Here is a 72,089-nt window from a genome sequence, read left to right as displayed (position 1 = left end):
TAAAGTAATAGTCAACCAGATAAATGATTAAGATCAAAGATAATAATTAATTGTAATTGATATATAATTAAAAATATGATAAAAATTAAATAAGAGTAATAAAATATTATTATAAAATAAATTATGGTTATAATTATAAATAAATTTATAAAATGATAAAAAAAATATTAAAAAGAATTTCTCCTTCACCCATAAAGGAGAGGTAACATTTAAGCAAATTTAAGAGGTAAGTGTCACTCCCCTTTAGCCAATATATATATATATATATATATATATATATATATATATATATATATATATATATATAACATAGTGGTGTTCCCCCGGTACTGTCACATAAGATTTTAAAATTATTATATTTATGTCATATGATACTATTTAAAGTAATCAAATTTTGTTCTGTGCTAAGTGACAATGCCAAGTGGCAATATTAAATTGAATTTATTGCTAGCAATATTTTCTCCTTCCCACATATGCCAATTATATTAAATTGAATTTATTGCTAGCAAATTTTTCCCTTTCTTCGTTTGTCAATTTTATTGATAGCAATTTTTTCTCTTATTTAATTTTTAAGTTATAATCCAAATTTAACTTTTTACTGCCTAAGTACACATAAAAAGGATCTTCAATATGCCTAAATACACATTTTTTTTTATCAACATCAAAATTTAATTTCTTGAGTACAAGAAATTAAGAAAATAATATTTTATCAGTATGCCTAAATACACATAAAAAGAATCTTTAATATGCCTAAATACACATATTTTCTTTTTTATTAATATCAAAGTTCAATTTCTTGAGTACAAGAAATTAAGGGAATGATATTCTATTCTCTGTGATCTAAATTCTATCATCTATGAATTATAATGATTTTTCGAACTTAAAGGCAAAGAAGTTACTGTAGGCCATGTGTCTTTATTTGGAGGTTGTACCACAAACATATCATTAGATCAGCACTGCAATCTCAAATTTACAAATCAAACACTAGGAAGATTTATCATAAGATTCACCTCAATAAATAAAATATGTCTCCCATAGTATTAAAGAAAAAAAACAAATAAATAAATAAAGACAATTTTTGTTTAATTGGCATTAGAATAAAATGATCATATTCTTGCAAAAAAACAAACCCAAAAAAATAATATTATTAGTAATAAAGGTTTTCCGTATTCTTTGAAAATAAAGTTGAAATATTTTTCTTTTTAGAGAAATTAAGTAGAAATTAACAATTCCAACAAGAAACAAAGCGCATAACCAAGTGTAGCCAAGTCAAATGAAAAAAAAAAAAAAAAAACCAAAATTACTTAAAAAGTGGCAGAATGAGTGAGAATCCATAAAGAATCACAGGGGGATTGTCATTTTAAAGCAAAACACTAATAAAATGAAGGGGAAGAAGAAAAGAATAGTAACTACAAAAAAGACTCTGCTTTGAAAACCTAATCTTTTCAGTAATTTTCTAAAGAGTTGAAATATATAATTATTATATAACTTCTAAATTTAAATATCTTTATTTAAAAAAAATGTTAACATTAAATTTTATTTATATTTTCTAAATAGTTTTAATTAAATTTAATTTTTTTTTTAAATATCTGTTCTAAATTAGAACCAAGAATTAAAGATATTTGAATATTTATGAGAAATTAATAATTGAATTTTTTTAAAAAGATGTCTAATTATTAAAGGTTATTTAAAAGAAAGACCAAAATTAAATTTTATCTATATTTCCTAAATAGTTGTAATATATAATTATTATATAATCTTATTTTCTAAATACAATTCTTAATTAACATGATCTTTCAAATTTAAATAATGAAAAATTATTAATTACTATAATTAGGTTTAATTTCCTTTAAAATATCTGTTTAAAATTAGAACTAAGAATCATGAGATATTTAATTTTTTTTAGGAATTAATGATAAAAATTTTCATTAAGTTTAATTTCCTTAAAAATGTAACACCCATAATTTTTAAATTAATTATTTTATGGTTAGATATTAATATTTTATTTTATTTAAATTTTGAGAAATTATTTGAAATTTTTCGGATTTTAGAAATCGGGTTCGATTTTCCAAAAATATAAAACTTTGGTTATTTTTAAAAATTAATTTATAGACCACGCGGCAAAACTAAAAATATATTTGGACTCTATAAATTTTTTTGAGTTTTCTAGAATTTTTTTGAAATTTTTGAGCCTCGTTTTCGGTCCCAAGGCAAATTAAAAATCCAAATTTTTGTATCATGAATCAGACCAGCCCTTTCCTTTTTCCTTTCCCTTTCCCTCCGCACATCCAGACCTCTTCCCCTTCTCTCCTCATTTTCTCTCTCCTCCCTCACCCTCACTGACCAGCCGTCGCCCCAACCTCCCCAGCTCGCCGACTCACCTCCCCCGCCCCTCCCCCGCCGCCGGCAAGCCTCTAGGCATCCCGAAACCCACCCCTGCACGTGCGAGCCGCTTCATCTTCCCGGCCAAAATCCAGTCAATCCAGCCAACGATTGGATCGAATCTTGTGCCAAAATCCATCTACACCTCGAGAGCTTTCCATAGACACTAAGAACACCAAAATCCATCGAGTATAATTGAAAGAGCTAAGGGAGCAACTACAGGAGCTTTTGGACAAGGGTTTCATACGTCCGAGCACTTCACCTTAGGACGCCCCTGTTCTATTTGTGAGAAAGAATGATGAGTCTTTGAGGTTGTGTATTGATTATAGACAGCTGAACAAGGTGACTGTAAAGAACAAGTATCCACGTTCTCGGATCGATGATCTGTTTGATCAGCTCCAAGGGGCTAGATTCTTTTTCAAAATAGTCCTACGATCAGGCTACCATCATTTGAGAATCAGGAATGAGGATGTGTCCAAGACAGCATTCAGGACAAGATATGGTCATTATGAGTTCTTGATGATGTCTTTTGGACTCACTAATGCATCAGCGGCCTTTATGGACTTGATAAACAGGGTGTTCAGGCCATTCCTGGATCGTTTTGTCATCGTATTCATAGATGACATTTTGGTATACTCTCGGACCGAAGAAGAACATGTGTGGCATTTGAGGATAGTGTTGCAAACTTTGAGGGAGCACCAACTATATGCCAAATTTTCAAAATGTGAATTTTGGCTAGAAAGCATCTCATTCTTGGGACACATGGTTTCTAGTGAAGGCATTCAAGTGGATCCCAAGAAAATTGAGGCTGTAACTGATTAGCTTAGGCCTACAACAGTCACTGAGGTGCGAAGTTTTCTGAGCCTTAGCTGGCTATTAAAGACCCTTTGTACAGGATTTCTCCAGGATAGCAGCTCCCCTAACTAAGTTAACTAGGAAGAATGTTCCATTCATTTGGACAGATGATTGTGAGAAGAGCTTCCAGAAGTTTAAGGAATGTTTAACTACTGCCCCTGTGTTGATATTACCGATGAGTGATGAAGGATATATCATGTACTGTGATGCCTCCAGAGTTGGCTTAGGGTGTGTTTTGATGCAAAATGGAAAAGTAGTGGCTTATGCTTCAAGGCAGCTAAAGAGGCATGAGCAGAACTACCCCACCCATGATTTGGAAATGGCGGCTATAGTCTTTGCACTAAAGATCTGGAGACACTACCTGTATGGTGAAGTGTGCGAGATATACACCGACCACAAGAGTTTGAAGTACATCTTCCAACAGAGGGATTTAAATTTGAGACAGAGGAGGTGGATGGAGCTTCTGAAGGACTATGATTGTACCATCCAGTACCACCCTGGGAAGGCCAATGTAGTAGCAAATGCTTTGAGCAGAAAATCTTCTGGCAGCTTGGCGAACATATCAGTAGAGAAGAGACCGTTGATTCAGGAAGTACATGAGTTGATGGATCAAGGTCTGATCTTAGATATTTCAGATGAGGGAGTATTATTAGCCCATTTTTTTAGTGAGACTAGACCTGCGAGATAGAATCAGAGTTTCCTAGCACAGGGACCTACAATTGATGAAGATTATAGAAAGAGTACAGTAGGGTGAAGGTGGTGAGTTTGGATTTGCCAATGATGGCACTCTTATGCAAGGTTCCAGGATATGTGTGCCCGACATGGACAATCTCAGAAATGAAATCATGCTAGAGGCACACTATACACTGTACAATGTTCACCCAGGCTCCACCAAGATATACCATGATGTGAAAGATAGCTACTGGTGGAATGGCATGAAGAGAGACATAGCAAACTTTGTGTCTAAGTGCTTGACTTGTCAGAAGGTGAAGTTTAAACACCAGAGGCCATCAGGGAAGCTGCAAGAGCTCCCTATCCCAGAATGAAAGTGGGAAATGATCACTATAGATTTTGTAACTGGGTTGCCTCGTACCACGCAAAAATATGATTTAATATGGGTAATTATAGATCGTCTGACTAAATTAGCTCATTTCTTACCTATGAAAATCACATATTCTGTTGCACAGTACGCTCGGCTCTATATTTGAGAAATAGTCAGATTGCATAGAGTTCCTGCTTCCATAACATCTGACAGAGGGCCCCAGTTCACTTCTAGGTTTTGGAAAAAGCTGCAAGAGGCACTTGGCACGCAATTAAATTTTAGTATTGCCTTCCACCCTCAGACAGATGGGCAGTCCGAAAGGACAATTCCAACACTAAAAGACATGCTTTGCATGTGTATTTTGGATTTTGGAGGTCAATGGGATGATCAACTACCCTTGGTGGAGTTTGCCTACAACAACAGTTATCATTCTAACATTGGGATGGCACCCTATGAGGCGCTATATGGCAGAAAGTGTAGGTCTCCTCTGTGTTGTACGGAAATGGGAGAAGCGAAGGTGCATGATGTAGACCTAGTGCAGTACACTTCAGAGATGGTTCCTTTAATAAGGGAATGATTGAAAATAGGTTTCAGTAGGCAGAAGAGTTATGCAGATCTCAGACGGAGGGATGTAGAGTTTGCAGTAGGCGATTACATATTTCTAAAGGTTTCTCCGATGAAGGGAGTCATGAGATTTGGAAGGAAGGGCAAGTTGGCACCTCGGAATATTGGACCTTTTGAGGTTACTGATAGAGTCGGAGCAGTTGCCTATTGGTTGGAGTTACCACCTAACCTTTCTCATGTTCATCCTGCATTTCACATTTCCATGCTCAGGAAATACATACCTGATCCTTCTCATGTGTTACAGCCAGATGTAGTAGAGCTGAAAGAAGACTTGACATTTGAAGAGTAACTAGTAGCCATAGTGGACTACCAAGTGAGGCAGCTAAGATCAAAACAGATCCCTATGGTTAAGATTTTGTGGAGGAGCAAGTCAGTGAAAGAATGCACCTGGGAGTCAGAGCGGGACATGCATAGCAAGTACGCTTATTTATTCAATGTGTAATTCTGTTCTTTTATTTTGTCTTGTGTAAAAATTCGAGGACGAATTTTCAATAAGGGGGGAAGATGTAACACCCCTAATTTTTAAATTAATTATTTTATGGGTAGATATTAATATTTTATTTTATTTAAATTTTGGAAAATTATTTGAAATTTTTTAAATTTTAGAAATCGGATTCGATTTTTCAAAAATATTAAACTTTAATGATTTTTAAAAATTAATTTAAAAATCACGTGACAAAACTAAAAATATATTTGGACTCTACAAATTTTTTTAAGTTTTCTAGAATTTTTTTGAAATTTTTGTGCCTCATTTTCGATCCCAAGGCAGAGTAAAAATTTAAAAATTTTATATCATGAATCGGACCGGCCGAATCGAACCTGATCGGGTCGGACCGATCGAATCAAACCAACCATTTCCTTTTTCCTTTCCCTTTCCCTCTGCACGTCCTGACCTCTCCCCCTTCTCTCCCCATTTTGTCTCTCCTCCCTCTGCCCCTCACAGGCCAGCTGCCGCCCCAACCTCCCCAGCTCGCCGGCGCACCTCCCCCCCTCCTCCCCAGCAGCCATCAAGCCTCCAGGCCACCGAAAACGTCACACGAAACCCACCCCTGTGCGCGCGCGCCACTTCGTCTTCCCAGCCAAAATCCGGCCGATCCGGCCACCGATTGGATCGGGTCTTGTGCCAAAACCCATCTACACCTCGAGAGCTTTCCATAGACACCAAGAATATCAAAATCCATTGAGCGGTTTGTCCAATTTTTGTTCGGTAAATTTTAGCTCATTTTGACTTTCAGGCTAGATTTCTCGAAAACCGTAGACCCTGCCAAAACTCCTAGAGTACCGGAGTGTTCCACTCGTCGAGAGCTTCACGGTAATAGCCATTTCAAATTTTTCTGACACCTTTTTTTCGGTGGGTCCCACGAGACTTTACAGTATTTTTTCGAGCATTAAATGAGCTTAAAAAATTTCAAAAAAAAATTATATACTAACCCCCCGTGTTGTGGGCTTCGCGTATGTACCTTCAATTTGCAGAAATTCAACAGTTGCTCGGGTTTATAATTTTGGGCTAGGCAGACAGGCTACCGAAAAAGTCTCTGAATTAGGTCAAGGTTACAGGCTACCCACCATTTTCAGACATCCCAGACGCATCTCTAGGGTTGAAATTGGCATAGGTAAACCCGAACCCTCATTTTTCTTAATTATCTAGTGCTTGATTTCGATTAAAAATCTATAAAATATTCGTGGTAGGTTAAAAAAATATAATTCCTTTTGCGTTAGCTCTATAATATTACTAAGGACCACGGGGCAAAATTTTAGAATTTTTAGAGCTTATTTGGATAGTTTTTACAAAAGGAGTAAATCTATGGACTAAATTATAAATTTTCAAATTGTGGTTGTTGACTGTTTTGATGGGTCCAGGAGAGGCCATGTGATGTGATTTAGTTGTGGATGTGTGGTTTGTGGTTATAGAAGTGCATTTTGAACCCTTTTTCAAGTTGGGTAGGTCCTAGGTATAGGGGAGACTCTGTCGGATTTTCGGCATGACCTAGGGTGTCTTTGGTCTTTTCCAGGCATGTATTGAGTCAAATATATTAAATAATTGCTATGAAATTGTCAAGTGAGCAAGGACAACCTTCCTCCTCCACCCAGCCGCCGCAGTCACATCGGTTAAGTCTGTGAGTAAAATATTAATTTTAATTATAATTTCGATATTATTATATGTTCAAGTATGTCCATGCATCACTTATAAATATGTATCTATATAGTTAAACACTAGGCACGTTTTATATTGCATTCATAATTGATGAAGTGCCATGGATATTGTTTGTGGTAATTTGAAGCAGTGTGCGTGCGTGGCGTGCGTGTAGTATGGTATTGGATATGGACAGGACGGGTAGACACGGCTTGAGAGACACTCGCTGGGACTCGGTCCTTTATGGAAAAGTTGAGGTAGACACGGCTTGAGAGACACTCGCTGGGACCCCGCACTTGGTTTATTAAGCGAAAGTCCGGCTTGAGAGACACTCGCTAGCAGATGTTGGATTAAGAGAGCTGTATAGGGGATCAGCTCCCATATATGTACTGTTTGAATAGTGTTGGGTGGGTGAGTGCTCCAAATTATCTTTTTATTGCTATGATGTGGTTTGTATGAAAATTTATGATGATATTGCATTCCATGCCTTATGATGCATTAGCTTTAGTTAGCTATAGAAATTGTGATTAAAATTAGTATTTTACTCTCTGAGTCGAACGCTCACTTCTGTTCATTTATTTTTTCAGGCTACAGGAGGATTACTTATTGTGACTAACCTGTTCTTCTTCAATTAGTAGTATTTGATGTATTTTGTACAATCGAGTTAAATTTTAGGCTCCGCATGTGTTACGAGTATTTTAATTAATTTGGATCTGTAATATAATATTGTGCTGAATTTGTAAGAATATTAATTGCATGCATGACTGGATGGGATAAAGGAGCTGAGCTCCCATTGGACTTTATGATATTATGAGTATGTGGAGGGTGAGTTGAGCTCCCCAATTTATTATATATTGTGTTTACAGGTCGGACGAATCATAAACTCCCCGTTGAACGGTCCATTTTATGGCCAGACTCTGTCCAGTTGAATTCTTGAAATTGGGCCCAAATGGGACTTAGGATTAGGTTGAGGAATAGTTAGGTTTACTACGGGCCTCGGGGGCTTTAGGCTGACCCAGGTCCTACTGCCGGTCCGACCCATAGGTTGGATCGTGACAAAAAAAATATATGCTTTAAATTAAAATAAGTAATCAGGAGATATTTGAATTCTTGTGAGAAATTAATTATTGAAATTTTAAAGGTAATTAATCTTTAATTAAAAAAAAATGAAAGGTCAACATAAAATTTTATTTATATTTTCTAAATAGTTTTAATTAAATTTAATTTCCTTTAAAATATCTATTCTAAATTATAACCAAGATTTTTGGTGATTAATATATATATATATATATATAAAATGAATTATGGAAAAATGAAATGAAATAAAAGTTTATTTTCATAACTATGACAAATAGAAAATTTATATCAATATTCAATTTCTATTTTTTTATATTTTTTATAGTATATTAATAAATAATTAATATTATTATTTTGGTTAACATTAATTATGTTATATTGTTTTATTATCATTTAGAAAAATTAATAAATGATATAATTTTTTTAAATTATGATTAAATTATTAATTTTCTAATTTTGTGTATATAAGTTACAAATTATTTACTTAGTTATTACTTTAATATTATAATAAGTAATTATTGTTATTATTATTGTTATTATTATTATTATTATTATTATTATTATTATTATTATTATTATTACAAATATGTAGAAACCTTAATTTAATTTGATATAGAAAAATGTTATATTTAATAATTATATTAATTAATGTAATTAATTATTATCATTATTGTTACCATTAATTATTTTTACTATTATCATTATTATCACAATTTTTATGGTTAACTAATTAAAAATATTAGACATATTTTAATAATTTTATAAATTTCTTATTTAATGATTCTTAAATTTTTAATTATTTCATTATTATAAAAATTTAAGAATTATATATATCTTAAAATTAATAAAATAATTTAAAATTATGCTATGAAAGTAGTCACATGAATTTAAATGTTTTGATTTCTTTCTCTCTCTTTTTCATATATTTACTAATTTTTAATTTACTTTAATGTTATTTTATTTTTATTTATCTTATTTTAATATTCATTTAATAAAGACATTTTTAATTATATATTGAATGCTGTAGAAAAATGAAATGAAATAAAAATTTATTTTCATAGTTATGGTGAACAATAAATTTATATTAATATTTAATTTTAATTATTTTTTGATATCTTTTATAGTATATTAATAAATAATTAATATTATTAATTTAGTTAATATTAATCATGTTATGTTATATTATTTTATTATCATTTGGAAAAATTAATTAATGATACAATTTCTATAAATTATTATTAAGTTATTAATTTCCTAATTATGTATATATAAGTTATAAATTATATAATTATTATATTTTAATATTATAATAAGTAGCTATTATTATTATTATTATTATTATTATTATTATTATTATTATTATCTAGAAAAGCTTAATTTAATTAGAGATAGAAAAAATTAAGAGTTAATCATATTAATTTATTAATTATACTTAATAAACACACATATGCTAATTTATATATATTCCATATTCGCTTTCTGATAAAGAGATTGTTCAGATTTTATAAAACAAATTCAAGAAGAGATAAAATTTTAAATTTGTCACATTTATAGCAAGTAACAGTTTTTAATTAAATTTATTGATAACAATTTTTTTATATTTCTTAAACAGTTGTAATATATAATTATTATATAATGTTATTTTTAAATACAATTCTTAATTATTTTGATTTTTCAAATTTAAATAATAGAAAAAATATTGATTACTAAATATAATTGTTATTTATTATAAATTTTCTATTTTTTAATTTAAAAAGTCAATGGCAGTTACTTTAAAGGAAAGTAAAATATTTTTGAACACATTTAATGCAATTAAATTTAGTATTTAATTGCTAATAATTTGACAACTCAAGACATTTAATTTTAAAATTCAACTAATATTATAATGATTATCTAATTATTGCTACAACAAAAAATTTAATTTCATTTAAAATATCTACTCTAAATTATAATCAAGCATATTTGAATTTTTGTGAGAAATTAATGATTAATTTTTTTTAAACATGTCGAATTATTAAAGATAATACATATCAATTAATTTTTAATTTTTTAAAAGAGAAAAATCAATATTAAATATTTTTTGTATTTTTTAAACAAATGTAATATAATTACTAAATATAATTATCACATGTTATTATATTCTTAATTTTTAATTTAAAAAGTCAATTGCAGTAAAATCAATACTTATATTTATTTTGAAGAAAAATTAATATTTAAAAGTTTTTTCTCTTTCTTTTATACATTTAATAAATTTTAATTTAATTAACTTTATTTTATTTTTATTATTTTAAAATATTTTATTATTATTATTATTATTATTATTATTATTATTATTATTATATATGAAGAATAATTTATAGCCATTAAAAAAAATTATGACTATTAAATTCATTGATTTGAGAGTAATTATTAACTTATTTAATTAAAATTTATTACTAATATTTTACATACTTAATATTTTAAATAATAATATTAAAATCCTTTTAATTAAAAAATTATATATATATATATATATATATATATATATATATATATATATATATATATATATATATATATATCACTGTGCATAGCACTCTTAAGGGAGAGGTACCATTTAAGCAAATTTAAGAGGCGTCACCACCCTAGTCATTTTGCCCGTGTAATTTAATAATATAAATTTATATATATTTTTATATTTTATATTTTTATAATTATATTATAAAATTTTATTAATGATAACATTTTTAATTAATTATAATTTTATTTTAAGTGTGAATAAATAAATAAATAAATAAATATGTTATTTTTAAATTGTGAATAGAAGTTAATTATGATCTTTAGATGATTTTAAATTCTAAATTTTTTATAGACATATCTATATTTTTATATGTACAATACATATTCATGGACCCAAATATATGAGATTTGAGAAACATTATCAAATATAAATATCAATATTTTAAAAAATAATTAAAAATATAATTATATAAAAATAACTAAATTACGGAAATCAGTGAGTGAAAAAAAAAAGAAGAGATTTTAATAAGCCTATATTAAAAAAAATAAACACTATATTCAAAATCCAGCAAAATTGAAAAATAAATTTACTTTATAGTATTAATAAATTTTATTAAATTTTAAAATTTAATAACTAATATATTATTTATATTTTTTTAATTAGTTAATATATACATGTTATCAAATAAAAAAATAAAATAAAAAAATTAATATTTTTCATCACGTGATATATCAATTAATTAATATTCTTTATCAAGTGACATTCTTTATTAATTGACTTATACATAACAGTAAAAGATAAAATAATTAACAGATAAATATTATATTTTTAAGTTAATCAGTTAAAGAGATAGTATTCATTTGTAAGTTTATATGCATACTTCTACTTTAATATATATATATATATATATATATATATATATATATATATATATATATATATATATATATAACATGTTAAATGTACGTTACCAATATTTTATTTACCTGAATTTTATTTCTTAAAATAAATTAATTTTCATTCAATTATTAATTTTTAACGAATTATACATATTTAATTATATTAACTTTGTTTTCTTCCTTAGGAAATATCTCCTTAAAATTTTCAAAATCATTTCCAATCATTTTTATAATATATATAAAATAGTAATTTTATCTATTAGTTATTTAATTTCTTTTTAAATTACTGATAAAAAAGAAATTGGATAATGTTTTCAAATAATTTGTTTAAAATATTAATTAAATAAAAAAACTATATGTTAAAGTTTTTTTTCTTCTTAAATTTTGATTAATAAAAATTTATTATTAAAAATATTAATTAAATAAATATTTTAAAATTATAAAAAAATTTCCACGAGCTTTCAACTAGTTACTTTACAAAATCACACCTTCCCAAATATAGTGTAAGTTTACCAAACAATATGCAAACATCCGCTCCTTTATTCTTTTGGCGTTTGAACACTAAGGGCCTGTTTGGATTAACTGTTGAATACAATCGATAATTTATCATAATGATAATCATATCATAATTGGTGATAGCTGATAACTGATAGCTGATGATAACTGTTTTATATTAAGTGTTTGGTAAAATTATATTTAGCTGTTGTTGTTAATATGTGAAATGACTAATAAGGGTATATATCATATAATTTATTTTATTATTTAAATAAATATAAAATTATAAATTTATTACATTATATTATTTATTTTATTATTAAATTAAATATATAATTATTAAATTAATATATTATATTATTTAAATAAATATATAATTATTAATCTTTTATATTATATCATTTATTTTATTATTGAAATAAGAAAATAATTATTTTTTAAGATAATTAAATAATTTTAAAAATATAGATAAAATAATAAAATAATTATTATTGTTAATAGGAAAATTTATAATTAATTTTAAGTTTTTGGATATAAATAAATATTTTATATTTTATGTTATTAATAAAAAATATTTTAACAAAGTTGAAATACATTAATTAAAATATTAAAATTACAAATAAAAAAATAAAAATATTAATAATATTAATTTTTAAGTTAAATAAAAAAGGATAATATGGTCAAAATAAAAAATAAAACCAGATCAGCTGATAACTGATGAGAAACAGCTCTAAAAATAGAGCTGATAGAAACTGCAGCTGATGGGTATCATATCAGTTGCCCATCAGCTATCAGCTCTATTTTTTTAAACTTGTCAAACACCACAATTTATCTGTTTGGATGTCTATCAGCTATCAGCTGCACCCAACAGGTAAACCAAACACCCCCTAAAGTAAAATAAAAAAATTTTATATCATCCAGTTCTTGGTAACTGCTCCCTGTTAATTTTATGAGATTATTACATTTAGCTACTTTAATTTGAAAATTATTATAAATTCAAATCTCTCTTTTTGTTAAATGCAATAAACCATATTAATTATTATAATTAAAATATCATTTTACCGTTAAAAAGTTTTTCATAAAAATATTTTTTATTGTTTAATCGTTATATTAAATTAATAATATGTATTTATATTTTATATAAAAATATTTTTTTATCTTAATAAAATTATTAAAATTTAACAAATATAAAATAATTTTTATTTAAAAAATTATCTTTAATCAGAAAAATATTTAAAAGAAAAAAATTATTTTTTTAAATAATTTAATTTTTTCTTTAATTAAAAAAAATAATTTTTATTAATTTATTTCCTTAAATATTTTAAAAACTAAAAAAAATATAAATGTAACACCCCTGATTTTTTTATATATTATTATTGGGCTTCGTGTAGGTATCTCAATTCACGGAAATTCGACAGTTGTCCGGATTTGTGAATTTCCGGCCAAACAGACCAGCTACCGGAAAAGTCTCCGAATTGGATCGAGATTTTGGCTACCCCACCATTGTTAGGCATCCCGAGCACGTTCCCGAAGTCGGAATCGGCAAAGGTAAACTCGAACCTTGCTTTTTCGTAATTTTCTAGTGCTTAAATAGGATTAAAAATCCATAAAATATTCGTGGTAGCTTAGAAAATTATGATTTTTTTTGCAATAGTTTAGTAATATTTCTAAGGACCGCGGGGCAGAGTTTTATAATTTTTAGAGCTTATTTGAGCAGTTTTTGCAAAAATGATCAATTATAAGGACTAAATTGAAATTTTACATATTGTGATGGATGATTGATTTGATGGGCCCAGGAGGGGCTGTGTGATGTGATTGAGTTGTGGATATATGGATTGTGGATATAGAAGTGTGTTTTGAGCCCTTTTACAGGTTGGGTAGGTCCTAGGTATAGGGAGACTCGCTGATTTTCGGCATGACTTAGGACGTATTGGGTCTTTTCTTGATTTGTATTGAGTCATTTGTATTAAATGATTGTAATAAAATTGTCGTGAGCCGACAGCCTTTCTTCCTCCGCCCACTACTCGGTGACCACCGTCAAGTCCGTGAGTAAAATATTAATTTTAATTGTAATTTCGATATTATTATATGTTCAAGATGCCCTGCATCACTTATATGCATATATTTATGTAGTTAAACTCTAGGCACGATTTATGATGCATTGATAACTATTAAAGTGTCATGATGTTGTTGTGGTAATTTGGAGCGCAGCGTGCGTTGGCGTGCGTGTGATGTGGTGTGGACTATGGATAGGACGGGTAGTCATGGCTTGAGTTCTTCTGGGACCCGATCCTTCGGGGGGTAGTCACGGCTTGAGTTCTTCGCTGGGACCCCCGATTTGGTTTATTAAGTGAAAGTCCGGCTTGAGTTCTTCGCTGGCACCAGGTTGGATTTAAGAGAGTCAGATAGGGATCAGCTCCCATATGTTATGATTGATGCTACAGGGTGCGTGAGTGCTCCAAATTACCTTTTTGATGTTATGATGTGAAAATGATGTTGATGTTGCATTTCACTCTACAGGGTGCATTAGTTTTAGATAGTTATAGAGATTATGGTTAAAATTGATATTTTACTCTCTGAGTCGAACGCTCACTCCTGTTCAATATTTTTTTCAGGCTACAGGAGGATTTTATTTTTGGTTAACCTGCTTTTCTCCTTCACAGGTTGTTTATCAATATTTGTGTAATTTTATTTATTCCTAGAATTTTCGCATGTGTTAGAAGTATTTATTTGATTATGGTCTGTAATATTATTATCATGTTGGACCTGTAAACATATAATGATATGTATGTTTGATGGATTGGATGAGGGAGCTGAGCTCCCATTTATTTTTATGAGGATATGAGTATGTGGAGGGTGAGCTGAGCTCCCCAATTGAGTATTTATTATGTTTACAGGTCGGGTGAGTCGAAAACTCCCCGTTGGAAAGTCCATTTTATGGCCGGACTCTGTCCGTTTGGTTTCTTGAAATTGGGCCCAAATGGGCCTTAGAGTTGGGTTAATGAACAGTTAGGCTTACTACGGGCCTCGGGGGCTTTAGGCTGGCCCAGGTCCTAGTGCCGGTCCGGCCCATAGGTTGGGTCGTGACAAATGTGGTATCAGAGCTTAGGCTCCAGATTCATAGGGAAAAATCATCTAAGTGTTGGGAAGAGTCTACTAGGAGTCACATTCGGAGTATAGGATTCTGTTTCGTCTTTTCCTGTAATTCTTTGTTTCTAGATTCTACGTTATACCTCGAGAAATATAAGATTACCTCAGTTAGTATCTTGATTTTCGTGGAGTACATAGAAATGTGAAATAGAGTTAGTAGACGTGTGAGGTCTATCATGAGGATACGTACTCCAAGAAATGTTATATTTTTGTCAGTATGGGTTTAAATGGTGTGCCCATTTCGTGTAAGGCACGAGTACATAAAAGTGAGTCTTAAAAGTACAGTTGCCTAGATAAGGATGAGGATACCACTACCGGCAACATCGTAGATGACCCAATGTAATAAGTTTGTGATAATAGAAGATTCGTGAGAGATAAGAAATTAGGAGACCTAGTGTCAGACGTATCGTAGTAACTATACAATGTTCTCGATGTCCGCTCTGTAAGTCGCAGACATGATGCAGACATGAGATTATTGTGTAGAGCTGCGTGCATCCCCATGGTGCTCCATAATGAGGGTGTTTGAGATGGCTTCGCTTTGGTATAGCTTATGCGAGCGAGTTCTCAGATTTGCAGAGGAGTTGGGAACTCTTGGTTAAGAGTCTAGAGTTAGAATATTGAAAGGTCACGGTTGGGTGATAACTAGAGTCGGTGACTCGATTACCCCAAAGATGAGCTAGAGTTACATCAAGAGTTGCCATCGGACTGCAGGTTTCGGACTAGTTGCAAAGTAAAGGTGACACTTATAGAGTGAGAATAGTATACCTTGTGTGTATCAGTATGGAATAAAGTACAACTCTACTACCTAGAGAAGGTCGAAACTATGAATTGATGATTTATAGAGCTATGATATAATAAAAGAGTCATTAACTTGACATGGTTCTGGCAAGGTGGTAGATGTAGTACCTTTGTTGCGAAGTTAGGATATAGTCCTATCTTTCGTAATGGATCGAAGGTTATTACTGATAATGATGACTTATGGAATAGTGTCCCAGATGGGACTGTAGAGTGTGGTAGAGAGTAGTTGGCTCGGGTATCCTGGAGAGGATACAAGTTCCATTATAGGAATCATATATAATCAGATCATGATGGATGTAAGTCCTTTGAATTGGATGACAGGTTTGGGTGCCCGGAATCTTAAGTTTTGGCTAGTTGAGTAAACATGGAAAATAATAATTATAATAGTGTTAAGAGTAATAAATTAGCGAAGATAAATCATAGAAGGCCAATGGATAAAGAAAGTGCAGAATGAAAGTTTGGACAATTGATTGCAGATGCAATATAATCTAAATGCTAATGGAAGTACTAGCTAGAGTGGTCAAAGGACCAAATCTGAGTAGCACAGACATATGATAACGCGATAGAGACTCTGAAAGATATAGTTAGCAAGTACTGCTATTATGTTAGGAAAAAGAATGGAACCAGGGATAGAATAGTCAAGTTCTATTTTGGGTAAGACAAAGGAAATAAATGAAAGGACAACCTAAAGAGCGCATAATAAAAGGAACAAAGTTAAGATATAGGATAGGCTAAGCGTTATTCTTGGCAAGGAGAATGACAAGGATGAAAAACCCAAAATGGGACCACATTAGTGAGAAAAGTGATGGAGGTATGGAATACAATAATAATGAGTAAATGTTAGAAGGTGTGCGATGGTATTGCGGACTACCTAAATAGGTAGAGAAAGAGAAATTAGTAAGCAGTAAGTTGAATAAAAGTCAGTCTAAGGGATCAAATAGGTATGATGAGAGGAAAAGAATGATAGATAATGACACATAGGTTTTAGGTTAGACTTTTGAGATAGTGAGAAGGTATATGAATGTCAGGCAAACATTTTTAGTGTGATCAACAGAATCACTTTGTAGTGAAGCAATAACGACAGGACAATAGTAGGGGTAGAACGAAAAGTGACAAGTCTGGATGGTTATAAATCACTAGAAAGTTCAAGGATCAAATTAATGACCCTAGATAAGGGTGAAATTAGTGTTGGAAGAATTTATTAGTGAGAGAAATCTTTCAGGAATCAACAAAAGTTAAGGGCACAATAAAAACGATGATAGATATGAATCATAGGTCGAGTATAAGTAAAGTTAATAAATTATAAAATATTATGTCAAGAAGGAAAATGGTACGGTAAAGGGTTCATGCAGATGATACCTTATAGGTAGAGCATAATTGTGCTAGGAGATGATGAAATTTGGAGAGAAAGACCAAGAAACTTAGGTGAAACGTTATAATATGACAATCGGGTGTAGTTGAATATAAGAGGATATTTTCTTTCTTTTCAAGTTTAGCTTGTGCTTTTGGTTCTAGAAGGTTATATAAGGAACAGAAACTGAGTCAAGGAGACCTAGTTATTGAGAGTTTGGTAGGCACAAATTCATACATAATTTCCTGATATAAGAATGACAGTAAGTGCATACCTAGTATTAAGTATGAAAGGACAAACAGAGTAATGACAGGAGTTAAATTGAGTTAGCTACTAAGGCTTGTAACTGTTTTAAACTATGAGCTAGAGGAAATACTAATTGTGGATGAGTTTCAATAGATGAAATTATTGCTAATGGGTAATTTGAGGTTGAAGTTTGGAAAGTTGTGGGCGATATGTGATTATATTAAAGAGAATAAACACGTGAAGTATCTTATTTAGAATTAAGGCATGACATACATTTCCCACAGCCGTGTTAGTTCAGATGGAACTTATAGTTTCTGGAGCTCCTATCCATCCAGGATGAGCAATTTCCTACTAAGGCTGGTAGGGAATGATAATGTTCTGATAGTTAAGTTGGGAAAGGGGTTACAAAAACGAATTTTCTATGGTTAATTATAAGTGTTACGAAAGGTGAAGAATGTCTTTGGCAAGTAAGCGTAAGGTTAGAATTTTCGAAGTAATGGAACTAGTAATCAAGATAAGACTAAGAAATAAAAAGAAAGTTAAAGTTGATGATGTGATAGACGTCTTTGAAGGAAAAGGTGTAAGGATGAGATATGACTAAAATTAAGGAATAAGTACAGCAGGTTGAAAAGATACCAACAATACCAAAAATAGGAAAAGGGAAGTGGATAAGATGCAAAGGACAGGAAGAGAGCTCGATAGAGTCAGTTATAATGATGAGGATAAGGAGTGTCTAACCACTGCCCCTGTGTTAACACTACCTATGAGCGGTGAAGGATACACCGTGTACTGTGACGCCTCCAGAGTTGGCCTAGGGTGTGTTTTGATGCGGAATGGAAAAGTAGTGGCTTATGCTTCAAGGCAGCTGAAGAGGCATGAGCAGAACTATCCCACCCATGATTTTGAAATGGCGGTTGTAGTCTTTGCACTAAAAATCTGGAGACACTACCTGTATGGTGGAGTGTGCGAGATATACACCGACCATAAGAGTTTGAAGTACATCTTCCAACAGAGGGATTTAAACTTGAGACAGAGGAGATGGATGGAGCTTCTGGAAGACTATGATTGCACCATCCAGTACCACCCTGGGAAGGCTAATGTAGTAGCAGATGCTTTAAGCAGAAAATCTTCTGGCAGTTTGGCGCACATTTCAGCAGAGAAGAGACCGTTGATTCAGGAAGTACATGAGTTGATGGATCAAGGTTTAATCCTAGATCTTTCAGATGAGGGGGTATTGTTGGCTCATTCTTCAGTGAGGCCAGACTTGCAGGACAGAGTTAGAGTTTCCCAGTACAGAGACCAACAATTAATGAAGATCATAGAAAGAGTACAGCAAGGTGAAGGTGGTGAGTTTGGATTTGCCAATGATGGTGCCCTAGTGCAAGGTTCTAGGATATGTGTGCCCGATGTGGACAATCTCAGAGATGAAATCATGCGAGAGGCACACTATACACTGTACAATGTCCACCCAGGTTCCACCAAGATGTACCATGATGTGAAAGATAGCTATTGGTGGAATGGCATGAAGAGAGACATAGCAGACTTTGTGTCCAAGTGCTTGACTTGTCAGAAGGTGAAGTTTGAACACCAGAGACCGTCAGGGAAGTTGCAAGAGCTCCCTATCCCAGAATGGAAGTGGGAAATGATTTCTATGGATTTTGTGACTGGGTTACCTCGTACCACGCGAGGATATGACTCGATATGGGTAATTGTAGACCGCTTGACCAAATCAGCTCACTTCTTACCTGTAAAGACTACATACTCTGTGGCACAGTATGCCCGGCTCTACATTCGAGAAATAGTCAGATTGCATGGAGTTCCGGCTTCCATAATATCTGACAGAGGGCCCCAGTTCACTTCTCGGTTTTGGAGAAAGTTGCAGGAGGCACTTGGCACACAGTTGAACTTCAGTATGGCTTTCCACCCTCAGACAGACGGACAGTCCGAAAGGACAATCCAAACACTGGAAGACATGCTTCGCATGAGTGTTTTGGATTTTGGAGGTCAATGGGATGAGCAGCTAGCTTTGGTGGAGTTTGCCTACAACAACAGTTATCACTCAAAGATAGGATGGCACCCTATGAGGCACTATATGGAAGAAAGTGTAGGTCTCCTCCGTGTTGGACAGAAATGGGGAAGCGAAGGTGCATGATGTAGACCTAGTGCAAGACACTTGAGGTAGTTCCTTTAATCAGGAACGATCAAAACTTTTCAAGAGGCGTAAGAGTTATGCACCCAGACGGAGGGATGTGGAGTTTGCGATGGCGACTATGTATTCCTGAAGGTTTCTCCAATGAAGGGAGTCATGAGATTTGGAAAGAAGGGCAAGTTGGCACCTCGGTATATTGGACCTTTTGAGGTTACGGATAGAGTTGGAGCAGTTGCCTACCGGTTGGAGCTACCACCCAACCTTTCTCACGTTCATCCCGTGTTTCACATCTCCATGCTCAGGAAATACATTCCAGATCCTTCTCATGTACTACAACCAGATGTAATAGAGCTAAAAGAGAACTTGACATTTGAGGAGCAACCTGTAGCCATAGTGGACTACCAAGTGAGACAGCTAAGATCAAAACAAATCCCTATGGTTAAGGTTTTGTGGAAGAGCCAGTCAGTGGAAGAGTGCACCTGGGAGTCAGAACGGGACATGCGTAGCAAGTACCCTTATCTGTTCAATGTGTAATCATATACTTTATTCTGCCTTGTGTAAAATTCGAGGACGAATTTTCTGTAAGGGGGGAAGAATGTAACACCCCTGATTTTTTTATATATTATTATTGGGCTTCGTGTAGGTATCTCAATTCGCGGAAATTCGACAGTTGTCCGGATTTGTGAATTTCCGGCCAAACAGACCAGCTACCGGAAAAGTCTCCGAATTGGATCGAGATTTTGGCTACCCCACCATTGTTAGGCATCCCGAGCACGTTCCCGAAGTCGGAATCGGCAAAGGTAAACTCGAACCTTGCTTTTTCGTAATTTTCTAGTGCTTAAATAGGATTAAAAATCCATAAAATATTCGTGGTAGCTTAGAAAATTACGATTTTTTTTGCAATAGTTTAGTAATATTTCTAAGGACCGCGGGGCAGAGTTTTATAATTTTTAGAGCTTATTTGAGCAGTTTTTGCAAAAATGATCAATTATAAGGACTAAATTGAAATTTTACATATTGTGATGGATGATTGATTTGATGGGCCCAGGAGGGGCTGTGTGATGTGATTGAGTTGTGGATATATGGATTGTGGATATAGAAGTGTGTTTTGAGCCCTTTTACAGGTTGGGTAGGTCCTAGGTATAGGGAGACTGCCGGATTTTCGGCATGACTTAGGACGTATTGGGTCTTTTCTTGATTTGTATTGAGTCATTTGTATTAAATGATTGTAATAAAATTGTTAGGTGAGCCGGGACAGCCTTCTTCCTCCGCCCAGCCGCCTCGGTGACCACCGTCAAGTCTGTGAGTAAAATATTAATTTTAATTGTAATTTCGATATTATTATATGTTCAGCATGCCCATGCATCACTTATACGCATATATTTATGTAGTTAAACTCTAGGCACGATTTATGATGCATTGATAACTATTAAAGTGTCATGATGTTGTTGTGGTAATTTGGAGCAGTGTGCGTGCGTTGGCGTGCGTGTGATGTGGTGTGGACTATGGATAGGACGGGTAGTCACGGCTTGAGTTCTTCAGGACCCGATCCTTGAGGGGTAGTCACGGCTTGAGTTCTTCTGGGACCCTCGATTTGGTTTATTAAGTGAAAGTCGGCTTGAGTTCTTGGCACCGAGTTGGATTTAAGAGAGTGTATAGGATCGGCTCCCATATGTTATGATTGATGCTACAGGGTGCGTGAGTGCTCCAAATTACCTTTTTGATGTTATGATGTGAAAATGATGTTGATGTTGCATTTCACTCTACAGGGTGCATTAGTTTTAGATAGTTATAGAGATTATGGTTAAAATTGATATTTTACTCTCTGAGTCGAACGCTCACTCCTGTTCAATATTTTTTTCAGGCTACAGGAGGATTTTATTTTTGGTTAACCTGCTTTTCTCCTTCGCAGGTTGTTTATCAATATTTGTGTAATTTTATTTATTCCTAGAATTTTCGCATGTGTTAAAAGTATTTATTTAATTATGGTCTGTAATATTATTATCATGTTGGACCTGTAAACATATAATGATATGTATGTTTGATGGATTGGATGAGGGAGCTGAGCTCCCATTTATTTTTATGAGGATATGAGTATGTGGAGGGTGAGCTGAGCTCCCCAATTGAGTATTTATTATGTTTACAGGTCGGGTGAGTCGAAAACTCCCCGTTGGAAAGTACATTTTATGGCCGGACTCTGTCCGTTTGGTTTCTTGAAATTGGGCCCAAATGGGCCTTAGAGTTGGGTTAATGAACAGTTAGGCTTACTACGGGCCTCGGGGGCTTTAGGCTGGCCCAGGTCCTAGTGCGGGTCCGGCCCATAGGTTGGGTCGTGACAATAAAAAAATTAAAAAATTTTTCATAAAATAAATAAATCTTATTATATAAATAATATTTAATAAAATTTCTATTTTCTTTAAAAAAAATTAGGTTTTTGAATAAGATGTTATTTTTATGTATTTAATTTAGCTTAATTTTGTTAAAAAAATTGCAAATTCATTATTTATATATAAAGCTAAAAATCTAGAGATAATTAAGGGCTTAGGCAAATGACACCTCACACACACCTGTGCCTCAGGGTAACCAAAGGTCGTCTTGAAATATGGGGCCCACTCATCCCCTTGGCTTCTAATCTAAACTCTCCCACACACTTTCATTAGTCCAGCCTATAAAAAACCGCCACGCCTTATCTCTTTATCTTTCTGTCTGTGTGTCTGATCGCTGGAGACTCCTAACGGCTTCTATGAAGTTTCAGAAGCTACTCTCCAATTTTCACTTCTCAAGTTCCAGACCTTTCAGATTTACTCTATTATAATCGATTTCGAGGAGATTCAACACAAAAGTCTAAATAATTCAAGGTGTGCTTTAAATGTTTTCTATTATAATTCACTTTCTTGGCATTATTCCTTTTAATTTCTTTTTCATTTCATTTTCTTTTGTTAGTATTCCAGGAAATTGAGGGTGAAAACGATTTTTAAATTCGTTAGTATTCCAGGAAAGTTGATTGATTTTGCTTTTTTAAGAAATTTGCTTGATTGGGAATTTTAATTGCTGAAACTTGTTGACGATGATGATATAAGCTCAAGTGGAGTCACACTGGGAGTGTAAATAAATAAACTATCTATTCAATATAAGTTTTTCAAATACTTTACTGGGTTTGATTCCTTGAGGCCTTCTAGTTATCTTCTTGTTTTTTTTTTTAATAATTTTTTTAAAACTGTATGTATTTTTCTGTTTTACTCATTTGCTGTTTTGTTGATTAGCTCTTTTTAAAATCTGATACGTGGGGTGTGCTGCAACTCATTACTTTAAAGTTGCTGTCTTGAAGAACATATTAAATTTAGCTTTTTTAACTCATTTTGTCTTCCTGCAGAATAGGAGGGGAACTATATTACCAGCTCTTTAATGGCTCAAGATACTTCTCCTGGTGTTGATTCACCTAGGCGGCGTTCTGGTCTGCTAAGAGATCAGGTGCAGCTGGTTAAAAAGAAGGACACTGATCGATATGAGATTGCACCAATTGAAGATACATTGTCATTTGAAAAAGGTTTCTTCATAGTAATCCGTGCGTGCCAGTTGTTGTCACAGAAGAATGATGGAATAATATTGGTAGGAGTAGCAGGTCCATCTGGAGCTGGAAAGACTGTGTTCACTGAGAAGATGCTCAACTTTATGCCCAGCCTTGCTGTCATTACAATGGACAATTACAATGATTCTAGTAGGATCATTGATGGCAACTTTGATGGTAAAATTTCATGTTCATTCAATTTGCATGATAGTTGTTAGAAAAGTTCTTTGCTTAGTCAATGAAGTTGTTGGTGCTCATGATCTTCAAAATGATTCCCTTTTTAAGCATTTTACTTTTTGCATATTGTGGAGAATTTTTTTTCCTTTTAGGTTATCTTAAGCCTGTAATTAAGTAACTTCTTCTAGTCATATGGTCTATTTTAATTCATGGAATATTAAGGGTCAAATGAAACCATTGGCCATTATATTGATACCCATGGTGCTTTCAAGCATACTAACAAGCAAGAGCTGCTTATGCTCCTCCAAAATAATTGGTTTTTTTGTGTGGATCCCTTTTAGAAAGGTTGAATGAAGCTTGATTAAAATCTGTTTTGTCCTCTGTTAAAAATTGTAAAATACAGACTGATAATAGGTATTAATGTTCAAGTATCCACTTAAATTGATGAAATTGATCGTATATAGGATTATCTCTTTTTTTCCATTTTAATTATGGGCTTTCAACTTGAGGATTTACAAATCTCAATGATAACGACAACAAACTAAGAGTGTAAAGAATTTTTCTTTTTTTTTTTAACTCTAATTTTTTTTTCAAGTTTTTGAAGGACGTGGCCATATGGCTGGTGTATAGGTTGCTAAATCTAGGCTTTGGTAAATAAGGTTCTTGTTTGCTTTATCGATAGGTAGTTTGGTAGTAAACCAGATATTGGATTGTGGTTTGCACAAATTCTGAAGTATTGTAGAAACATTTTAGACAGGTATAAGGTTTGAGACTTGGTGGGTGTTCATGTGAAGACAGGATTATGGAATATCATGGTTCTAATTCTACTACTTTGTGGTAAAGGAGAAGAATTAAAATTGGCTATGAGAAAAGAAAGCAAGATGGAAAATACAAGAATCACAGCAAAGGAATGTAGAACCTCTGAAAGTATGGCTTCAAAATCAAACATGACTAAACTAAAGGACTCTAGGTCCAAGCACAAGTAGTTTCAAGTTTAGAGCTCTTATTAGAACATTAGCGTGATTAGTTATCCTTAGATATGAAATTCACATGATGGATGGGGTCATAATGTTTCTGGCTATGTAAGTACTCAAAAGTTCTCAATAACTTAAGTCAAATTGTAATGGTAACTGAGCAATTACCTGTGAAGGGATATATTGGATGTTCTGTTACTTGATTATATGACATAGCAATTATAAGGTTACTTCAAAGCCATTATGTTTTCAATAACTTGTGCATGCTTGTGTGAGTATCTTTTTTATTCATCTTTATCTTAGCTCTTTTCTGGTTCTTGAGAATAGTTTTCAATTATTTATGGATCATTACATTTGGAGATTGAGTATGAAAGAGAGAAACATGGAAGAAGTCTAATTGGTGTGAATTGTTTGCAACAGACCCACGTTTGACGGATTATGACAGTCTTCTCGATAATATACATGGTTTGAAAGCAGGGAATGCTGTTCAGGTTCCAATATACGACTTCAAGACTAGCTCTCGCATAGGTTACAGGTTGTGGTTCTTTCTGTCTCAATTTTTCATCTCATGAAAACTTTTATCATAGGTTTCACGCCAACTCCATTTATCCTGCTTATTCAAGGAAGATGAACAGGAGATGAAACCAATAAGGAAAATAAGTTTATGGTGCATTAATGATAGCCTAATTGTTTAGAACATATCATGAGATGAGAAGGCAAGAAATACAGCTAGTTCAGTTGATCTTCAAGTTCATGTGGACTTCTATATATTTGATAGTTCATTCATTATGCATTCTTGCTCATATTCATCATCATCATGTTTCTCTCCCCCATCCTGCATCGCCCCCTCTGAATGTGTTTTCAATATCATAGACAAAAATTTGATTGTTAACTTATGCTAGTGTTCTTAAGTCTTCATTGTCCTCATTCTTCTAATAGGACAGTTGAAGTCCCTAGCTCCCGCATTGTGATTATTGAAGGCATCTATGCATTAAGTGAGAGACTGCGACCATTGCTAGATCTACGTGTATCTATAACAGGTGGAGTTCACTTTGATCTGGTCAAACGTGTTTTACGGGACATTCAACGTGCTGGACAAGAACCTGAAGAAATAATTCACCAAATCTCTGAAACGGTGCTTTAACTGTCTCATCATAGATGCTTTTCCCTGGGTTTTTCATTGTGTTGCTTCATTAATTCATTATGAGGCATTTCCTTGACCTGTATTTTGTCACATTTTTCTCCCAAGGTTTATCCCATGTACAAGGCTTTTATTGAGCCAGATCTCCAAACAGCACATATTAAAATAATTAACAAGTTTAATCCTTTCACTGGATTTCAGAGCCCTACTTATATTCTAAAGGTAAATTTACATGTTTGTATAAAAAATTTTATGTTTTTTCATGATTTGCATCTTGTTGTGGTACTTTTCTCTTCTAAATCTTGACTAACTGCTTTCTTTTGTTGCAGTCAACCAGATCAGTTACAGTTGAACAAATCAAGGCTGTGATTTCTGAAGAGTACACTGAAACAAAAGAAGAAACTTATGACATATATCTTCTGCCACCTGGTGAAGACCCTGAAGCATGTCAATCATATCTAAGGATGAGGAATAGGGATGGAAAATACAATCTCATGTTCGAGGTTGGATGATTGTAAATTTAGGCCTCTTCTTAAACTAATATATGTGTTTTGAAATTGCGTACTTAACTTGAATGAGAATTTTAGCGTCAGAAAGTACCTGTTTCCTCTATCTTCTATAATAATAATAATAAACCCATTAATCCTTTACCTTGTCATGGAAAAGGTTCAAACACTGTGATGAAGGAGATAGCGCATTTTTTAAAGTCTCAAAGGAGCATAAACAACCCATTTTTTTTGTATTGGGGAAAAAAAAATGAATAAGCATAGGTACACTTGCAGAATATTATTGAAGTTATTGTGTATTTTAGCAGTTGACTACACTTATGGAGGTCATGCAAATTTATGGTTAAGTTTTGATGAATATTCAAAGGATGGTAGAGGTTCTGTGAAGTTTGGGGTTCCTATTCTAACCACCATATTTCTTGTGCTCAGGAATGGGTTACGGACAGTCCATTCATAATCTCACCTAGAATAACTTTTGAAGTTAGCGTGCGCCTTTTGGGAGGGCTAATGGCTTTGGGGTACACAATTGCAACCATCCTGAAAAGAAGCAGCCACGTCTTCAGTGACAACAGGGTGTGTGTGAAAACTGACTGGTTAGAACAACTTAATCGCCAGTATGTTCAGGTATTATGGAACCAAAAGATGTGCTGCTGTTAATAACATCATATTTTTTGAAGTTCATTGTATTATTCCTTTCTGAATAAAAGTGCAATCAACTTAAGTGAAACTTGGAACTGAGGCTCAGACTTCTAACTAACTTATTTCAATTGAGAATGAAAGTGGAAATTTGGTAATGACAAGAGTTGCATGCAAGATATTATGATACTTATTATATCAGATATTGATTGCAATGAAGTCTAATCCTTTATAGCATGTATCTGAGTGATGATTATTCTGTGTCTGCCAATTGAATGTTTTTTTAGTAAATGTAGGTAAAGTTTCCATCCAAGTATGTTTTCTTCTTCTGCTTCTAATTGTCAGTTCTATTCTACTTTTTGCCACCCCAATTTTGTCTGTTGATGCCAGCTTTTCTCATTTCAGCAATGCCTTTGCCCTATGTTTTTTCGGGAGTTCTTCCATCAGCCCAGGTTTTGGCTTAATTATGCTTATTAACATAATCACACTTTCTTGAGTTTCAAGTCAATCCTCCTTGTTGAAATAGCTATGGCAATAAACTAACTGAATTTCCTTGCGCCTTACTCCTACTGTCACTTTAAAGATACCATTTCCTTTGGCAGTGAAATGTAGATTTGGTTCATCAGTTGGGCAGTTGTAGGAAATTGTTAATGTTGTCTAGTGACTAGCAGTTTTATATTTTGCTGTATAATACTACATGTAGTCCATCATTGGTACTTAGATTGATCAATTTTTTAAACCTTAGCACTACCTAAAGTCATGCTATTCCTGGACTAAAGGTGCAAGGTAGAGATCGTCTGTATGTTAAGTATGTGGCAGAGCAACTAGGCTTGGATGGTTCATATGTTCCTCGTACTTACATAGAACAGATTCAGCTGGAGAAGCTTGTCAATGACGTTATGGTATGATTCTCATACTTCATTATGCTTTACCCAATTTTTGCGTAGTCCTTACTTATCCTACCAACATGCAGGCACTACCAGATGATTTGAAGACAAAGCTCAGCATAGATGATGATTTGGTTTCTAGCCCCAAAGAAGCCCTTTCTCGGGCTTCTGCGGATAGGAGAAATAAGTATCTGAGCCGGTACTCTCTTATTCTGGTCAAATTTTGATTATCTGCCATCTTAAAGTAAAGGATATTGAAAAGGAAAATTGAAATAAAGTTCAGGAGATAAATAACCAGACCTCTGTGTGGGTTAGCATTGCCCTGTGTATGTTTTGTTTAACACAGTATTCTGGCCATTGAAAACATTCATCTTTTAATTCAACTTGTGATGTTTTTAAAAAATTTTCTTTTTCTCCCTAATTCATGTGTATTTTCTTTGGGACAAATAAATCCTTGCAGTGACTTGAAAATTTTGAATAGTGAAACAACTTGTGTGTTAGCTTGTTAATATTTACAAATTTAAGGAACTTATTTCCTCTGACAATTTTATATTCATATTAACAGTAGTGTGTCACTCTCATATGCAAATCAACGGGACAAGAATCTGTCCAAGTTGACAAGACTTGCTGTTAATAATAGAAGGTTTGACGGAAGAACTCCAGAGTCACCAGCCACACTTGCAAACCAGGTGAGTGTAGATCCTGCCTCAAGAAGTATTTAGATAAATGGCTATTCTAGTGGTCTGTTTGCTCACCTCTATGCATAATTTCCCATGTTAATCTGTTTGAAGTAATGGAAGAAATGAAAGTATTGAGGATTGATTTTCCTCCCTTTGTTTATTAGTGGCACAAAGAGAGAAGCTTGTACCAAGTTTATTATATTTGTCATTTCCTCTTGTATTTTTGTCATTTTTCTTTTCTTACTTGCTTCTGAATGGAGCTAAAGTTTTCACCAATTATTTGACTTTGGAAATGTTTCAGGGTGTTATTACTCAACTCTCTGAACAGATTGCCACACTGAATGAGAGGATGGATGAGTTCACATCTCGGATTGAGGATCTGAATTCCAAGTTCACTATCAGGAAAGTTTCAGCTAGCCAACAAAACTTGGCAATGCAGGCAGAAGCCTGCAATGGCTCTGGACCCACTTCTGTTTTTGTTGCTGGTTTGGGTAATGGTGCATTAACTGGATCACTGCTACCAACTTCCTCATCCTCATCACAATTAGCTAGGGAGTCACCACTGATGGAAGAGGTAAAGCTACTAATTTGAAACAACCAATATTTTTAGGAAAAAGGAAAATTGACATGAATTATAGAAGCATCTGGCAGATACGCCATTCTAATTTGTCATCTATAAGCCATATAATGTGTGCAATTCTTGAAGGTAGACTGGTAATATGGTTATTTAGGGAAATCTTCTACAATGATCGGCAGTAGGCATCTTCATATATTATGAGATACATAATCAAAAGTAAATTCATATGCACGATTGATTTTAGAGATGACCCAAATCGCAATACTTTAGATATGTCTTCTTTAATTAAATGTGTAATTCTATTAATTTCCTATGTCACATTACCTGAAATAGAAACCATGACGCATAGTTTAATGCCTTTTGAACAATTTGTTTGATTAATAAAAACAATGTTGATACCCTGAACAGATTCAACAAATTGGAAGAGGACAACGCCAGATCATGCACCAGTTAGACAATCTGAGCAATCTGCTTCATGAGTACTGGGCTCGCCAAGAGAGAACAGATAGGATAAACAGAGCTGTAGATGTTGACTCCATTACCTTGCCTCTCATTGTAACTTTAGCAGTTGGTGGCTTAGGTGTGTTCTTATTTAGAGGTCTGACATCCCAAAAATGATGTCAATTTCAAGTCCTAAATGAATTCGAATTAATCAAAGCTCCACATGCAAGTTAGATTCATAAAATTTGCTGCACAGATGCTTAGTTTTTAAATAATAAGTAAATTTTGACATAGGCAATGAACTCTCTCTCTCTCTCTCTCTCTCTCTCTCTCTCTCTCTCTATATATATATATATATATATATATATATCAAAGAATTAGCTTATACAAGTTGCATGAGTTTTGACATGACAATACAAGATTTGAATTCTTAGAGAAAGTGATTGTTTAATTTGATACTCTTTTAAGTTCTGCTTGTTTAAATAATTCGTATATAGAAAATAATTTTTATAAAAAATATTTTTTTATTTTTTTATGAAAATAAGAAAATATTTTTCATTTAAACAAATGATATGATTATGTCATGTTCTATGTATAAATATTTTTACAATTTAATAAGATTATTATAGTGTAAAAAATAAAAAATAATTCTCTTTTCAAAAGAATATATCATTTTCTTAAAAAATAACATAATTTTTCCCCTCAGAAAATATTTTTATGCGAAAAAATCCGTAAAATAAATGTAAAATATTTTCGCCCCCAGTTCGATTTAGATTGGAGTTGATGGTTTAGATCTATAGAGGAAATGAGCTTAAAACTGAACTGTAAGATGTTGGTTCAATTCTAATTTAGTTTCCAACAGTTTTGATTTTAGTTTGATTTTCATTCGCTCCAGTTTGAGACAATCTAATAATTGAAATTATTTTTCAGTTTTAAAAAAAAAAAAAATTGATTTGAATTTGACTAGAGTCACTGATTTCAATCTGATTGAATTCGAAGTCTTTAGAGAGGAAAACTTTGGCGCGATCTTTAGTATTCACGACTCAGATATGGTTTTAAACCTTAAACAATTTGTTTCACAAATAAGCACTCATTCTCGGACTAGGAATCATACCCATCAAAAGATGAATTATCTCAATCATTGCAATTTAAGGGGGAGAAAGCCATTACCATTAAGGGGAAACAAAAGCTTTGGTACATCATCCAACCGCAACGAAATCACATTAACAACTGCATATTACATCAGCCAAACTACAACAACCGTCATTTTTTCCACTAGAAAAGAGAGGATGTAAGTTCAGACACATCAGCTGAAACCTGAGACAATTCTGCCTTTAATTTCTCCTGTTCCTCCTGGTCTAGTTCCCCCTTTGGAGGCTTGGTTAACACCAGAACACAACATGTAGGTCTCTTGGTGGCTCCTGCGTTTGCAAGATCCTGGAACGGGAAATTAACATTAGCAAAGTAGAAACCTGGAAGACAATGGAAAAGAACCTTCAAACTTATCATGCGATTAAGGCATTACTGATATTGCAAGGCAAGGCATATGCAATTATAAGACTTTTCAGGTTTGGAACAAATTTTGTAGGCGTGGATAACTAATAAGCTATTCCTATACTCTTATTTACTGATACTGTAGGTCCTGTTATATGTTGAGATGCTGTCATAAAACAAAAGGCACTTGCTAAAAGTTATTGAGAAAAAGTAGAAAATGAAATATTATAAACATGACCCTGCCATCCTTGATACAATAAGAAAGAAGAGCAGGTACCCAGTGCCACCCAAAGGGAAAGCAATAAGGGGAGAGAGAGAGAAGGAAAAAAAAAAAAGGGGGAAGAAGAAGAAGAAGAAGAAGAAAGAAGCATCACCTCTTTTGAGGGAACATATATATAGGGAATGTCAGCCTCCTCACACAAGATTGGGACATGAGTGATTACATCTATGGGAGATATGTTCCCAGCTATAACACATAACCTGCATCAAATAAAAAAACCATTTAAGATTCTAAAAACAATTTCAGAATTTTGACATCAAGCTACTCCGTGCATAAATCAAATAAATATTTAAATTACATGTTTAAAATCAATTCATTAACAGCAGAATTTCATAATTGTTCAACTTTGATGACTGGGATCCAACTATCAGTACATAACAAAAACAAAGATGTATTTAACAAAATGCAGCCCATAAATGATAGATTGACCTCTACAAAGTGGGTACTAATACAGTAAAATAGCAAACAAGAAAAGAGGAGCAAGATTACCAAAATATCCACATCCCTGTCAAAGTCCTTTTAAGAAATGAAACTGAGAAATTGCATAACCAGCACATGACTCTACAACAACCAAATGCAGTCCAAGTCTTTTTCCTCAATTTTAAAAAACAAATACCATGTAACTTTGCCAAGGATTCTAGAAACATTAGACCATCATTGGCTTCAAAAATGAAAAGAGAAAAGGGAAATAATCCATGAAACCTATTTGTTTAATAATGTGAAGAAACAAAAACAATATTAATTGTGTTTTAAAAACTAAATAGAGATGATAGGATTGCTTCAAAATCCCATGATGTATAGAATAACTGACCCTTTATGACCCCGCCGAATACTTTTCACCACCTCCTTCACTCCTCTCTTCAAGCATTTGTGTTCAGCAGCTGGAAGTAGAACAATATAATGATTTCATCATAGGCGTAGCATAAATAAATCAAATTTATCAATTGCACCAAAAACTAATACACAGCTTTCCTTTAAAAAAAAAATCACACCCATTACCATCACCCTTTTCAATTCAGCTACATGTATCACTAAGAAAACCCATCTCTGATTCAAATGTTTGTTCTAATCTCAAAATCGTGTTATGCATTGAAATCTCTAAATACTCAAAATCCAGCATCAAACTACAAAAGTACCAAACTAGGTGGCAAAGAAACAAAAACAGCTAAAAGATGGCAACTGAAGTTTCAATCCGTTATCTTCAACAGTTTCCAATCAAAACAAGCATGGGAATATGATAGAACAAAAAGAAGCCCCTTAATTTCTTTCTCAGAAACAAGGACGAAAAGAAGCACAAGTTCTAAATTTATAAATGTAAATCAACATACCTCTGCGAACTAACTTAAGGGTTTTTTTGCAGAGCTTTTTACCAGCAAGGGGCTTGGCAATAGGAGACAGAGCCAACATCTTCTTCTTGTCCTTCTCCAGCTTCTGCGACCTCTCCGCTTCGCTATCACTTCCCATATCTCCTCTCTTAATCAGTCTCTGAGTAGGAGGTAGAAAAGGGCTTGCGACTACGGGTGATGGCGGATAGTAGGGTTTTTGAGCTATCCTTCCCTTTTATACTTTATTGGGTTATTATATTTAGGGTTTAAGGAAAAAAGTTGGGTGTGGTTCCATTCACACGCTGTTTTGCTTTGCTAATAGGCTTTGATCCAGTTGGATTCGACTTTTTTTTTTTTTTTAATCTATTTTCTTTTGGCATTGAGATCGCAATTGAAAGTATTTTTAGACCTGTTTGGTAGTGAAATTCTAAATCAAGAAAGTGCTTTTCAAAATTAAAAAAAAAATCATTTAAATATTATTAAAAAAATAATTTTAAAAAATAATTTTATTATTTTGCACTTCATATTATTATGCCATATAAATTTAATTTTAAATTAATTTTTAATACACTTTAATTAATAATATTTAAAAAAGTGATTTCAATATTAATTTTAATATTAATATCAAATAAGTCCTTAACAGATTTAATCACTTATCAGTCTAAATTATAATTGATAGTTCATACTTAAATAATAAAATAAATAAAATTAAACTAATTCTAAGCGATTTCAGCTCATTTCAATTGTTAGTAATTTAGGATTGAATTCGTTTTGATTTGAGGTCATTTTAATTTTAATTTTTATGTGATTAGTAATTTAAAAATGAGCTAATATGTTTTTTAAAACTCGATGATCAAATCATTAATTTCATTATAATTGGGAAACTAAATATAAGTAGTTTAGAAACTAATAATAATTTATCTAAATTTTTATTTTTTTAAGTGAATTTTACTTTTATTTATTTAAATATATTATTTATTAATAACTATTTCATTTGCGTTTATGAAATAATAATCTATTTTTGAGATGATTAAATGTGATATTATTTAATGCAGTGGATATGAATATTTTCTTACAATCATTTCATTCTATATATTTTTAAGTAGATCTCATGTGATTATAAGTATAAAATTATAATATTTGCTACACTTAATTCAGTGATGACAATATTTTTTTTTTTTTTCATGAGAAAAAAGAAACTTTTCAGAGTGACAATCATTACTCCTTAAGCTAGAGTCTGCAGCCAAACAATGTCCAAATCTTATAAGCTATTTCTCCATAAGTCCATCATTTCCAATTCACCCCTCATAATATAATTTCACCATGGTAAGAAATTATTTGTGTGTAGTTTAATAGATAATAATAAAACTAGAATACTGATGAAAGGATTGGATGTTGAATTATGGCTCTGTTTTTGGGTTGGCTGATAATTAGCCTCTTGAAGACATTAATGATTAAATTTTTTTTAAGAGAAGTTTTAATTATTTGCTTAAAATTAAATCGGACACAATGATTCCATTTTTTATTTTTATTTTAATTATTTTAAATTTGATTGATTTTAAGTATAATTTAATTTTAAATTAAATTAATTTGATTTTAATTTGAAAATCAAACCTTGATCACCTAAATATATAAAGATTGAATGAGGAGTAGGCATTCCGTTTCAAAATTAAAGATAAAAACATTTCAAAAAAAAAAAACCCACAAAAATGATGGAATGTGTTACTATTTATTATCTTTTGTGAAACTGAAAATGACATATTCAAATGAGAAAAAGGGGCAAATTTTTTTTTTCTGGGAATGTTATTTGTTTTAAATAAATTGAATTAATTAATATTTAAAATTTCAATTGGATTCAATTTTGATAATAAAATAATAATGTTTATAAAAAAACCAATCAAGAGAGAGAGATGTAGTAATAGTGGTGCAATTCAAAAATAATACTTACAATGGCAAAGAAGACAGCCATTTTTTCTTCCCTAAAATTTAGTTGAAATATAAATGAAATAGAATAAGGATACTAATAATTAACTATAACACTTTTCATTAACTGGCGTATTAGCTCAGTTGGTTAGAGCGTCGTGCAAATAATGCGAAGGTCGCAGGTTCGAGACTTGCATGGGCCAATCCATTTTCCTTTTTCAAAAAGCCCCATTGCCATATTGATTTGTTTTTGGTGAAAAACATATCAAAAGCAATTAACATTTTTAGACAAATTTTAGAAAAGAGTAATCCTTGTACATACATACACCTTGCATATGTGCCTGTTAAAAAACTTTATTAATTTCAAGTTATTATAATTATTCTATAGCAAACTATATTAATACGATAAGCTTAATTATTGTTAGTTAATCAAATAAGAAAAATAAATAGGTTACTTATATCTTTTATAAGAATACTATACTAAAAAACCCGTTAATTTCCACTTTTAATACCAAAATTAAAAAAAATTACTTATTTATTTCCACTTTTAATACCAATATTAAAAAAATTACTTAATTTACCGTTCTTGTTTTGCAATTGACAAAAGGCGTTAGAAGTGCAAAGTGGAGTCCTCCCCAAGCTATCAATTCCATGAATTGGTCAAGATGTAGTGTACATTCACCACTACACCAGCCCCACTTGAAAATTGTAAAATTTTAATCACTCATTTTGAATTTATCGACTTAAATTACAAAAAAATAACAAGTGCTTATTTTAGATGATTATTTTTTTCACATTTCCCTGATTAAGTCGGCTTAACCAATCTATTCACTACAAAGTAATTAGGGCTTCGTGCCAGATGTTATAAGGGATAGTGGATCATTTGGCCATGGAAAACAAACATGTTCATCAGCTCATGAACTTGTGCAACTTCCCGGGTTCTTTTGCTGTACAAGTATTTCTTGATTTTTAGTTTCTTGTCTTCATTAAGGCTCATAATCTTCATCACTGAATTCCATACAGGAGTTTTGAGGATTCATGAGTCACATCATTTCCACTACTTCACAACCATTCAAAGCAAACATATATATATGTACACATACATGCGTGGGCCTTCATAATCTGGAGCCATATTTTCTGGCAAAAACATTTCTACTGCTCATTTCCATGCAAAGACAACATAGTCCAGTTCAAATCTTATGAGATGTTCTCTATCAAAGATAATTAAATGCCAACAATTTTCATGCCAAATGTCTACCCACGCAGATAGCACAGGAGAGAACATACCTATTATCAAAGGGGGAAAACATACCCTACAGCAAGTACAGCAAACAACGTATGACGATCATATTTTCTTTAAATCACCAAGAAATTCTTGAAGATCTTCCAACTTTGCATTGAAAAGGCCTTGAAAGAAAAAAAAAATACATATATTACACTATAGAAACACAAAATATTTCATTGAACTATTTGGGGCATGAACAACATAATCTTGCTGTAGTGTTTACCCATACCATGATTTGATGTCAACAAATCTCTGTTTGGATCACAAATCCTCTTTGTTCTGATGCAGCCTGCATCTTCGATCCTTTTGGTCCTCAGTTTCTCTACTTTCGTACGAAGTTCAGATGCAGTTCTCATCATCTCTATGGCAAGCAATTATTGAGAGTAATTAGCAACAGAAATATAAATTGTTTGATAGTTTTGCCTTCAACAAATTTCAGGAAATATAATCAACTAAGAGTTGACGAGGATTCTTGCATTTCAAGTGATTTTTTTTTTCAATGAGTCCAAGAGAACACAAATTCAAAAGGTCAATCTCCTCTTTTGGCCAAATATAAGATGCACATAAATAAAAAAGAGAGATAATTATTTGTTCTGAAAGGCAATACCTCAGAGGGCAGAGCCCAAGGTTGCTAACAGTTAAAAGTACAAGATGTACAGGCATAAAAATGAACTTCTGCATCCGGTCGGTGTGGTTGGGAATGAGAACTTGTTTAGAAGACTTCAAGGTAGTTACAACATAAAGTATGGAAAGAAAATAACTAAAAAAAATTCAAGAAATAAAGTAGAAATAATGCAAAGGAACAAAAATATTGCCATGTGGCACATAATGTTAAACCACTTAAATCATCAATGACTGGGGGACAGTTCTGCATAGAGACCCGTAGTATGAGAATTCCATTGAGAAAGGTACATGATTCATGGTACTTTCAATGAGTTAAAAACTAAGTCCTACAAAATCTCGTATCTTCATAATTCATATAAATAATATCCGCAATATTCATAATCTCTTTAGGATAATTTTACATTATGTGGATGCCAACTAGAAATTGAACATAATTAAATGCTTAAACAATTACCTAGAAGCATGTCATGTGCAGAATTTTGCTCATATAGCTGTAATGCTTCATTGACCAGTGCAGCACAACTATCACTTGAAGCAGATTGTCTTTCCAATGCTTGAAGCTCGCGATTCATTTCAGAGGACTCCTTCCCAATCTATAGAATGAATTTCCACAACAAGGAAAGTCAATTTTACACACTCACACATAACCACATGCAGATGGAAGTCCTTGCAAAATTCTTCAACACAACTCACACAGATGGAAATTCATGCAATATGATAAAACAAAATTCTTCTTACCAAAGTAAGCCTATTTCTCAAGGAATCCAACTGTGCATCCAGATCTGGATCACAGATCACATCATGGCATGTCATACTTTCATCCAGTGATTCCTTCCAAAAAAATTATAAATTATAAAGAAGATGTCAGTCATGAGTATAATCAGAAATTGATTACTCCCTGTGGATCACCAAGAAGATGCGATTATGTGTTCTAAGGACAAACGCTACCACAAAAAATACAATAGGAAAAATTTATGAATGTGGACGAGATTTCACATTATAAATGATTTGCCACATAAACGGACGAATAGCACCTCTAATTTCCTATATATTAGATTGTTTAAATATACGTATTCCCTTTTCTATGTAGTTATGCCCTTTCTTTTGTCATTTCCACTAGTCTCTAATTGTTGAACATTTTTATAGTGCTTTGCAAATACCATTATAATTCAAAACACACAAAATGCAGATAATGTAGCATCATTATACATGCAAAATCTGGCAACATAAATTAAAATAAGTCATCAAATCAAACATGTCAAGAAAAAGCTCATGACAAACTATACACGTCCTCTCATATTTCTTCATTCTTCATCAGAAGCTTCTTCCAACTGAAACTTCTGAAAAGTTTACAAAAGTCTTTCCCCTTAAACCTATTCAAAGGGACCTTGCATCAATTTGCTTTTTCAATTAACATGAAGGCAACATTTTCTTATTCCTCTACTTGAAAATGTGCATAATTACCATCACCATTATCTCTCAAGGACAACAGTAGATCAAATGGGAAATCATTTTAATTCCACTAAAATTCTACATCCATAACGGCATAATCCATATTGACCAGCTTAAAATATCACTTGTATGAAAGCATGCATCTGCTGTCTACCTGCCAATGACATTAATTAAGCATCAGCTTCTAGATGTTCATGTGCAAAAGGTATTTATCAGCAACCGCTACAAAATTGATGTGATCTCAAATGAAACTTAACTTCCTAGAAATTAATTGAATTATAATACTTGACCTAAAGAAAAGATGACAAAACTGATTAATCTTGCAAATAGAAACAATGGAGAAAGATATTACTCACACTAAAAACTATTGCATGAGAAGATAAAATTGCACTTGCTAACGATTAGCAAAGTTGCAATCACCACAATCTGATAAACAAAATGTGGTAGCACAATCTCCAATGAATAAAAATAGTTGGTAATACAATCTAAGTAATCAATCAAAAAATAGTTAAAAGGAAAAAAAAATATTAAATATGAAAGAAGAAAATGAGTAGTAGTTAACAAATACATGTGACAAAGTAAAGCAAAATTGCATGAAGAGAAACCAAACATCTAACAGAGAGAACATACACTTTTTGGTAAAGAGAAACCTTGAGGCACTGCAAAACAGTGGCGAAGACAGTATTCCTGCCACATACCCAATCTTCTTCCCATATTTGATAGTATTACATTGCGAATATGATCAATACCCTAAAAACAACGAAAAATCAGAAGCACCAGGGAGTTAGCACCCAACAGGAAGAATTAATAATGGCATCTTGCAAATAGTACTAGCAATGTAAGAAATGCCCCAAAAAAATAAAAAAAAATAAAAAACAATTAGCAGCTGGGCAAACGCTTGACGTTAAATTTTAACTTGATTGATGATCCTTGTAAATTTAAATCTATACCCATTTCGTTATTTTACTTAAAATGAGAACCCAGATAAGGATTTGGAAGTATGGCTTTACTAACTACCAGACTAGACTCCAAGGGGAGAAAGGGGGCTAGAAAGAATTAAAAGAAAAACAAATTGAATTGAAACAAATTTGAAGGCTTGCCTTAGATTATATTTGAGAAATAGAAAGAACAAAATTAGTTTACCTGGTTTATATGTTGAGATCTATCAGTGCCTTCGGTTTTCAAAAGGGTCGAAGCTTCTCTGCAACAACAAGCATTCACAAAAATTACAAAAAGAGACTGAGATAATTCTATACCGATAGGAAAAGAGGGGCACAAAAAAAAAAGCAAAATATGCACCCAGGGTAGGGAAATGTGAAACGCCAGACTTACTGATGATAGAAATCGAAAGCGTCATCGAACAAATTCTCGACGGTGTTAAGGATTTCGTTGACGAGAACTCGGGGTTTTAGATTCAGCGATTCGAAAACCGCCTCGCTTTCACTGCCTTCCATTGATGAATAGCCCTAATTTTCAATTTTTCTCTCTGGAGAGGAAAGAGATGAGAGGAGGAAAGGCTGGGGCCATTGAAATATCAGAGTTCAATGATTGATTATTTCCCGCTAAAGAGCTTTGCTGGTGGATTGAAATTTCTATTTCCATCAACTTTTAATTTAAATTTTTTGTGTTTTTTTTTTTATAAAAACACAATTAATTTAAAAAATTTATCAATTTGTGCAAAAATATGTTTTCTTCTTAATCCACATAAGGGTATTATATTATTATGATTAAATTTACTGATTTAAATTAAAATTTATCCTAAATTATTCAAGCTTAATTATATATTCAAAAACTATCAAATTAAATATTAAAAAATACTCATGCATTACCATTCCTAATTATTCTTTAATTAATTTTTATAACCGCAATACATATAATTTAAATTTTAAATTTTATTAGTTAATGAATTTTAAATATTAAAATAACTTTTGCGTATTTTCAATAACTATTTTCTTAATGGCTATCAATTCAGGATTAATTATTAAAATTTAAAAGGTCATGCACTAAGGAATATTCTCTTGTATATGTTTCGTCAGTTCATCTAAAACTAATGTAAAAAGGTAAGGGCTTATGGCTGATCCTTGGTGTAATCTAATTGAGATCAGAAAATCTCTTGTGTCCCCTCCCACTGTGCGCACAATAGTAGTTGCTCCTTCATACATATCTTTCAATACTTGTATGTACCTAATAGATACCCTCTTTTGTTCTAACACATTCCATAAGACCTCTCTTGGAACACTATCATAAGCCTTCTCCAAATCAATAAAAACTATGTGTAGATCTTTCTTCACATCTCTATATTTCTCCATCAAGCTTCTAATGAGAAAGATCGCTTCCATAGTTGAACGACCGGGCATGAAACCAAATTGATTGAGAGAGATAGAAGTATCATGACGTAGTCGATGCTCCACAACTCTCTCCCATAACTTCATAGTATGGCTCATGAGTTTAATTCGCCTATAGTTTGAGCAACTCTGTATGTCTCTCTTATTTTTAAAAATAGGTACTAAAATACTCTTTCTCCATTCATCAGGCATTTTCTTTGAGTTTAGAATCTTATTAAATAATTTAGTTAACCATGCCACTCCCATATCTCCCAAATACTTCCACACTTCAATTGGTATTTCATCGGGTCCACAGGCTTTACCCACTTTCATTCTCTTAAGTGCTTCATTTACTTCTAAAGATCGAATCCTTCTAGTATAATTTACATTCTTTTCTATTGTTCTATAATCTATATTCACGCTATTACCATTTTGACTATTATTAAAAGATCATTAAAATAATTTCTCCATCTTTCTTTAATGTCCTCATCTTTCACCAACACTTTTCCTTCTTTATCCTTAATGCACCTAACTTGATTGAGATCTTGACATTTCCTTTCTCTACTCCTTGCTAATCTATAAATATCTTTCTCCCCTTCTTTAGTTCCAATTTAGTTCCAAGTTTCTCATATAACTTTTCAAAGTCCTGTGCTCTTGCTTGACTAACTACCTTTTTTGCCTTTTTCTTTGCTATCTTGTATTGTTCATATGCCTCATTATTATCACATTTAGGTAATTTCTTATACCATTCCCTTTTTCTCTTCACTGCCTTTTGTACTTCCTCATTCCACCACCATCTCTCTTTTGAGGGTGGTCCATGTCTTTTAGACTCTCCAAGTACTTTTCTAGCTACTTCTCTAATCTTTGATGCCATCTGTATCCACATATCATTGGCTTCCATACTTTGGACTCGAGAAGCTCATTTTTGAACTTCACTTGCTTTACTCCTTTGAACTCCCACCACTTTGTTCGAGCTACACTATTTCTTCTGACCTTACTTGAATTGTTCCTAAACTTGACATCCAAGACCACCAACCTATGTTGACTTGTTAAAGCCTCTCCTGGAATGACCTTGCAATCCTTGCATAGAGCTCTATTTGTCTTCCTGGTTAAGAGGAAGTCGATTTGGATTCTATGTTGCCCACTTTTGAAAGTCACTAAATGTGACTCTCTTTTTATAAAGTAGGTATTTGCTAGTATTAGGTCGTATGCCATAGCAAAATCCAGGATGCTTTTTCTCTCCTCATTTCGACTGCCAAAACCAAAACCTCCATGAACATTCTCATAACCTTGTCTATCACTTCCTACATGTCCATTCAAATCTCCACCAATGAAAACATTCTCTTCATTCGGTATGCTTTGCATTAAATCATCCATATCTTCCCAAAACCTTTGTTTACTCTCACTGTCTAGTCCTATTTGTGGGGCATAAGCACTAACTATATTTATTGTTTCTCCTTCTAGTACTAGCTTTACTAGTATAATTCTATCTCCTACTCTTTTCACAGCTACTACTGCGTCTTTCAATATTCTGTCTATGATTATACTCACTCCGTTCTTGTTTCTCTCCTTTCCGGTTGTTACGACCCAACCTATGGGCCGGACCGGCACTAGGACCTGGGCCAGCCTAAAGCCCCCGAGGCCCGTAGTAAGCCTTAACTGTTCATTTACCCAATTCTAAGGCCCATTTGGGCCCAATTTCAAGAAAACAAACGGACAGAGTCCGGCCATAAAAATGGACTTTCCAACGGGGAGTTTTTGACTCACCCGACCTGTAAACACAATATATAGTCATTTTGGGAGCTCAGCTCACCCTCCACATACTCATCAACATAATAATAAATGGGAGCTCAGCTCCCTCATCCAATCCATCAAACATGCATAGCATATTAAGTTTACAGGTCCCAAAATAATAATTTAGTTTACAGACCCAAATCAAATAAACATTTCTAACACATGCGGAAATTCTAAGATTTAATAAGTTTATACAAACAGTAATAATTGACCTGCGAGGGAGAAAAGCAGGTTAACCAAAATAAAATCCTCCTGTAGCCTGAAAAAATATTGAACAGGAGTGAGCGTTCGACTCAGAGAGTAAAATATCAATTTTAACCATAATCTCTATAACTATCTAGAACTAATGCACCCTGTAGAGTGAAATGCAACATCAACAACATTTTCACATCATAACATCAAAAAGGTAATTTGGAGCACTCACGCACCCTGTAACATCAATCATAATATATGGGAGCTGATCCCCTATACAGCTCTCTTAAATCCAACCTGGTGCCAGCGAAGAACTCAGCTCGGACTTCCACTTAATAACCAAATCGGGGGTCCCAGCGAAGAACTCAAGCCATGACTACCCCCCCGAAGGATCGGGTCCCAGCGAAGAACTCAAGCCGTGACTACCCGTCCTATCCATAGTCCACACCACATCACACGCACGCCAACACACGCACACTACTCCAAATTACCACAACAACACTCATGGCACTTTAACAGTTATCAATGCAACATAAATCGTGCCTAGAGTTTAACTACATAAATATATGCATATAAGTGATGCATGGGCATGCTGAACATATAATAATACCGAAATTACAATTAAAATTAATATTTTACTCACAGACTTGACAACGGTCATCGTGTGGCGGAGGAAGAAGGTCATTCGACTCACCTGACAATTACATTATAATTTTTAATATAAATGACTCAATACAAACAAAGAAAAAGACCAATACGTCCTAAGTCGTGCCGAAAATCCGGCAGAGTCTCCCCTATACCTAGAACCTACCCAACCTGCAAAATGGCTCAAAACACACTTCTATATTTACAATCCATATATCCACAGGTCAATCATATCACACAGCCCCTCCTGGGCCCATCAAATCAATCATCCATCACAATATGTAAAATTTCAATTTAGTCCTTATAATTGATAATTTTTTCAAAAACTGCTCAAATAAGCTCTAAAAATTATAAAACTCTGCCCCGCGGTCCTTAGAAATATTACTAAGCTATTGCAAAAAGAATCGTAATTTTCTAAGCTACCACGAATATTTTATGGATTTTTAATCCTATTTAAGCACTAGAAAATTACGAAAAAGCAAGGTTCAGGTTTACCTTTGCCGATTTCGACTTCGGGAACGCGCTCGGGATGCCTGACAATGGTGGGGTAGCCAAAACCTTGATCCAATTCGGAGATTTTTTCGGTAGCTGGTCTGTCTGGCCGGAAATTTACAGATCCGGACAATTGTCGAATTTCCACGAATTGAGGATACCTACACAAAGCCCAATAATAATATATAAAAAATCAGGGGTGTTACACCGGTAAACCACAGTTTGTACCCTGAATTACCCACTTTCTTACTTTTCTCTCCTACCCATTTAGTCTCCTGAATGCAAGCAATATTCACCCTTCTCCTTTCCAAGGTATCCACAAGCTCCATTAATTTTCCTGTAAGTGATCCAACATTCCAATTACCAACCCTGATCCTCCTCCTATCCTGCTCCTTCCTAATTGGTCTCCTTCTATAATATCTTCTATTGTTTTCTACGTCTATCTTGTGTTCTGTTTCACTATTTGTTCTACTATCTGTCCTATGGACTAACTTCTTTACCCACACCCGTCCATGATGTGGGAACCCTTGCTCACTTAACACCACACCCGGGCGCCGGCATGGCATGTCGCTTTTGGTGAACGCCCTACACCCTTGCATATTTATCACTACACCCGGGCTCCGATGTAGCGCGTCATTAGTAGAGGAAGCCCCAACGTTTATATCATTTGAATCCATATCATAGGGTGTGACGAAATTTTTACGCTGGTTGTCACCTACTGCAACCCTCCTCCTTTTTTCCGGGCTTGGGACCATTCACTCATACTATTCTATTAAAAAAAAATTAAATAACCCATAGTATTAAATTATTTTTAAAATAAAATATTAAAAACTAAAAAAATTTACTTAAAAAAATTATAATTTAGAATAAATAAAAAAAAGTAAGGCTATTTTTATGGGACAAATGGAGTATGATTGTAATTTAAATAAAGAAATATGTCTATTATTTAAAAAGATATATCAACAGTTTAATTATCGTATAATTAAATTTAAGTCATTTTTTATAAAAATAGTTGCAATTTTTTTATTTTTATTTTTTCTATATATATTTTATTTATTCATAATATAATAAATTTTGAATTAATAAAATACACTAATATTTATTGTACTTGGATATTTTTTCTTTATTTTTTATGTTCCGTAAAATATATAAATTATTAATCGAAAGATACAAAATTAAATGAATTTATATAATACTAGAGTAATGATAATTAAATTTAACATAAATACAGATAAATTAAGAAAAATTTTAATTGTATTAGAACAAATTTAAATATATATATATATCTGAATTTTAAAATGCCTTTTATATCAGTTTCTCAATTTTATTATTTTATAAAAAAATCCTTAATTTATTCAATCAAAATATAGAAAAATAAAAATAAAAACTCCTAAAAATAAAAGAATGCAATAATTTATAAAATTTTAAATATTAAAAATCACAAGATAGAAAAACAGTAATATATAATAAGCTTTTAATATTCAATTATATAATTAAATATGGTTGGATTTTTAAAGTTGTAATTATAAATGAATATTAATTTTTAAATTAAAAAAAAATCTTTGATCCAATATCTTAATTAATAATTATGTAAAAATATTAATTTTAAATTTATAATAAATAATAATATACAATAAATATAATTAAAATAGTTATATTTTCAATCTTATAATCATGATTATTAATTATATAAAAATACTAATTTTTAAATTTAAAAAATATTAATTAATTGGTCCATCCAAAATATAGAAAAATAAAAAAAATAAAAATTTAAAAAAATTAAATAAGAATACTATATAAAGAGAGGGTCTCCTTCTCTTTACTTTAGCTTTAATATGTAATAATTTTAATTTATATTTTGTTGTTTTTGTTATTATTATTAATTTATTATTATTTTAGTATTATATATTTTAATATAACATTATATTATAATTTTTGTGGGAAAAAAATGGGCCAAAACTTTTTCCTCTGAAACACTCCTTCCCTCGACACTTCTCTTTTCCCTCGCCCTTCCTCTCTTCTTTGACATAGATCCACTCTTCACTGTCGACTACTTGTGCTTCGACGAGACCCTTTGCCCACCTTAGTTCATATTGGCAGCCTTAGAGACCCCTGTCAACAATAGAAGGTGATAGTAGGCTTGTTAATTTTTGCTAGGAGAGAGAATCGGGAAATTGCGAGCTTCCTTGTCCTAATCTGATCATCACATATGATAATCGAGTCAAAACTCACCTCTATCAATCAGCTTGTTCCCATACAATAAAAAATTATTAAAAGCAAAGATCTGAATTGAATCTAGTTGATACAACCCAAATTCTGAGCCGGATCGATATTAAGACTTAGGTTAGCATAAGGCCCTCAAAGTCCATAGTAAGCCTAACTAATTCTAGCCCAATCATTGTAGTCCAATTTTAAGAAAACAACTGAACAGAATCCGGCCATAAATTGGACTACTTAACGGGGAGCAATAACTCACTCGACCTGTCATCACAACACAAGAGCTCAGCTCACCCTCATAATTCTCAGCAATTTAAATTATCAAATGGGAGCTCAGCTCTCTCATTCAAACACAATCACATAATAAATTCGTACAACACCCAACTAAATTAGTTATTACAATCTCAGAAAAATTTAACATACCCCTGGTACATGCGGAGTTTCTATAATATAAATAAGGAAATAATAACATAACAAATCTGTTGTTAGTAACCTGCGAGGAAGAAAGCATGTTAATCTCAAAGAGCTCTTTTATCACCTGGGAAAAATAGTTGAACAAGGTGAGCATTCGACTCATAATGTGAGATATTGATTTTAAATACAATTTCTATAACTATCTAACGCTGATGCATTCCTAAGTATGAAATGCAATATATACAAACATATTTTAACTAAATTCAAATAATATTCACAAAAAAGATAATTTGGAGCACTCACATTGTTAGTAGTATGCCCTAGAGCATATCATTTAGTATGTATCTTGTACATAATTTTATTAATAAAAGACATTTCCACTTTTCCGTTTACATAATATATTTATGTGTAATAGAAAAGGTCAATTGATATTTTGTTAGAAATATTATTCTTAAGTTGTTAAGAATATGAGTGACAATATTTCTAGCACAAAGTATCATAAATAGGTTCACAATCGAGGATACTTCATAATAAGGACATGACTTATCCAGAAAGATTGTATTCATGTTTGTTCCCAAGTTATTTATATGAGATATAAATAAGATGGAATGGTGAGTCTCATGCCATATAACAAACATGATAGGCACTTATAAATGATAAGTAGGCCGAACCAGTGACACTTATGACAAGCACATGGAGTTTACTCTTGTCAATGTTTTGTCATAAATCATATCAGTGTATATAATCTTTAGACCTGAGATAGCACAGTTATCTTGTATATAGGTAGTTTGAGTTTGATCGCTTTCATACTTGTACTGTATGGGTATATGGGCATGTGTTGGCTCCTACTAGTTATATATGGAGGTAGGTGTTGATCAAGATGGAATCTGTTCTTCTAAGTAAATAGAGATAAAATCCTATGTTCATTTAATTGTTCTTGATGTTTCAAGTTCCTGGCCAGGACAGATAGATTTATTCAGAAAAGAGTTTCTGATGAGAAAAATCTTTTTAATCAAGAACTGGAATTAAAAGAGAACATAATATTCATAGCAAATGGAGTTTGACATAAACCATGACTCGGCTTGAGTTGGGATTTTGTAACAGAGAGATTCTAGTGCATGGTAACATATGATTATAGGTTCATTTAAGGTAATTCTTATTACTAATTGGGTGGCCATGGCATGCTATGCTAGGTGTTAACCATGGTCTATGAGGTTCATAAAATGATTTAGAGAAATCATTTATGGTAAGAAAGAGTTCTGATGATATTAAGAGTTGATATCATGTCTCATTGCCAATTAGTGATGAGCCTAGTAAGTCACACACATACACAAGTTATCACCTATTTAAATATGATTTAATTAATTAATTAAAGAGTTTAATTGATTAATTAAATAGGTTTGGTTTGCAATTAAATTGCAAAGTCCCTAGCATGACTTGAAACCAAATCTAGATTATTGGATGTAGCATAAATTAAATTTATATTTAAAGTGTTTAAATATGAATTTAATTGATGAGAAATTAATTAATAGAGATTAATTAATTAATTTATATTTGATATAAATTAATTAGAAGAAGAAAATAATTATTTTGGGTTAAGAACTCAAAATTAAGACACAAGGGCATTTTGGTCATTTCACAGTGTGACACGTGGCACCATGAGATGGTGACACATGGGATTACACATATGCTTGCCAAATGTTTTTTAATCATGTAAGATGATTAAAATCAAGATTAAATATAGGTTTGACACTTGGCACAATGTGATTGGGTCACTTAAACCTAGAGCTAATCAAAAGGTGACATGTGGCTAGGGTTTAATGTGTTAACCTAGCTATTTAAGTGTGGTTATGAAAAGAAAACATAACCAGCAGCCTCTCCTCTCAATTGTCACGCCACTTTGAGCCTCTCCAGCTATTTCTCTTCATCTCTCATCAATTCAAAGAGATTAGCCATCAATCTCTTGAATTAAGAACACTAGAAATTGTTTCTAGTGTCCTGTTTACATCTCTAATCTCTTAAAAGGCAGAACTTGAATTTCTAATTAATAGAAAAAGCTTTAGAGGCTGTTCAAGGGGCTGCCATAGGTGTTCTTGGTGTGGACAAGCTAGAGGGACAACATTTGGTGTCCTGAAGACGAATCTCAAAGGCGCAGACACGCTGCAGTGCATCAAGAGGTTAGTGTAATCATTCTTAATTTAATCTAGAGTTCTAAAATTAATCTGATTAATTTTAAAATCTTAAATGGCAAATACAGATCCAAAAACATATTAAAAGAGTTTTAATATGTTGTTTATCATTGAAATCAAATAGATAAAAATAAATCTTGCATGTTGCATGTGACCCTAGGTGAAAATTTTTGAATTCAATGGTATAATCTTGTGTTTTTCACGCTTTCGTTCTTTCAATTGGTATCAGAGCCACTATATTTGCCATTTAGATTGTTCATTATATAATTTAATTGTGTGTTTGATCATGAGATCAAGAGATTCATTGCTGTTTGGATCATGAGGTGTGGCGTCACACATGGTGAAGCCACCATTGGTGGCGGCAACCATGGTTCCTTGGGTGGTTCAAGGTTTGGCTTTTAATTCTGCAATTGTTGTATGATCTAAGGCCTATTCTTTGACTAATTAAAGTGTTTAATTAGTTGTTTTAATCACACAATTAAATTATGATTCAAATCAAAATTTTAAAAATTGTTTTTTGGCTTTTAATTCTGCAATTGTTGTATGATCTAAGGCCTATTCTTTGACTAATTAAAGTGTTTAATTAGTTGTTTTAATCACACAATTAAATTATGATTCAAATCAAAATTTTAAAAATTGTTTGAATGTGATTCAAATCTGAATTTTAAAAGTTGTTTGAATGTGATTCAAATCTGAATTTTTAAAGTTGTTTGAATCATATTTAAATCTGATTTTTTAAAATTGATTCAATAAAATTCAGATCTGATTTTTTTAAAAAATATTTGAATGTGATTCAAATCTGATTTTTTAAAAAATGTTTGAATATGATTCAAATATGAATTTTTGAAGTTGTTTGAATGTGATTCAAATCTGAATTTTTAAATTTGTTTGAATGAGATTCAAATCTGAATTTTTAAATTTATTTGAATCATATTCAAATCTGGATTTTTAAGTTGAATATGAGATATTCAATTTAATTTAAGTATGTATGTTTTATTTAATTGTTAAATAGTGATATGCATGATGGATGATCATGGACTATAAAAGACCAATGTGATTGGATTTATTTCTTTTATGTTTCTTTGGGATTGTAAATTAATTAATTTATTTTAATTTATTTTGGGCATGTATTATTAAGTTTGTAATATTTTTGGGTTGTAATTTCATTTATTTAAGTTCTTGTAAATTCGCCTTGGCATGCCAAGGATTACAATGTAATATTGGATTGCAAGAAGTTCAAGGAGGTCAAGAGCATTGGTGGGACCAGTGGGAGGAATTCAATATCAAGTGTTGATTATGTACTCCTTCAGCAACTCTTGTAAAATGAATGAATGAAATGCACCTAGGAATGCCCTGATTCAATTCTTGGTGGCTCAGAATTGAATCCCTTAGAAAGTCCATGATCATACCATATTTACTGCTTATCCATGAATACATGAGATGTATGGGAATGTATGCAATTATATGATATATGCATGCTAAATGGATAATGTGCAAAGTGAGACCTTAATAGTAATTATGATGGCTATAAAATCTTCCAAACAAATGATTAAGTTGGAAATGCTATAATTAAAGTAATTATAACATAAGCCCTCCATTGAGGCAATTATTTTAAGAAATTTTAAATAGTTGCATGAGATGCAATTAATTTAAGAGATTTTCTTAAGAATAATTGTTAAGCATGAGATGTTGTAAATATGTAAATGGTTTGGTGGACAATATTGGATGTACCTGAGGACATTAAAATTATTTGCATAATTATCCTCAATGGGATCAACTTAACTAATGCAAGATAAGTCAATAATGGATGTACCTGAGATTTTGAGCATTAGGGGCTAGGTAAAGGATTGAACCTCACATGAAATGTGATGGGCAAGGAGTTGCTCACTTATAGTTTATTGTAATTCCAATAATGGATGTACCTGATGATGATCAATAGAATTATAAGAATTCAATCACCCACTAGAAATCCATCCAACTAGGATTTCCGTTTTCTATTTTGGAAGTGTAGGATTCGCTAAGTTAGTGGGAGGACCAATTTGATTAAAAGACCATAATCATTTTGGTTAATTACATGATACATTTACTAATTAATCTGGTTATTTTCTCAGCTTAATTTTACGATAAAAATGAGCACAAAACAACCACCACCATCCAATATCCTTGCAAGCATACTTGATCACAACAGTTGACAGACCTAATCATGCGATTGGCTAGGAAATTTGAAACTTGTCCTGAACCTTGAACATATAGGATATGTTCTAGATTCAAATGTTCCTGGTCCCTTACCTCCAGAGGCCACACAAGAGGAACATGAAACTTTGGATAAGTGGAAGGAGCATGATATGAGAACTAAGTGTTACATGCTTGCTTCCATGAGTAATGAGTTACAGAAGCAACATGAGAACATGCAGAGTGCGAGTGAGATCCTCCTTCACCTACAAGAGTTGTATGGTGAGCACAAAGAGAATGCTAGGTATGAGATATCTAGACAGCTATTCCGTATGAGGATGTCTAAGGGACAGAATGTTGGGGATCATGTCCACAAGATGATTCGGCTGATTGAGCAGTTGGAACATCTTGACTTCAACATGGATTTCCAACTACAGACGGATTTGATCCTTCAGTCCCTTCCTGAGTCTTTTGGGAATTTTGTGACAAATTTCCATATGACTAAACAGGAATGCACCTTAGCTGGTTTACTCAACATGCTGGTTATTGCCCAAAAGAATATGCCAGGCAATAAAGGAAAAGAGGTAGCTTTGGTTGCATCTTCTTCTGCTGGAAAGTCCAACAAGAAAAAGGGCAATAAGAAAAAGAAACCTCAGATTCCTGGTCCTTCCAAGAAAATAGCTAAACAGAAAAGGAAGACTAAAGCTGATAAAGGCAATAAGAAAGTGTTTCCACTGCCAACAGGAAAGTGTTTCCATTACCAACAGGAAAGTGTTTCCATTGCCAATAAGAAAGTGTTTCCACTGGCCAGAGTATAGCAATCTAAATTAATGAAATTCCATGGTGAAAACCAAATAAATTTAAAAATATATTTGTCACTTAAGGTTATTTAATTTTTCAGAATATAGGATTGAAAAACTGGATAAAATGGGGATTTTATCATCATTGGGCTCTGAGCCTACTCCAACTTGTGAATCTTGCCTTCGGGAAAATGACTAGATCACCCTTTGTTGGACAAGGGCTAAGAGCTGAAAATATTTTGGAGCTAATACATAGTGATGTATGTGGTCCATTTAAAGAAATGGCTAGAGGGGGCTTTCATTATTTTATTACCTTTACTGATGATAAATCAAGGTTTGGGTATTTGTATTTGATGAAATACAAACATGAATCCTTTGAAAAGTTTAAGGAATTTAAATCTGAAGTAGAAAATCAAACAGGAAAAAGTATTAAAGCTCTTTGATCAGATCGTGGAGGTGAATATTTGAGTACTGAATTTGATGAATAATTGAGAGAGCATGGCATTGTTTCTCAGCTAACTCCTCCAGGAACGCCACAACTGAATGGTGTATCTGAAAGGAGAAATCGTACCCTATTGGATATGGTACGTAGTATGATGAGCTATACTGATATGCCAATCTTCTTTTAGGGGATTTGCATTAGAATCAGCTTTATATATTCTAAATAGGATTCCATCAAAATCAATTTCTTCCACACCTTATGAGATATGGCATGGAAGAAAACCAAGTCTTAAGCATGTTAAGATTTGGGGTTGTCCAGCTTATATCAAAAAGCTGAACACTGATAAATTGGAGACCAGATCAGAAAGAGGTCGATTTGTTGGATATCCAAAAGATAGTTTTGGATATTATTTTTATTTGCCTATTTCACAAAAGGTTGTGATAAGTAGAGATGCCACATTTCTTGAACAACAGTTTGTTCAAGAAGGAGGCAAAGGAAGGCAAATAGAATTAGAATTGGAGAATTCTGACCAACCAACAGATCAAATGGATATAGATCCATCTAGTCAACCTATACCCATTGATGAAACATCTACAGCTGTTCCTCCTAGAACAACCAGGGTATCTCACCCACCAGTGAGATATGGTTTTCTTCATGAAGAAGAACAAGAGTTGTCTACTCATGAAGAAGTAGATCATGGAGATGATCCACTTACCTATGAAGAAGCTATATCAGATATAGACTCTTCAAAATGGATTGATGCTATGAAATCCGAGATTGATTCCATGTATAAGAATCAAGTTTGGGATCTTGTTGACCCACCTGAAGGTATTGTACCTATAGGGAACAAATGGGTTTTCAAGAAGAAAATTGGTTCTGATGGAAAGGTAGAGACCTATAAGGCAAGGCTAGTAGCGAAAGGGTTTCGCCAAAGGCAAGGAATAGACTATGAGGAGACTTTCTGCTTTGTTGCCATGCTTAAATCAATTAGGATTTTATTAGCAATAGTGCATACTATGATTATGAGATTTGGCGGATGGATGTCAAAATGCATTTTCTCAATGGATACATTGAAGAAAACATTTTCATGGAACAACCTAGGGGATTTGAATCCCAAGATGGTTCCAAGGTATGCAAGCTAAAGCGATCCATTTATGGGTTGAAACAAGCTTCGAGGAGTTGGAACATCCGTTTTGATGAAGCCATTAAATCTTTTGGTTTTATCAAAAATGAGGATGAGCCATGTGTATATAAGAAGGTTAGTGACAGTGCTATCACTTTCCTTGTCTTATATGTGGATGACATACTGTTGATGGGTAATGATACAGGTATGTTGACGACTATAAAGGTATGGTTGTCAAATACATTCTCCATGAAAGACTTAGGGGAGGCAACCTATATTCTTGGGATTCGCATCTATAGAGATAGAGCGAAAAGAATAATTGGTTTATCCCAAAGTCTATACTTGGAAAATGTGTTAAAGAGGTTTAACATGCTTGATTCCAAGAGAGGATTGTTACCAGTGAGACATGGTATCCATCTTTCTAAAGAGATGTCTCCAAAGACACCTGAAGAAAGAGATAAGATGGCCAGGATTCCATATGCTTCGGCTATTGGAAGTTTAATGTATGCAATGTTGTGTACTAGGCCGGATATCGCATATGCTGTTAGTTTGACTAGCAGGTATCAATCCAATCCAGGTTTAGAACACTGGATAGCAGTCAAGAATATCCTTAAGTACTTGAGAAGAACTAAGGATTTATTCTTGATTTATGGAGGTGGAGACTTGCAATTGGATGGTTATACTGATTCTGATTTCCAATCAGATATCGATGATAGAAAGTCTACCTCTGGATATGTGTTCATTTGTAATGGAGGTGCAGTCAGTTGGAAGAGTTCCAAACAGAGCACGACTGCAGATTCCACTACAGAGGAAGCTGTTTGGATAAAGAAGTTCGTGACAGAACTTACAGTAGTTCCTTCCATTGAGTCAGCAGTTCCACTACACTGTGACAACAATGGAGCAGTCATACAGGCTAAGGAACTAAGGTCTCACCCAAAATCCAAACACATAGAAAGGCACTACCACATTATCAGACATATAGTTGGGCAAAGGCGATATAGCCATGCAGAAAAATAACATCAGCTGAAAAAATTCAGCTGATCCATGCACTAAGCCTTTGTCACAAGCTCAGTTAGACTGACATCTTGAGAAGATGGGTCTAAGGTATTGTAATGAATGACTCTAGTGCTAGTGGGAGATTGTTAGTAGTATGCCCTAGAGCATATCATTTAGTATGTATCTTGTACATAATTTTATTAATAAAAGGCATTTCCACTTTTCCGTTTACATAATATATTTATGTGTAATAGAAAAGGTCCATTGATATTTTGTTAGAAATATTATTCTTAAGTTGTTAAGAATATGAGTGACAATATTTCTAGCACAAAGTATCATAAATAGGTTCACAATCGAGGATACTTCATAATAAGGACATGACTTATCCAGAAAGATTGTATTCATGTTTGTTCCCAAGTTATTTATATGAGATATAAATAAGATGGAATGGTGAGTCTCATGCCATATAACAAACATGATAGGCACTTATAAATGATAAGTAGGCGAACCGGTGACACTTATGACAAGCACATGGAGTTTACTCTTGTCAATGTTTTGTCATAAATCATATCGATGCATATAATCTTTAGACACGAGATAGCACGATTATCTTGTATATAGGTAGTTTGAGTTTGATCTGCTTTCATACTTGTACTGTGTATGGGTATATGGGCATGTGTTGGCTCCTACTAGTTATATATGGAGGTAGGTGTTGATCAAGATGGAATCTGCCTCTAAGTAAATAGAGATAAAATCCTATGTTCATTTAATTGTTCTTGATGTTTCAAGTTCTGGCCAGACAGATAGATTTATTCGTAAAAGAGTTTCGATGAGAAAATCTTTTAATCAAGAACTGGAATTAAAAGAGAACATAATATTCATAGCAAATGGAGTTTGACATAAACCATGACTCAAATTGAGTTGGGATTTTGTAACAGAGAGATTCTAGTGCATGGTAACATATGATTATAGGTTCATTTAAGGTAATTCTTATTACTAATTGGGTGGCCATGGCATGCTATGCTAGGTGTTAACCATGGTCTATGAGGTTCATAAAATGATTTAGAGAAATCATTTATGGTAAGAAAGAGTTCTGATGATATTAAGAGTTGATATCATGTCTCATTGCCAATTAGTGATGAGCCTAGTAAGTCACACACATACACAAGTTATCACCTATTTAAATATGATTTAATTAATTAATTAAAGAGTTTAATTGATTAATTAAATAGGTTTGGTTTGCAATTAAATTGCAAAGTCCCTAGCATGACTTGAAACCAAATCTAGATTATTGGATGTGTAGCATAAATTAAATTTATATTTAAAGTGTTTAAATATGAATTTAATTGATGAGAAATTAATTAATAGAGATTAATTAATTAATTTATATTTGATATAAATTAATTAGAAGAAGAAAATAATTATTTTGGGTTAAGAACTCAAAATTAAGACACAAGGGCATTTTGGTCATTTCACAGTGTGACACGTGGCACCATGAGATGGTGACACATGGGATTACACATATGCTTGCCAAATGTTTTTTAATCATGTAAGATGATTAAAATCAAGATTAAATATAGGTTTGACACTTGGCACAATGTGATTGGGTCACTTAAACCTAGAGCTAATCAAAAGGTGACATGTGGCTAGGGTTTAATGTGCTAACCTAGCTATTTAAGTGTGGTTATGAAAAGAAAACATAACCAGCAGCCTCTCCTCTCAATTGTCACGCCACTTTGAGCCTCTCCAGCTATTTCTCTTCATCTCTCATCAATTCAAAGAGATTAGCCATCAATCTCTTGAATTAAGAACACTAGAAATTATTTCTAGTGTCCTGTTTACATCTCTAATCTCTTAAAAGGCAGAACTTGAATTTCTAATTAATAGAAAAAGCTTTAGAGGCTGTTCAAGGGCTGCCATAGGTGTTCTTGGTGTGGACAAGCTAGAGGGACAACATTTGGTGTCCTGAAGACGAATCTCAAAGGCGCAGACACGCTGCAGTGCATCAAGAGGTTAGTGTAATCGTTCTTGATTTAATCTAGAGTTCTAAAATTAATCTGATTAATTTTAAAATCTTAAATGGCAAATACAGATCCAAAAACATATTAAAAGAGTTTTAATATGTTGTTTATCATTGAAATCAAATAGATAAAAATAAATCTTGCATGGTGCATGTGACCCTAGGTGAAAATTTTTGAATTCAATGGTATAATCTTGTGTTTTTCACGCTTCCGTTCCTTCACACATACCCTTGTGTCATATCAATATATATAAATATGGGAGTTGATCCCCCATACAGCTCTCTTAATATAATACTTACCAGTGAGATCAACTCAAGTTAGACCTTTTTTTAATAATCCAAATGCGGTGGTTAGCGAGATCAACTTAAAGTCGTACTCACCCTAACTTATCCACAAAAAGCCCTGGGTCCCAATGACTCAAGCTCCAGTCGATCTAACCTGTCTTACCCATATCCAATATCGCTCCAGAATTAGTTTTAATTTCTGTGTTAGTTTATGTCTTGGGTTTAATTTTGTAATTTTTCTGTTAAATTTCAAACTTTGGTAACAGTTGTGGTTTATTTTATTTTATGGCTGTGCTTGCACTTTACACATTTCCTTTAGCTTATTTTATCTCACTTTACTATCTCATATGCTCTTGCAATTGAGAATATAGTTATTTTGTAAATGCTCTTATTTCATTACCCCTTTTCATCTTTTTGCACTCTATCTTTCATTCAGTTCTAATTTTGTTGATATTGATGAGTGACACAGTTTACTTTCAGCCAAATATGTTTAATTTCATCATGAGGTACTGGCTTATTTGCCGTTCTTTATATTTTTAGCATGTTTTTAATGCTTACGATCTTGCTTAACCATATGCAACTCTTGCTTAACCCCAAGCAATAGGTTAAGCAACATCTTAAGTAACTTTTTAAGCATTGTAAATTCATACATTTGGGATACTTTTTCATATTTTTCTCTCTAAACCTTCATTGTTAATATCATTTTGAGCTTAATTTTGGAATTCTTGAGCTTATATTGATCTAATTCCCAATTGTATATATTTCATCAATTGATTAGTTCACACAATTTTGCTCATCTTTGTATTCATTTTAGACATTAAGGACAATGTCTCATTTGAGTTTGGGGGTGAGGGCAAAATTTTTGCAAAATTTTTAAAATTTTTATTCATTCATTTATTGCATTTCATTCATTCATATATAGATAATTTACACACTTATACATATACCACACATATGTCTATACTCATACACATACACCTGCATATAGTTTTCATATAGATTACACTTAGTTTTAATTTGATTTATGCATTCATTTTAGGATCATGCATATCATAAAAATAAATTTTTACCTTGTCCTTAGAGGATTGAGAATTGCTTTGAAGAGCAATTGAGCTTACTTTTGGAAGGGTTTGATGGATTGAAAGTTCTGGATAGGTGCAAGGTTATTAGATTCTTGCCTTGGTTTATATCTTCTTAGCCAAGGGCCACCCAATTAATTGCATTGACTTTGAATGCCTAGAGAAAATTCTAGGGTAAGAAATAGCTAATTTGATGTCTCACCAATCCTAGAATAATCCTTCTAAATCTTTCAAGGTGAAATTATAGCATGCACTTGAGAAAGAAATGATCTAGACATTCTTTGAATTTTAAACCCATATTTAGCCTTAGCCAACATTATTTTAAAAATTCCCTTTGAAACCAATTTGAGCCTACATTGATCCCTTTCATTTCTTTGGAACTCACATTAATGCCTAGCCATAAACCCAAACACTTGCTTACCCTCCATGAGAATAATTCTTTGAGTGATAGATACACTTAAAAAAAATAAATACATAAAATAAAATAAAATAAAAAGAAGAGAAAAATATATAACAATTAGTTGGGAGAAGTGACCAAAGTAAAAAGACTAGCAAATTCAATTATGGTATGTAAAGTAATTCACCACCCAAGTACACAAAGAAATGAGTTTGGGGGTGAATTAAAAGGGACAATTGTAATTCAAAGTCAATGTTATTTATGTAGTCCCTTCAAAAGTTTCAAAATTATATGCTAGCATTAGTGAATAGTTATAAAGTTCCCTCTCCCATTTGAAAAAAAAAAGAGGATTGTGTCTCTTGATCTTTTAATGATTTGATTATTCTCATATTTTGTTACCTTTATCCTTTCCTTGTTAGCCATATTATTATCCCCTTAGCCCCATTACAACCCTTGAAAGTTCTTTTGATCTTTTGATGAGTTTTGCTACATTAGTGGAGATTGGAATAGAAGAATTGCCTATGGGATTGAGATATCATTCATTCATTCATTTACTTCCATCATTATTTGAGACATTTTAGTTTATGGATTGCTCTATAGTCTATTTGGGCATGATTATTCTTTGTGATTGATTGGTTTGGGCTTGATGATATGGATAATTGACCTAAGGCTAAGCGGTGATAACTTTGATAAGGATTGAATTCTTTGTACTTTGAAAGTGAGTATATGGTCTGTTGGTGGCTAAAGGTAAGCTTGAGAGCTTGGATAAGAAGTTTTCATGAATTTAAGGGAAGGTACCCCAATTGCATTAATTGTTTTTAATTTGCTTGAGGACAAGCAAAGATTTGAGTTTGAGAGAATTTATTGCACTTATTTCATATAGGCATTTTAGAGTAGTTTTGCATCCATTTTGCTCTTATATTTTAGTATATTTTATATTTTTAGCTTTATTTTAGCTTATTTATTAACTTTAGTTACTTTATATTTGATTTTTATAATTTTATTATTTTTAATAGGTTTTTGTGGCAAATTGAGGGTCAATGAGTGCATTAGGAAGTGATTTGAAGAAATTTGGAGTTCCTTAAGCGTGAAGGAAAGTTGAAGAAATCAAGTCTTGAAAGATTAAGTTGATCAAAATTTGCTTTAGACTTTACTTATGATGTTGCTCAGGGTATGTCATATTGCTTAACCTTAAGCCAGGGGCAAGCTGCAAGTCAAGCACAGCATAAATCCAGCACACTTGTAACAACCCAGAAAAAAAGAAGATTGATTTGAGGTTGGCGTGTGACAGTGGAAATCCACTGTCACTGCCAACATAAAAAAAAAAAAAAAAAAAAAATTTGAAAACCAAAAACGTAGCAGACCCCCCCCCTCCCTTTTTTCACCTCCCTCACTCTCTTTCTCTCACCTCTCCCTACCTCTTCCCTTCTTTTTCCGGCGAACCACCACTGCCGGCGACACCCACCAACACGGCACAACTCCGGCGACCCTCCGGCGACGTCCAGGACCACCAGAAACGGCGGCAAGAGAGGGAGAGGAGAGAGAAAACGCGCGCACAGTGGGCAGCGGCTTTCCGGCGCGATTCCGGCTTCGTCCGACGTCCGATCGAGGCGATTCCGGTGGCGTTGGAAAGCTTGTTCCGAGAGCTTTCTTTTGACACCAATTTTGAAGCAAATGGAGGTCGGATGAGTGAGATATGGAGGAGAGAAGTTTCGGGTTTTTCAAGCTTCTTCGTCAGATCTACGACGATTCGACCGTTGGATCGACAATCCGAGACCACATATGGACTGAGGAAGAGGAGAGGAACATGGTGGTATGATCAGATTCGGCAAATGTCGCCGGCGACCGGCGGCCGGCCACCGTCTTGCGGTGGTGCGTGATGGCTCCGTGAGCTATGGAGATGGTTCAACTTCCAGAAGCTTCCTCATAAATTTTTGGAATTTTTGAGACACAGATAAACTTCGGGTAAGACAATTTTTATTATTTCTCTGTCTGTGGAGCATAAATACAGTGTTTCTTAAACAAGAAAAATTGGAGAAAAATTCTAAGAAAAATATATGATGAAAGTAAAATTATTTGGAGATATTCTATGGTGTTAGTTGAATTTTTGGGTGATCGTAGAATATTTTTGAGAAATATGGATGGATTTTAGTTATATTTTTAGCATGTGGGCATATAAGATTAATTGAAATTAAGATAATTAAATTTTATATAATTGGTTGAAGCTTGAGGATGGAGGTTTAAATATGTGAATATTTAATTGGGTTGAATTAGGAATATGTTAGCTGTTGGAAACTTATGGAATTGAGTAAAATTCTTGAATAAAATATTCATGGGTGACTAGAAAATTACAATTCATTTTGCAATAGCCTTATAATATTATTAAGGACCGCGGGGCAAAATTTTAGAATTTTTAGAGCTTGTTTGAGTGGATTTTTGAAAAATGTCAATTATAGGGACTAAAACGTAATTTTTAAGATTTTGAGTATTATCTGATTTGGAGGGCCTAGGAGGGGCCATGTGACATTGATGAGATGTGATTGTGAAAATTGAGAATCTAGAAGTGTTATTTGAGCCTTTTTGCAGGTTGGGTAGGTCCCAGGTATAGGAGAGACTCACTGATTTTCTGCATGAATTAGGTCTATTGCCTCTTTAGAGTTTTATCTTAACTTAGTACTAATAAATTTATAATTTAATTATTAGGTGATCGAGGTCACTATTTTCTCGCATCCAAGACCACAATAGTCATCGATTGTCTTGTGAGTAGAATATTAATTTTAATTGTAATTTCGATATTATTATATGTTCAAGCATGCCCATGCATCACTTATATGCATATATTTATGTAGTTAAACTCTAGGCACGATTTATGTTGCATTCATAACTGTTGATGTGCCATAGATGTTGTTGTGGTAATTTGGAGCAGTGTGCGTGCGTTGGCGTGCGTGTGATGTGGTGTGGACTATGGATAGGGGCCAGGCGATCCGCGGCAGTAATTCATTGGGACCCGATCCTTCGAGGGTAGTCACGGCTTGAGTAATTCATTTGGGACCCTCGATTTGGTTATTAAGTGGAAGTCCGAGCTTGAGTAATTACCGGCACCGAGTTGGATTTAAGAGAGCTGTATAGGGGATCAGCTCCCATATGTTATGATTGATACTACAGGGTGTGTGAGTGCTCCAAATTACCTTTTTGATGCTATGATGTGAATTTATTGCTGATGTTGCACTTCATTTCACAGGTTGCATTAGTTTTAGATAGTTATAGAGATTATGGTTAAAATTGATATTTTACTCTCTGAGTCGAACGCTCACTCCTGTTCAAAAATTTTTTTCCAGGCCACAGGAGGAGTTATTTTACAGAGCAACCTGTTTTCTTCCTCGCAGGTTTAACGTCAATTATTTAATTGTTTTACTATCTTTTATAAATTAAAAATCTAGAACTCCGCATGTGTTAGAAATAGTGTGGACCTTGGTAGAGGTTGTGTTAACTTAAATTTTTAAGATTAATAAATGAAGATTTGTATGGCATTTAAACAGTTTGTAAATGAGGTAACAGGGTTGAGCTGGGCTCCCCTGATTTTAGTTTCTAAAAATTTCTGGGCTAAGTTGGCCCGAAATGAAATTATAACAGTTTGATTTAAATTATTTTATATGCATATTGGGCCTAAATTGTGGGCCTGGTTATGGATTTGAGGAATAGTTAGGCTTACTACGGGCCTCGGGGGCTTTAAGCTGGCTCAGGTCCTAGTGCCGGTCCGGCCCATAGGTTGGGTCGTGACAACACTCAAGCTTTTATCCCAAAACCTACCAAGATTTGCTTAGGATCCTGCTTAAGATCCTGCTTAGGGTAAGCGGCAGTGCTTAAGGTGAAACACAGATCAAGCTGAAAGTCAAATATGCAGAAAACTCATTTTATTCCAAACCTGCCGAGATTTACTGGGGGTCTGCTTAACCTTAAGCAGATAGTGCATGTAGAGGCCAAAATTATCAAGATGTTGCTTAGGGTAGCGGTACTGCTGCATCGCCCAGACTGAATAACTCTCACGACTGATATTTTTATACCTCATTTCTTACCCACTTTTTGGCTCTTATCTATTTTTAGGGCAACTTTTGGGACCATATAAAAGCACCATTTTCTAGTTTTTTGCCACAAGAAGTAAGAAAGAGGTAACAATAAGAAATGAAAGGAAAGAAAAATTAAAAATATAGAGAGGGAGGAGGACGCCATCAATTCTGAGGAAGATGAGCTGCTGCAACCATCTCTGAAAGCTTCAGAAATCAGAGTTTTGGGTTCTTCTACCTAGGCTTTTTTATTTTTAGTCCTCTTATCATGTTTTTCTTTACTCTTCCATCAATTTCTCTTGTAAATACCAACACGAGTGAGTAAACTCTCTAGGTTTCAAAGTTGGGAAATATGATTTAGATTAATTTGTGGATTTGGATTGATTATTTCCATATTTTATATAAATATGAGTTTTGATTCTTTCCTTGTGTGCCTAATCTACTTGCCTAATGAAGATCATTGATAGATAATCAAGGATTAGAACTTAAAATTACCTAGATTTAGAAATAAACTAGGGTTTTAAGAGGATTTAATGATAGGTTACAAAACTTAATGGGTTTTAAATTAATCAAATATCGTACAAAAGTAGATTTGGTTATTTTAAAACTCACTTTGATTTGCTTGAAAAATATATTAAAGGAATTTAGAATCAATCACCTTCAAACTCTATTTTCCCTTAAAATTGAAATACCCAAGACAAATCTCAATTAATTTATGCATAAACCCCCAACTCTGGAATTATTTTTATCATAATTAGACTTTGATTTAAAGTACCTGTTATTAATTTAGTTCAATTACATCTAGATTTAGAATTTATTTGCTTACTCTTTATCCATTCCAATTAGATTTATCAATTTACTTTGCTCATTTACATTTACCATTTATTCATCAATCATTATCCTAAATAATCGCTTCATTCATAGTTTGGTACTCAAATGGCAAATCCTCGTAGGAGCGATACTTGACTTATCACTTTATTACCTGTGCGCTGTTAGACTTGATTGTAACTGATCTTTGAATTCTGATTTTATTGTGGAAAGGTGTATGCTGTTGATTAGAGTCCGGATGGCGAGAAGGTAGCTTCTGGAGGCAAGGATAGGGTATTAAAGTTATGGATGGGCTAGACCTAGCAGAGGAAGATATGGTAGAAATGTCAAACCACATAACAGTCGGCATTTTCAATGGACAGCAAATGATGTGATGATATCTTAACACTAAGCAGAGGCAGAACAATATGATAAAAGAAAACTGAAAAAAATGTCTAGACTGGTCAGTGGAAGAAGAAAGCAAGCCTATTTTCACTGTAATTTTGTGATCGTTGTTTGTGGCATTTGCAGATTGCAAATTAGGAATCTAGGGCCATAAACCATGTTAGTGATTTAATAAATAACAAACGAAAGTTAAAGCGGGCATCTTTTATTTATAGCAAATATTGGAAAATCAGTTTTTTGGTGTCATAGATGGAAAAGTCCATTATTTATTTTTTCAATTTCCTCACTTGTTTTTGCATTATTTCAGTAGCAGATACAATCTAAATCAGATGCTAAGGAAGCCCTTCTCCTTTAAGCTTTCAAATGTGTCTCTAAGAGTCGCTTCTAGAGGAATGAAGCTGATTCCCAGAGTTTTTGCCTTATCCTGTGATACGATGTACTTTAGCAAGGCCATGTCATTATTGTAGTCACATCTGCAATAATTGCATATCTACAATAATTGAATAACAAATGGACTATTAGTTATCTGATTCTCAGAGAAGTCGCCACTGTGAAAAAGCCATATGAAAGGAATAATCTAATTATTATTATAGCTGCAAATATTATTGCTGTTACTCTTTCACTAGTCCATTGAGAGACCGATTATCCACATTATTGATAATAGACCTGGCCTAGGCTGGTTTGGCCCGTGTACTGGAGCGGACCAGTTTAGGTCTATGGTTTAAGACCTTGAACGTTTTGAACTTGGGTTAGGAGCTTGTTGTAGGCCTTAATCTTGAATCAAACTGATCAAACTCAAAAGCATATTTTTTTTTTTTACTAAAATTTGTACAGTTTATATTTGAGCTTTTTTTTACATTAAAAATTAAATAAATTATATCTAAAAGTTTTTTTTTTTTTTTTTTTTTTTTTTTTAGAAGAAGAAGAAAGATTTCATTCATGATAAAAGATTTATATACAATCTATCTTTAAGTAGAGCATAAGGTAACTTATCACGAGGATTAAGAATCCATCCTGGGTACAGTAAGCCTTGCCTTACAGCTTTAGCAATCAAGTTATCACATTCATTAACACATCTATGAACATGTTTTACAGACCAGTTAGAATAGGATGTCCAGAAAACCTTAATATCATGGATAACACCCTCAATTTTCCACGGAATTGTAGTAAAGGGTGAAATCAGCATATTGACAAGAAATAAAGAATCAACTTCAAAAATCACCTGATTGTATTTTCTAGAGATAGCAAATTGAAGTGCTGCTCGCAAAGCAATTCCCTCAGCCACTAAAGGGGAACCACAGGTGAAAGAGGCTGCGCAACCATCTACAAATTGCCCCACATGATTACGAACAATAACACCATACCCTGTTATCACAGAATAGTTCACAAAAGAAGCATCTACATTGCATTTCAGAACAGGAAAAGGAGGGGGCTGCCACTTAAAAGGTGCCCTTCTACCATCAGCAGGGATATGCTCAGAATGGTGTTGCTGGGTAGCTAAAGAGAGCAGCTCATCAACGGCATTCTGGGCCTTTGTAATGAGGAACAAATGATTAGGCTTAATAGATTCATAAAGAGCAGCATTCCTCGCTTTCCAAATATTCCAACATAACAATCCTGCCAAAATAAATTGTCTGCAGTCCCTAGAATACAAAATATCAAACAAATGCTGCCACCAGTCTGTAAAAGAGCTAAAGTCCTGTAATTGTGGAATTAATCAAAGACTGGAACCAAACCAAATAGCCCTAGCATGGTTACAAAAAAATATCAAGTGCTCCACTGTTTCCTCTTGCATGCCACAAAGTGAAGATAAGGGAGAATCCAAGCATTTTCTTCGAAACAAGTTCACTTTAGTTGCCAAAGCATTAGAGCAGGCTCTCCACAGAAAAACTCAAACCTTTGGAGGCAATGGAAGAGACCATAGTTTTTTCCAAAACTGTGGATTTACCAACCTAGAAGAGGATGGGGATGACTGTCGAGATGCTTCATGATGCCATTTTTTCAACCAGAAATAAACGGATCTTACAGTAGGGACCACGTTAGATGTATAGTGCCAAACTCTTTTTGGTTCACGAGGATTGACTGCCAGTGGAATTTTAATAATTTCCTTCCAATCTTGCTCTGAGAATGAGGTTTGTAATAAATGCAGATTCCACTGATTTGAGTTCACATCTATAAGATCAGCAATATAGATGATAGGACTATCATTTGGCCTAGAACTTGAAACTTTAAAAGCAGGTAATGTGGGAATCCACGGTTCACTCGAGACATTCATAAAGGAAGGACCAGAAATCTGCCATCTTAACCCTGCTTTAAGAGCCTCTCTTCCTTCCAAAAGGTTACGCCACCCCCACGATCCAGACTTACAATTCCTTGCATTTAGAAAATTAGAATGTGGATAATAGATGCCTTTCAAAACTTGGACCCATAAAGCCTGAGGGGTGTTGATCACTCTCCATGCTTGTTTAGCTAAAAGAGCAACATTAAACAAGTTCAAGTCTTTAAAACCCATTCCCCTTGCAAACTTACTCTAGGACAACTTATCCCAACTCATCCAGTGAATTTTGACCTTGTCTATAGACTGTTGCCACCAAAATTTAGCTGCTAATTACTGAAGCTCTTTATAAGGTTTGAAGGTAGCTTGAACACTGACATCACATAAGATGAAATAGCTTGAATAACAGCCTTGATTAATATTTCCCTTCCTGCCATAGATAAATATTTTGTTTGCCATCCTTCAAGCTTACTGACCACTCTTGCCTTCAGAAAAGATAACGCCTTGTATTTTGATCGTCCCTAGGATATATGCAAGCCAAGATATTTGGATAAAGAATCAGAGTTAGAAATTTGCAACATATTTGCAATACTGGACTGGATATGGTAAGGAGTGTTACTGCTGAAGGTAATATCAGATTTGTGCTTGTTAATTCTCTGCCCAGAAGCTATACAAAAATCATCCAGAAGTTCTTTTAGTTGATTTGCTTCTTCCAAAGAAGCCCTTCCAAACAGGATGGTGTCATTTGCAAAGAGTAGATGAGTTAGCTTTGGGCAATATCGATTAATTTGGAAACTCATAATTTAATGTCTAGACAGAGCCCAATCAAGCATTCTTGCTAAAGCATAAAAAATCATCAAAAATAAATAGGGTGATATGGGATCCCCTTGCCCAATCCCTCTCGTAGGATGGAAAAAAATAGATTGCTCCCCATTCACCGAAATAGCATACTCAACATTAGTTATACATTGAGTTATCCAAGAGATCCATTTAGTGTGAAATCATAACGGAAATCAAGAAATATCAATTTACACACTATCATAAGCTTTATGTATATCCACTTTTATAGCCATAGCTCCATGCGTACCTCTCCTGCGACATTTGAGGCTATGAAAAGCTTCGTGAGCAACCAGAATGTTGTCTTGGATACTTCGATTAGGCACAAAGGCAAATTGCATAGGGGAAATGATGTCCTGCAACGAAGGCTTCAAACAGTTGGCCAAAGTCTTTGATGTAATCTTGTAAGCAAAGTTGCAAAGACTAATAGGCCGAAAATCAGAAAAAGTTTGTTATAATTTGACAATGTTTAGGGTGGAATCGAAATCGTCTTGAAACTACTTCAAACCAAAATTGGGCCAAAATGTGAGATTGGCAGATCCAATAGTTCCGGCTCAAAATTACACCAGAACCAGTCTTTGGCTGGGTCTAATTAGGACTATGATTTTGCAGGAGCTTTTCTTTGATATTTGATTGTTTGCTCAGTATGGTTCTAAAGAAATATCTCACAATTGATATAAGTTGGTGTTAGGGAAGACTACATGGATTGTGTAACATATAAATCTCCGAATTACAAAAATTACTCACTCTTCAAGAAGCTGCAGTGTGGGGTAATGCTTATGAATGATCTTTAAAAGCTCAGAGAAGTGGAGATCATCTGCAACTAAACAATATCTGCCACTAGCTGGAGGAATCTCAAGGGCTTGAACATGTTCAACAACAACATCTCGAACGTCAATCAACCTATAATATGCATCAAGGTATGTTTTTGCTCCTGTACTCAAAAGATTAATAGATTGTATCAGAAGAGATCAAGTAAAACGGAGGAAAATAAGTCATATAGCCAATTCAAGATTGATTGGGATTGAAAATGAGTTGAGTTGGTAAGTGTTTTTACTTTGTTTACTACATCTTCTATCAGATAATTTCTCAGAGAAACATCCTTATAATCCAAAATATTTGTGGAAAAATACCGTTTACTAGGTTGAGAATCATCTCCACAGTTTCATCAAGAGTTGGTTGTAAGAGAGGACCAATCACATATCTTGGATTTAATGTAACAAAGTCAATTGAATTCTCTTTTGCAAATTTCCAAGCTGCCTCCTCTGCTAAGGTTTTCGCAAGCATATACCAGAACTGAAAAGAAATGAAATAATATTGCGTTGGCATACAAGAAGTGAAGAACAGTGGAGAAAACAACTGAGAAGCATAAAGATGGTTATTTCCTATCTTTTCTTTTTCGGTTGATTTGGCTCTGACTGAGACTCGGAGTTGAAATCTTATAGCTCTGAAGACAACTACTAAGCTAAAGCTTAATGTTTATTTTCCTCTCCCTTTTACAACCATGCATCTGATAGTGAAATTGCAGAAGTAAAAAGCAAATTAGCACATAAGCACACCTTCAATTTCTTGCAAACTTTCGGATTTGAATACCAAGTCTCATCTATTATAATTTACATATAAAACAATTATTTAAAACTTTGGGGTGTTACATTAGTGATTCGAGTCATGATCCATAATTTTTTGTTTAAAAATCAAACCAAATAATTTTTCATTTTTCCAATGCATTATAATTAAATTAAACAAATAATATGAATTTAATTAAATAAATAGAAATATAAATAAATTTAGTTACTTAAATTTTCATTTTTAAGATTAAACTTTCAATAGTTTACATATGCCTTAAATTTCTAATCGTGTTTTTATATTTTGTGTAAAAATATTCAATTTTTTAAAAAATATCTTAAATTTCTAATGGTATTTTTATATTTTATGTAAAAATATTCAAATTTTAAAAAATATTTTTAATTAATAAATAAAATAAAAATACTTCTATAAATAAATAATTATACTCATAATATTTTTAAAGTATTAATTATATACGTTAAAAAAATAAAAGAATGAGAAGTGTTAAGAGAATGGTATTTAGTTAATTTTAACTTTTAGTAAACCCTAAACCTGCTACAACATGTAAAATAAGTAAAGAGGGACTTTAGTGATACTCTAACTAAACTTTAATGATTTTTTTAAAACAAATTAAAATTGAGGGCCTGACATGAAGCACTACCTAAAGTTCAAAGATGATAATTACAAATTACCCTATTGAAACGAATGATTTTGGAGGGTAATGTTCAGTTGCCCATCGTTGCTCTCATGGTATCAAGCTGCCAAATTCCACACCCTGTACAAGTAGCCAATCAGTCTCTTTATATACCCTTTAATATCATATAATATCAAAATTACAAACTCATGAATTATATTAGAAGAGAAATTATATTTTTCTTCAATTTTAATAAGAAATCCAAACAATAGAAAAGAAATTTAATTTCTGTTTATTTCTCCTAATTTCCCTAATAAAACTGATAAGAGTCCAAACAAAGGGTTATTATTATTATTATTATTATTATTATTATTATTATTTTAACAGTGCAAGCCATTTATTCATAGAAAAACAAAACGTGCATCATAAAGACTTTAGGCCCTTAGCCCTCTTAGATATAAAAATACCTACTCTACCAAGCACTAGTCCATACAAAGATTGGCCAAAGGCCTAACCATCAAAACAGTACAAGCCAAGCCTAGACAACAAGAAACCGAAAACCCTAAAGCCAAAAACCTAGCACAGCACTATCGACCAAGAGACCCATCTTCCCCAACATCGTTGCAGAAGAACATTGGCTTACAGAGGGGACCACAAATCACTTGGCAATGCACAGACCGCTAGTGTAGCAACCCGATTTTTTTTAATATATATGTAAAAATATATATAGAAAATATTTTAAAAATTTGATTATAATCTATTACTATTTTATTCAAGGTACTAAATTAGTATTTTCATAATAATGATATTTTACCTTATGAATGTTATTTTTACATGTATTATTACTATTATTATTTTTTTTAATTTGTTATTTGTAATATTGTCATTATCAAAAATAAAATTATAGTTAATTAAGATTAAATTAAAATAATAATAATAATTAAATTCCTTTAGAGTATTATTTTTATTATTATTAAAGTTTTATTAAAATTAAATATACTAAAAGAATTTTAGACCTAATTATAAATATCTAAGAAAGTTTAGAGACCAATAGGGTAATTAAAAGTAAAAAAAAAAAAAAAAAACAAAATGCAGCAGCAGCAGGTCCCCCCCAACTCTCTTTCTCTCTCCCTGATTCCTTTTTCCTCCCCTTCTTCTCCTTCATTTTTCGGCCACCACCCAAGCCACCCATCGCCAACTGAGGTTCCAATCACCTCCACAGTAAGCCCAGCACCGATCGGCCATCCTCTAACCATCATTAAAGCTGACAAAGCCTCCCACAGCTATAGGAAAGAAGAGAGAGAGGTGGACACATGTGTGAGGCCGCCATTTCCAGACTTATTAAGAGAAAGTTTAGCTCGAGTTAACCTCACTGGCAGATGTTGGAATTGAGAGAGTTATATAGGGAATCAACTCTCACATATATATCTGATTGATGTGACACACGGGTGTGTGAGTGTCCCAAATTATTCTTTATGCAAATATTATTTGAATTGGTTGAATATGTTGGTATATGCTACATTTCATCCTTAGGGATGCATTAGCCCTAGATAGTTATAGAAATTGTATTTAAAATCAATATTTTACTCTATGAGACGAACGCTCACTCCTGTTCACCCTATTTTTCCAAGCTATAGGGGGATTTCATTTTTAGAATAATCTGCTTCCTTTCTCGCAAGTTTATCAACAGTTACTTATTTGTAATATTATTTCCTAAATTTATAATCCAGAACTCCGATGTACTAGCAGTAGCATTAACCTTGTCAGGGACTATGCTAATTTAAGTTTTTGGTATTAATAAATGAAAATTTTTTATGATATTTAAATATTTTATAAATGATGGTATCAGGGTTGAGCTGGGCTCCTCTAGTTTTAATTTCTTATGGTTATCGGGTTGGGTTGACCCGAATAAAAATATAATATTTTATTTTATTTTATGTACATGTTGGGCCTCAGCTTTTGGCCCTAGTTATGGATTTGAGAAAAGCAAGGTTTACTACGAGCCTCGGGGGCTTTACACTGACCCACGTTCTAGTGTCGGTCTGACTCATTAGATTGGGTCATGACAAAGTTGGTATTAAAGCTTAGACTCCAAATTCATGGAAAATAGTATAATTAGGAGTGTAAAAGAATGTCTTGTTAGGAGGTCACATGCGGAATATAGGATCCTATTTTGTCTTCTTATATAATTCATCATTTCTAGATTCTGCATTATTCCTTAGATAGTGTAAGAGTGCTTCAGTTTGGTGTCTCAATTTTTGTGGAGTACATAGTGATGTAAATTAGAGTTAGTAGAAGTGTTGAGGTCTACCATGGGAATACGTACTCCAAGGAATGTTGTGTTTTTGCTAGTATAGGGCTAACGATGTGCCTATTTATTACAAAGCACGATTACTTAAAGGTGAGTTATGACAGTATAGCTACCCTAGATGGGAGCGAGGGTACTACTACTGACAGTCGTTAGTGGATAACCCAATTAGAGTAAGTTGTGGTATCAATAGGTTAAAGAGAGATAAGAGATTGGCAAACCTAGTTTGTTGGGATGTACTGTAGTAGCTATGTAATGTTCTTAATATTTGTGCTATAAGCTGTAGAGCTGCATGCATCCCTGTGATGCTCCATAATGAGAGTATTTACAGACGATCTCTGTTTTGGTATAGTTATGCCAAAACAAAGTTCTATATCTATAGAGGAGTTGGGAACTCCTAGTTAAGGGTCTAAAACTAGAATATTGAAAGGTCATAGGTGGGTGGTAACTAGAGTTAGTGACTCGGTTACCCTAGCATGAGCTAGAGTTATATTAGGAGTTGCCATAAGATTAGAGATTTCAGTATAGTCACAAAGTAAAGGTAGTACCTATAGAGCAAGACCATTTGGTTTTTGATATGGGATCTTGGACAGTTTTGACATCACAATGGATGTTTTGCCTAAAGATTAGTAAAAATAGTATCTATTTTGTGTGGTAGCAAGGCACAGAGTACAACTTTGATCTCCTAAAGGGAAACCAGATGCTAGGAATGATGTTTATAGCATGTGACATGATGCCTTAAGGGGTTTGTAGTATGATAAGAGAGCAGATAGCCAAACATAGTTATGGTAAGATAGCAAATGTAGTACCTCTTTTACAGTAAGTTGGGGCACAAGGTATGATTTTAACCTTTTAGGAGAGATAAAAGATTACTATTGGTGATGGTGACCTACAGAATAGTGTCGTAAATGGGACATAGAGTGTGGTAGAGAGTCATTTGCTTAGATACCCTAGAGAGGGTACAAGATTCCATTGTAGGAACCACAAGTGATCAAATTATAATGGATGTAGAGCCTTTGAATTGAATGACAAATCTTAAGTTTTGGCTAATTGAGTGAATATAGGAAAAATAAAATCCCTACAGATTCCCTCCCTAAGGTATTGAAGGGTAGTTTATAGTTAAGCAGAGGAAAGGACAACGACTACAAGTCAGGGAGAATAAGTCATAAAATATCAATAGATAAGGAATTATAGAAATAAAAATTTAGATAGTTGGTTTCAGATGTAACCGGAGAGAAATTCGAATGGCAGTATAAGTGCTAATCAGAGTGGTCGAAAGACCAATTCTGAGTAGTATAAAAGTGAAAATGACCTAGCAGAGACACTAAAAAGTACAGTTTATCTAGCATAGCTATCAAGTCAAGAAGAAGAATGGAGCTAAGGAATAAAGTCATCAACGTTTGATTTTGGGTAGATAAAAGAGATGAATTAAAGAGCAAACCAAATAGTCAAGAATAGGATAAGAATAGGAAGATCAAAATGGGATATAAAGTACATGAAATGTCATCCTGGGCAAAGTAAATAGGATGAACTAAAAAGTAATATTAGAAAGCCCAAAATAAGATTACATCAATGAGGATAGTTGTCAAGATATAAGATCCAGAAGTGTAGGACTTAGAGCAGGTCATACTTCAGGCAGTGTCAAGAGCCAAAACATGGAGCTCAGAGTTGCAGGATATGGATCAAACTTTGTCTATTCCTGTTCCCAAGATGGAGTAGGTAGCAATGGAATAAGATCTATTTAAACTTCTAACAGTATAAGGAAAGTTAGTTGAGCAAGCAAAAGTTATAGCATGTGCAATGGTGTCCTGAACTGCCCTATCAGGCAAAGAAGTGAATTAATAAGTAGTAAGTTAAATAGAAGTAAACCTAATGGTTTAAATAGGCATGACGAGCAAAAGAGATGGTGGAAAATGGCACATAGGCTTAGGTCATGAGTA

At 33.2% G+C, this 72,089-nt stretch overlaps 5 protein-coding genes across 5 annotated transcripts; 1 reads left to right on the top strand and 4 right to left on the bottom strand.

The window, feature by feature from the left end:
• Positions 1-22,405: 22,405 nt before the first annotated feature.
• On the top strand, positions 22,406-29,580 carry LOC110640559 (inorganic pyrophosphatase TTM1). The gene is made up of 12 exons (XM_021791908.2): positions 22,406-22,560; positions 23,076-23,447; positions 24,842-24,956; positions 25,361-25,556; positions 25,671-25,784; positions 25,892-26,065; positions 26,498-26,692; positions 27,484-27,606; positions 27,678-27,790; positions 28,157-28,280; positions 28,573-28,845; positions 29,257-29,580. Exons 2-12 carry the CDS (start codon positions 23,108-23,110, stop codon positions 29,464-29,466), a joined length of 1,977 nt encoding a protein of 658 aa, XP_021647600.2. The 5' UTR covers positions 22,406-22,560; positions 23,076-23,107; the 3' UTR covers positions 29,467-29,580.
• An 850-nt stretch (positions 29,581-30,430) lies between these two features.
• LOC110640577 (H/ACA ribonucleoprotein complex subunit 2-like protein) lies at positions 30,431-32,696 on the bottom strand. The gene is made up of 4 exons (XM_021791927.2): positions 32,392-32,696; positions 31,875-31,944; positions 31,158-31,263; positions 30,431-30,726 (listed from the first exon to the last, which is right to left on the bottom strand). Exons 1-4 carry the CDS (start codon positions 32,525-32,527, stop codon positions 30,565-30,567), a joined length of 474 nt encoding a protein of 157 aa, XP_021647619.2. The 5' UTR covers positions 32,528-32,696; the 3' UTR covers positions 30,431-30,564.
• A 2,736-nt stretch (positions 32,697-35,432) lies between these two features.
• LOC110640562 (protein MIS12 homolog) lies at positions 35,433-39,262 on the bottom strand. The gene is made up of 7 exons (XM_021791909.2): positions 39,005-39,262; positions 38,816-38,873; positions 38,303-38,422; positions 36,959-37,051; positions 36,675-36,813; positions 35,826-35,957; positions 35,433-35,718 (listed from the first exon to the last, which is right to left on the bottom strand). The coding sequence occupies exons 1-7, from the start codon at positions 39,124-39,126 to the stop codon at positions 35,657-35,659; spliced, it is 726 nt and encodes a 241-aa protein (XP_021647601.2). The 5' UTR covers positions 39,127-39,262; the 3' UTR covers positions 35,433-35,656.
• A 23,592-nt stretch (positions 39,263-62,854) lies between these two features.
• LOC131177952 (uncharacterized) lies at positions 62,855-65,041 on the bottom strand. The gene is made up of 3 exons (XM_058143136.1): positions 64,427-65,041; positions 63,489-64,228; positions 62,855-63,002 (listed from the first exon to the last, which is right to left on the bottom strand). Exons 1-3 carry the CDS (start codon positions 65,039-65,041, stop codon positions 62,855-62,857), a joined length of 1,503 nt encoding a protein of 500 aa, XP_057999119.1.
• Positions 65,042-65,404: 363 nt separating this feature from the next.
• On the bottom strand, positions 65,405-67,093 carry LOC110640557 (phenylacetaldehyde reductase-like). Its single transcript, XM_021791904.2, has 4 exons — positions 66,775-67,093; positions 66,389-66,575; positions 65,892-65,997; positions 65,405-65,527 (listed from the first exon to the last, which is right to left on the bottom strand). The coding sequence occupies exons 1-4, from the start codon at positions 66,968-66,970 to the stop codon at positions 65,483-65,485; spliced, it is 534 nt and encodes a 177-aa protein (XP_021647596.2). The 5' UTR covers positions 66,971-67,093; the 3' UTR covers positions 65,405-65,482.
• Positions 67,094-72,089: the final 4,996 nt, after the last annotated feature.

The sequence above is a fragment of the Hevea brasiliensis genome, chromosome 2 (genome assembly GCF_030052815.1).
Source record: "Hevea brasiliensis isolate MT/VB/25A 57/8 chromosome 2, ASM3005281v1, whole genome shotgun sequence".
Taxonomy (NCBI): domain Eukaryota; kingdom Viridiplantae; phylum Streptophyta; class Magnoliopsida; order Malpighiales; family Euphorbiaceae; genus Hevea; species Hevea brasiliensis.
Note: the sequence above shows the minus strand (reverse complement) of the source record. Positions and strands in the feature narration are given on the sequence as shown.

What these genes read in the sequence shown, in the direction of transcription:
- LOC110640559 (XM_021791908.2), top strand. Translation starts at nt 23,108, where the DNA reads ATGGCTCAAGATACTTCTCCTGGTGTTGATTCACCTAGGCGGCGTTCT. An exon ending in AGCTCTCGCATAGGTTACAG is followed by an intron (nt 24,957 to 25,360) that starts GTTGTGGTTCTT and finishes TTCTTCTAATAG; the next exon opens with GACAGTTGAAGTCCCTAGCT. An exon ending in AGAAATAAGTATCTGAGCCG is followed by an intron (nt 27,791 to 28,156) that starts GTACTCTCTTAT and finishes TCATATTAACAG; the next exon opens with TAGTGTGTCACTCTCATATG.
- LOC110640577 (XM_021791927.2), bottom strand. Translation starts at nt 32,527, where the DNA reads ATGGGAAGTGATAGCGAAGCGGAGAGGTCGCAGAAGCTGGAGAAGGAC. An exon ending in CCTTAAGTTAGTTCGCAGAG is followed by an intron (nt 31,945 to 32,391) that starts GTATGTTGATTT and finishes TTCTACTTCCAG; the next exon opens with CTGCTGAACACAAATGCTTG. An exon ending in TATATGTTCCCTCAAAAGAG is followed by an intron (nt 30,727 to 31,157) that starts GTGATGCTTCTT and finishes TTCCCGTTCCAG; the next exon opens with GATCTTGCAAACGCAGGAGC.
- LOC110640562 (XM_021791909.2), bottom strand. Translation starts at nt 39,126, where the DNA reads ATGGAAGGCAGTGAAAGCGAGGCGGTTTTCGAATCGCTGAATCTAAAA. An exon ending in GATCTCAACATATAAACCAG is followed by an intron (nt 38,423 to 38,815) that starts GTAAACTAATTT and finishes CGTTGTTTTTAG; the next exon opens with GGTATTGATCATATTCGCAA. An exon ending in TGAGAAATAGGCTTACTTTG is followed by an intron (nt 36,814 to 36,958) that starts GTAAGAAGAATT and finishes TTCATTCTATAG; the next exon opens with ATTGGGAAGGAGTCCTCTGA.
- LOC131177952 (XM_058143136.1), bottom strand. Translation starts at nt 65,041, where the DNA reads ATGGGTTTTAAAGACTTGAACTTGTTTAATGTTGCTCTTTTAGCTAAA. An exon ending in CTCTTCCATTGCCTCCAAAG is followed by an intron (nt 64,229 to 64,426) that starts GTTTGAGTTTTT and finishes CCACAATTACAG; the next exon opens with GACTTTAGCTCTTTTACAGA. An exon ending in GCTCTACTTAAAGATAGATT is followed by an intron (nt 63,003 to 63,488) that starts GTATATAAATCT and finishes CAATTATTGCAG; the next exon opens with ATGTGACTACAATAATGACA.
- LOC110640557 (XM_021791904.2), bottom strand. Translation starts at nt 66,970, where the DNA reads ATGCCAACGCAATATTATTTCATTTCTTTTCAGTTCTGGTATATGCTT. An exon ending in GATTCTCAACCTAGTAAACG is followed by an intron (nt 66,576 to 66,774) that starts GTATTTTTCCAC and finishes TTTTGAGTACAG; the next exon opens with GAGCAAAAACATACCTTGAT. An exon ending in CCTCAAATGTCGCAGGAGAG is followed by an intron (nt 65,528 to 65,891) that starts GTACGCATGGAG and finishes CCTGTTTGGAAG; the next exon opens with GGCTTCTTTGGAAGAAGCAA.